Raw genomic sequence first — 72089 nt, forward strand, 5'->3', positions numbered from 1 at the left:
CTCTACCTCGAGGCTTTTCTCTGAAAGGAGTTCTAAACATACTAGTTCTCTCTCACTGAATCTAGTGTATATATTAAAGCCAAGAGGATCCGGGTGCAATTGTAGTTCACCTTCTTTTGTGACTACCTTGACCTGTGGTTTTTCATGGGACATTTTTTTGAAGGAAAAGTTTAAGTGTAGCTTTATACAAATCTATTTCAAACCCAACTGGGTCGAACTGCTCGACTAGGCTGTATCCCAGTCCTCGGCTGAGGACCGAGACAAAGCCCGGAGGCAGCTTGCACCCAGTCAAATTATTCACGACAGACACATTGCCGGTAGTAGAAGCAGGTCCTATGGAGGGAACTAACGCCTCCATGAGACCTGTCTCTTTTTGCGAGACAATTTTCTGATTCCTGTTTGACTTCCTGCAGCCCCTTCGGGTGATACGCCTAAAGGGTCTTGACTCAATTTTATGCTATTAAGTTCCGCTTCCAATCATTTCTAGGCTGGTGGTTAGTTTTTATCCTGCTTTGCCTTCTCTTCTTAATGTTCCAATCAAAGACCTTCCACGCATCATAGTCCTGCTTGTCCCGCAAGAATTTATCCTATTCCCCTTCTTTAACCTCTGCTTGTGTAAGTATCAATTTCTTATCAAAAAGCAGTAGCTGATTTTCAGTGAGTCAGGTTTTTAACTCCAATTTTGGCTTCTTCAATTCCTCCTTGATTTTTTTCATATTCTAGCGTGTCTCTTTTTAGGACTAGTTCCAACAGCTGCAGAGAAATACTGACATACAATTCCTGCCACTCTTTCACAAATTTATAGTCATAATCATATTGCATGGGATCTTTATACACTCCTAGGCCCCTTGGAACTCTTCCACTATCTTTATATGATTTTAATGAGTTCACAGTCCAAATTAGGCGCACCTCTTTATCGGCTAGTTGTGTCACTTTAGCCTCCAGAGTTTTAGTGCTAAGGTTTTGCAAAGCGTCTTTGCTGTTACACTGCGTAAAAAAGGCACCAGCCTCTTCTCTGCCGTCATTTAAGGTAGGTACAGTATCTTCGGACGTCATATTTTGACAATAAGTAGAATTCCGTCCAAAGCCAGACAGCGTGCTCTACTAGATAGAAGCAGAAGACCATATAATGAACCATGTATAAAAGACCTGGTGGCACAGCTGCAACTCAATAAATCCGGAACATTCACACAAAGGTCCACTTGTACCTCCTTTCTTTTCTACAGTATCGGTGGAAGCACTTATGTGGTCTATATGTTGATTTGTGCCTGTGGTTGTTTTTACATAGGCAAGACCATAAGGTGCTTATTTGAGAGAATTAGAGAGCACTTTAATTCTATAAAAATTGGAAAAAGTTGCCCGAGGGTGATTGAACATATAAAAGTGCATGGAGGGAATGTAGAAACACTCAGATTTGCAGGACTTGAAATAGTACCTGTTCCATCTCAGGGCGGCGATCGGCATCGCCAGTTGTTGCAAAAGGAGGCCAAGTGGATAATACGCACTGGGGCCCTGGGTCCTTTGGGTCTTAATGACCGGAATGATTGTAGGGTGTTTTTATGTTTTTGTAGTTTACACAATTTTTTTTTTAAACTTACCTTCTTGTTATGCATCGGGTTGCTATTGTATCCATGGCATCGTGACACCTATGAGGTAAGAAGGGGTTACGTGCTGACGTAGGGGCCTCACGAACAGCGATTGTGCGTGAAACGGCCGTCACCGCTGCTGCATGTGAAAAGTAGGCATACTGCACCCAGCTGTGTGTAATCTATGTATTGAGCTTTGGAAATAAAGATTGAAGCAAGTGCTGCCTATTCTGCTTCCTATCCTATGTGAATTATATCGACAGGCTTGTGAGGATTGTGCACCACCGATACTGTAGAAAAGAAAGGAGGTACAAGTGGACCTTTGTGTGAATGTTCTGGATTTATTGAGTTGCAGCTGTGCCACCAGGTCTTTTATACATGGATCATACTTATGTAGTATAGTAACAAAAAGAAAGAAGGACATACCATGAATGAACCAAACCATAGGAAACAACTGGGGGTGGGGGAGGGGGGTTAAAGGGATAGTATGGAAGGGAGAGATGGGGTGGAGGGTGAGGAGTCAGTGGAGACTCGGTTGGCTCCCTTTCCCACACTGGGAAATATCAATCTGGAACTTTTACCTAATCGGTTAAGGCAAGATGTCTATTGTCTCCAATCTTGCCATACCCTGTAAAATAGATGAGGGGTACCTGCAGCCAATGTGCTCTTTGTTCTAATATGTAGATCTGATCCCATTTACGTTGCCACTATGATAAGGGGGCGGGGGGGAGTCAGCACTGATTTCTAATAGGAGGCTACTACTGTTCTTGTCATTGCATAAATATGTTGCCTCATGCGACGTCAGTTTTACTCCCTCAAATGACACCAATAAGTGTGGGTTCAAACTAGTGTTAGGGATTCCATTATGGCTTAAATAATGGAATGCCCAGACAGAATGCAAAATGGAAGTTGTGGGAAAGCGTAACGGATCCGTATGGGTCCCGTTATGCAAGACAGAAAACAAAGTAGGACTTTGTTTTCCGTCTTGCAAAACGGGACCCAGCCGGATCCGTTTTGATTCCTATAGACTTCTATTAGGACGGAAAGCAAACGGAATGCCTTTTAAAGGCTTCCGTTTTGCATTCCATCACAACACATGTCTATGGGCAGAAGAACGGATCCGTCCTTCCGTCTTATGGATTCCGTTATTTTCAGTTATAAGCATGTTATAACGGAAAGCCATAACTGAATCCCTAACGCTAGTGTGAACCCACCCTAAGGTGATTTTAGGAGACAGATGGAACCTTCTCTTATAGAATTCAGACAAAGCTTCCCCTATTTTCTCCCAGAAGGACCTTATACTGTAGCAGGACAAAGCCACCAAATGTGAAAAAATTTGCCCTCTAGAGATGAGCGAAATTTGCAAAAATTCGATTCAGCCGATTCGCAGAATCTTTCGAAAAAAATTTGGTTTGATCCAAATTTATTTGCGGCAAATTTCTTTAAAAAACTGTTATTTTCTGTCTGCAGAGAGCCTTTGTAGTGGTGTAGAACACTGTGCCTTGCAGTAACATGCATAGGGAGTCTGCTGTGGTAGTGAAATAATAATGTGAGTCAGTATGACATGCAGATGACAGGTGTCGCTCTTAAAATCACTGCATACTTCACTTATTTGTGCAGTCACGGGGCCAAAACTGACCAAATAACTCAAATATGAACGCAGCCTTACAGGTCGATGTTAGCGCCAAGAAGAAGCGCACTACTTTTACACCGTTGTCAGCTGATTCCATATAGATGTCTACAGAACCTGTTCTATTAAACGCTTATACAAGTAGGGCCCCTGACATAGTGGAGAGGTGTCAGCAGTAAGTTTGTGTTGAAGTCACTGAATATTTTGCCCTTTCTCTGATCCTTCAGAACAATAACCCCCAGAAAACGGATCGAGTCTGTTGAGCATCCGTCTTTACTCGGTCAGCATTTGGTCAGTAATCCATCAGTATTGCTAAAGCCCAAAAAACAGGAGTGGATCCAAAACAGAGATGACACGTGAATAGAATATTTGCATGTCTTCTGTGTTTTGTACCCACTCCTGCTTTTGGCTACCAAATCACAAGCCAATTCTGAGGGGACCACACAGGGCTTACAGCTGATACTGTCACGACCCTTGGTCATTGGTCGTGACTCTTGTGGCCGCATGCAGTTGCCTGCGGTCTTGGTGTTGTTTTCAATCACAGGTGAGGGCTATAGTATGTTGCCTCACCTGTGGTTGCCGCTGGCAACATTGGGTATTTGGCAGCAGTGCAGCCTGAGTGGGTTTAGGCAGCTTGCTGCGGTAGGCATGCGGTTGCTCCTGGCAACCTCTCCTTTAGGTGTGCCTTTTTATTGGTGTGCACAGTGTGTTGTCTATCAGTGTGCACTTTGTGTGTTGCCCTTGGCAACGTGTTTTTGTGTGCACTTCCTTTGTCTGTTTGTTGTGCACGAGTTCATGTTTTGTATGGACGTAGACACCTCCCTTCACCTGCGGTTGTCCGCGGCAACGTCGTTGTTGTGTGCATGTGGTGGCAGGGTCTCGGCCTGCTGGCTGTTCCCCAGAACATGTTTGCCACGCATGCCGTTGCTGGCGGTAACAGGTGAGTGAGTTTGTGTGCTTTCCCCTTTATGTGTGTTTTCCCTTTCCGGTGGTGCTGGAAGGGTTAATTCTCTTCCCAGTGTGTGTGATGTCACTGGGTGTGTTCTGACCGGTGGGTGTGGCCACTTAGGCCTATAAAGCCTCGTTCTCTGGCTGGGCTCAGTAGGTTGCTCTCAGCCAGGCATAGCTGGAGCAGCCTCCTGTATATTACCATCTACCAGTGGGGGCCTCCCTTCTGGTCATAAATCTTTGTTACACGGTGTTATCTAGTGTGTGGGGTTTCTGTATCATTGCAGCTTATGGTCCGGGTCCCTGTGTGATGTCTGTGTGTGCTGTCATTGTTGGAGTCCTGAACAAACAGCACCTGCACATGGGTTCCTGGTTGTGTTGTTCTGTGGCAGGTGAGTGTTGTGTTGATTGCGTTTGCCTGTCACTGCCATAAGGTGTTTTCTGTTTCCCCTTGTTGCCTGGCCATTGAGACTCCTGCTCCTCCGTGCCAAGGAGGAGTAGGTCGTCTCACCCAGCTCCTAGGTCAGGGATCTGCGGAGGGTCAGCAGGGATCCGAGGTTCCTGAGTATGGGCCCTCCTACCATCAAGGTCGGTCCATGCAGGTAGGAGACAGGGTCAGAGTTAGGGACGCAACAGGAGGTGACCTGCTCCCTAATTCTGTGTTGTTTGGCCAAGTGGTAACCCTACCATCTCCTGGCACCGCACGGCTGGGGGTTTCCCCCACCTCCAGCCGTGACAGATACACAGACAGGATCAGTTGTGCGTCTTATTTTGCCATCAGATGTGTGGTATCAGGTGGGTGGCAGCATCAGAATGGTAGCTGAGGCAGGTAGCCAGAAGAAACCGGTCACTTTTGTCAAAGTGTTGGTGTGGTACCATGGATGATCTAGTCTGATGCATCAGGCATTGGTGGGTTGAAATCTTGGCTGATCCACACCTGATTAATCTTGACAAAGGTCAGTCTCTCCACATTTTGTGTGGACAGGCGAGTTCTTATTTGGGTAACTATGGCCCCCACCGCACTAAACACCCGCTCTGATACCACACTACTGGCCGGGCAGAACAGCTTTTCCAAGACAAGTTCTGCTAGTTGCGGCCACAAATACAGATTGGCTGCCCAGTAGTCCAGCGGATCTTCAATGTGGGGTGGCAGGGTACTGTCCAAGTATGCCACCACCTGCTGGTTCAGGTCCTACTCCAGGTCTAGCTGCTGCTTCTGGTGAGTAGTTTCTTTACTAGGCAGGTGAAGAAAGCTGCTCATCAGTGGCTCTAGACTCAAGTTGCTGCTGATGGAGCTGGAACTGCTCCTACCCCCACCCTGTAAGAAACAGTCATGTAATGTGTCTAAGTTTCATTATCCTGGTAAACTGTGTTAAAATTTAATGTATAATGCTATTCCAGTAATACAGATAAATGTAAATGCCTGCAGTATTCGTTTGGTCAGTAGATGGCAGCATAGGACCAATTTGCATTGAAGTTTACCATAGAGAAAGTGTATTAATGTGATAGTGGCTCTTTAAAACAGCATAAGTGTTGAAGTGACACGCCCCTTATGATGTCAGCCTGCCTCAGTGTGAGCAGGAAGAATGAGGAAGAGAGACTGAAACTATAACGGCTGCCATCTTGGCAAGAAAGAAAACAAGTTCTGTGCTGTGTAAGATGTGTGTGGAGATACTAAAGGACTTCCCTGTACAGCCAAGCTGTGTGAACTTCAGTCTAGAGACGGATAGAGTACAAAGAAACCGTGCATTTAGTGAAGCCACGTTAAAAGGACTGTGTGCAGCAACTAACCTGTGGAGCCGACATTGGGCTGAGTGGATTGCCCCAAACAGTAAAGAGACTCACAGTGCTGTCGAGGTACTGGACAGTAACTGTAATAATCCTGGATTATATCCATTTGGTTTTCCGGCCTGCTGAGGAGGACTTCTTTGTTGCGGATCCTGCGCTGGTTAAAGGAAAAGGACGACATCGGGCCCCACCGTGCACTTCCACAAACTGTAAGAGGTCCACTTGGACCACTGGGATAAGGGGGGTGCGCACCCGCTTGAAAGTTAGGGTCAGTTAGGGATAGTTCCGGGGACTGTTATTTCTTAGTGTCCGCACTGCGAATACGGACACAGCAAAGGTGGAAATTGTTGCAGTCTCTGACTTGAAGTGTTTATACTGTTTTGAATATTTTGCTTGTCTTTATCTCTGTGATTTCACTGTTAACCTGCTTTTATTAATTTATAGTAAATGCAATTTTCTTAATCTTGACTTCTGCGTACGCACTCTTTTCTGGTTGCGGAGTCAAACCACCTGCCTTGCTCTCGGTTTACAAATTGGCGTAGTCGGCAGGATCCGCCTACCAGAATGGACGGCGACGCACCCGTTAGGAGGGATGGTGCTGGAGGAAGAATGCCAGCAGGGGCTGTAATGAGTCAGTTAGCAAAGTTTGATGGCAATAATATTTCTGTGAGTGTGTGGGCAGAGCAGATACGAATGGTACAGCGCATGTACCAGACCGCACCAGAAGTACTAGTAGAGCTAGCCATATTGACGTTACAAGGAGATGCTAAGACTACAGTGATATTGCGGCCATTTGAACAAAGACAGACATTTGAGCAAGTTGTCCAGATTCTAGAAACTATTTATGGAGAAACCGCATTGCTGGGGTCCCTGCAGGCACGGTTCTTCCAGAGGGTACAAAAGGAGAATGAAAGTCTCCCTCAGTATGCAAATGCCCTACAAGAACTGCTCCGAGATATTCAAGGAAAGGAAAGAGGGGGCTCACCAGCCTTCTGTAACCCTGATCGGACACTCCGTGACCAGTTTGTCCTGGGGATCTGTGATGGCAGTTTGACTGTTGCTATGCAGGACTTTATACGACGGGAGACTGATGCTAAATTTCATGACGTACAGGTGGAGGCCATCTCACGTGCCAATAGTATGGTTCAGAAGCCTCAGACCGCAGTTGGAGTTACATTGTCGCAGGGGGCTAGCTCTGGCCCAGAAACAGTGGAAAAAGGGACAGTTAAAGAGATACTTACAGTAATGCACAAATTGCAAGAGCAAATGGAACACCTACAAACCAATTGTAATGAGAATTCAATGAGAATTGCAGGCCTCCAGAAAACTAGAGACGAAGGGGTGGGCCGTTCACACCAAGAAGGTCAGAATCACCCACAACCCTACTGGAGGGATGAGGATAGGGCTTACCGAAGGGGCCCAAACCGATGGCCAGAGCGACGGGAAATACGCTGCTGGGATTGTGGACGCGTGGGCCACATTGCTGCTAGATGTCCAGAGCAGCGACAAGCTTATGAGAGACCACCGTTAAAACTGAAATCCCCTGCTGCAGTAGGGCGGGCAGTAGGGGAAACTGAGAAGGAGACTATGAGAGGAGAATGCCCTGAAGAGGATCTGATCGCTGCAAGTCCCATCATACAGATGGAATTGGAAGGTATTCCGGTTACCGGGATGATTGACACGGGTTCCCAAGTAACGACCCTGAGTAGAGACTGTTACGAACGGTATTTTCAGCGACATGTGAAATATGATCCCCGTACATTCATACGAGTGGTCGCAGCTAACCAGTTACCAGTACCGGTGGTGGGAGTGGCCTGGATGAATGTCAGATTATGTGGCCAAGATCTAGGCAAGAAAGGCATTGTGGTAGTACAGGAGTCACATGAAGTAAAGGTCCCTGTCATCTTGGGGATGAATGTGTTAAAAGAATTGGATCAGATTCTCTTTGAAAAGAAAGGTCACGGTTATTGGAGAGAAACCACTAGCCATCGGCCTACTCAAACGGCCTTCCAGCGGCTGGTCCGAACATGTGGCTTACAGAAAAGTTCAGATGCACAGTGTCCTCTTGCTCGAATTTCGGTCCCTCTGCATACAAAAGTTACGTTGCCACCCAGACGGGAGATGATAGTGTCCATGCCTGTAGGCACCTGTAGGAAACTAGAGGGCATAGCTGTGTTGATAGAACCACTGCCGACAGCCGGAAGAAGTGTTGATCCGCTAGTAGCCCGTTCCTTGGCAGTAGTCCGCAATGGGAGAGTACCCCTCCGATGTGTGAACACTCAGGATCAGAGTGTAGACCTAGCCCCAGGAAGGCTGCTGGCTAACCTCTATGTGACTCCGGAGGAAGTGAGGAAAGCGACCCCGATGCAGTTGAGGCCGGCTGAACGAGGTGAATGGGCCGTAACCGTGTCAATGGGGGAAGGCGAGAACCCCACCCCTAAATGGAATGGCGGTGCAATTCGAGAACAGATGAAGATAGAGACTTCTTTGTGTTCTCTGGAACAGATCCGGAAGGTAGATGAACTGTTATGGGAAAACCGCACAACCTTTGCACGTCATGCTGAAGATTTTGGATGTACAACAGGGATTTACCATGAGATTCCCACAGGAGACACCCTTCCAATCAGAGAGCGCTACCGACAAATTCCTCCACAGATGTATCAGAAGGTGAAAGAACTGTTGACCCAGATGCTGCAGAGTGGGATCATTCAAGAAAGCCAAAGTCCCTGGGCAGCTCCAGTGGTACTAGTAAGAAAGAAAGATGGGTCCATTCGGTTTTGCGTAGACTATCGAAAGTTGAATACCTGCACCGTACAAGATTCCTACCCCTTACCTCGGATTGAGGAGTCCCTTTCGGCACTAGGAAGAGCCCGGTACTTCTCCTCACCAGACCTGGCTAGTGGGTATTGGCAGGTGCCAATGGCCGAGAAAGATAAGGAAAAGACAGCCTTTATCTTGCCCATGGGACTATACGAATTTAACCGGATGCCCTTTGGATTGACAAATGCACCTGGAACGTTTCAACGATTGATGGAGAAATGTCTTGGTGACTTCAACTTTAAATTCACTCTCATCTACTTGGATGACATTATAGTGTACTCTGCAACCTTTGAGGACCATCTCCGCCAGTTGGGACAAGTATTTCAACGATTGCGGGAACATGGGCTCAAACTGAAACCCAGTAAATGTCGGTTGTTTCAATCTGAAATTGATTACTTGGGTCATTGTGTATCAGGAGAAGGGGTGAGGCCGTCAAGGGACAAGATAGCGGCTGTTCAAGACTGGCCGACACCGACTACCCTGCGAGAGGTGAGGGCGTTCCTGGGAGTAGCCGGCTACTATCGACGGTTTATTAAGGACTTTGCTAGAGTAGCAGCGCCACTTAATGCTCTCCTACGAGGCACCGCCGGGTGTCACGACCCCTGGTCATGGTCGTGACTCCTTGGGAGCCGCATGCAGTTATCCGCGGTCTGGTGTTGTCGCAACCGCAGCTGGGGGCACTTAGTGGTTTGCCTCAGGTGCGGTTGCCGCGAATAACAGGCATGCATGCGGTTGCCCTTGGCAACGTGTTTTGGTGTGCACGTCCTTCGTCTGTGTTTGTGTGCACTTCCTTGTTTGTTGTGCACGAGGTGATGTTTAGTATGCACCTGGACTCCTCCCTTCACCTGCGGTTGTCCGCGGCTACGTCTGGTGATGTTTGCATGCTGTGGAAGTGTCTCGGCCTGTTGGCTGTTCTGGAGGACACGGTTGCCACGCATGCCGTTGCCGTCGGAGACAGGTGAGTGAGGTTGTGTGCTTTCCCCTTTATGTGAGTTTCCCTTCTGTGGTGCTGGAAGGGTTAATTTCCTTCCCAGTGTGTGTGATGTCACTGGGTGTGGTTGACTGGTGGGTGTGGCCTTTTGGCCTATATAGCCTGAGTCTCTTGCAGGCTTCAGTAGGTTGCTCTCAGCCATGCTGGCTGGAGCAGCCTCCTGTCTCCTCCATCTGCCTGGTGAGGACCATCCTTCTGGTCATAAAACCTCTGTTGGGAATTTCTATGTTTCACGGTGTTATTTAGGTGTGTGTGGGGTTTTATGTTAGTGCAGCTTGTGGTCCTGGGTTCCTGTGGGATGTCTGGTGTGTGCTGTGTTCGTTGGTGTCTGAACTGCAGCACCTGCACATGGGATCCAGGGTTTGTTGTCTGAGGCAGGTGAGTGATGTGTTGGTCCCATTTGCCTGTCACTGCCATAGCTGTTTTTGTATCCCCCTGTGTTGCTTGGCCGTTGAGACTCCTGCTCCTCTGTGTCTAGGAGGAGCAGGTCGTCTTACTCTGTCCCCTAGTTCAGGGCCGACTTGAGGGCTCGTAGGGACTTTTAGGTTCCGGCGTATGAGCCCTCCTACCACCAAGGTCGGCTCATACTGACAGGAGACAGGGTCAGCGTTAGGGACGCAATAGGAGGTGACCTGCTCCCTAACTCTGTGGTCCCAGCCAAGGGGTAACCCTACCATCTCCCGGCACCGCACGGCTGGGGGTTTCCCCCACCGCCAGCCGTGACACCGGGGGTCCGAAGAACCGGTCCGTGAAATGGGGCCCTGAACAGGAACACGCCTTCCAGGCATTGAAGGATGCTCTTACAACGGCCCCAATCTTGGCGTATGCTGATTACCACTTGCCCTTCCAGCTATATACCGATGCAAGCCTGTATGGTCTCGGAGCGGTGCTCTCTCAGTTCCAGGATGGCCAAGCGCGTGTCATAGCGTATGCCAGCCGATCCTTGCGAGATTCTGAGAGAAACCCTGACAATTATAGTTCATTTAAGTTAGAACTGTTGGCACTGGTATGGGCCATGACTGAGAAATTCTCTGAGTATTTGACCGGAGCTGAAGTCTTAGTACTGACTGACAACAACCCATTGGCTCACCTGGAAAATGCCAAGCTCGGGGCTTTGGAGCAGAGGTGGATAGCCCGAATGTCTAAGTTCAATTACCGCATTAAGTATCGGTCCAAAACGGAGAACCAAAATGCCGATGGACTTTCTAGGGTAACTACCCAGGCCCCCAGCGGAGACGTGGATCATGAGTTGGAGCATGTGGAGATGCCTGACTTCAGCAGATTTTCACAAGCCTTGGTCACGGCTATGCAGTGTGCAGTGGAAGGGACCGAAACGGCTCCTTTCTTTGGCCCCTCACTACAGGAATGGGTGCAAATACAGCAGGCCCATGAGGGGCTGGCGAAAATGATCAAGTGTGTTGAGAAAGGCAAGAAGCCCTGTAAAGAGGAAAGAGAACGACTGACCCGTGAAATGCTATTAGTCCTGAGTCAGTGGGAAAAGTTAGAGATGAAAAATGGAGTGCTATGCCGAAAGGTATATCTGCCTTCTGAAATCGACATTTGTTACCAAATCGTAGTGCCTAGTGAACTGGCTCAATCATTGGCTCTTGAGGCTCATAATAAGAATGGACATTTTGGTCATGAGAAGACCTTTCGTTGGCTACAGCGACTGATTTACTGTCCAGCTCTCCGTCAAATGGTCGAAGAAGTATGTCATAGATGTCGAACTTGTGAGATCCATAAGGCAATAGAACAAGATAGAGATCGTCATGATAGACTACCTAATGGTGGGCCCATCCAACAGTGGACACCAGTACTTCCTCGTAATGGTGGACCACTTCACCAAATTTGCGGTGGTGACCGCCACCAAGGACCAGACCGCTGAGTCAGCAGCTCGAGCCCTATGCCAAGATTTCATCCGAGTGTACGGGTGTCCACAACGCATCCACTCTGACCAAGGGGCTTGCTTTGAGGGACATGTAATGAAAGAAGTTCAACGTATCTACGGGATAAAGAAGTCGCACACGACTCCATACCATCCCCAAGGAAACGGAGCCTGCGAACGATTTAATAGAACTCTGCTACAGATGGTGCGGACTTTGGAGGAGGACAAGAAGTTACAGTGGCCTCAGTTCTTGTCTGAGATGGTGTGGGCCTATAACAATCAGGTCCATTCTACAACGGGGTATTCTCCTTATACCCTCCTCTTTGGACGGTCTGGGCGAAGTGTCGGAGAGTTACAGTTAAATGATGTGGATGGGTTCCCTCCAAGAGATCCAGCCTCCTGGGTGCGAGCACACCGGCAGAGACTTGAGACAGTCCATCGATTGGTGCGACAGCGTCTGCAAGAAAATTCTCATCCTGATAAGACCCCGGTGCAAAGAGCACCATTGCAGCCAGGTGACCTGGTGCTGGTACGTGTCAAGAAGCCTCAAGGAAAATTGGAAAGCAGGTGGGAGGCTGTGCCATATCGTGTAGTTGCCCGCAAGTATGCAAATGGGCCTGTGTACGAAGTTCAGAAGGAAGGAACTGATTGTGTCCGAGTACTTCACAGAAATATGTTGCGCCTGTGTCAATCTAAAGAAGCAAATTGCGATGGAACTGATAATGTCAACGAGCTCCCACAGTCCGAGACTGGTGGTGTGGAATGGGGCTTACGATGATGAGGATGATTGTTGGCCAATCCCCGCTCCTGAGGATGTTCCACCTGTGACTAGTGTGCCCCCAGCCTGTGCCCCCTCTGGTGCGGAGTCTGCTGGTCCTTCTCAGCCTATGGCTACAGTACCCCAGAGTATACCAGTGGTTCTCAGACGCACCACTAGACCAAATGCTGGCATTCCCCCTGTTCGGTATGCGCAGGACGAGTTTATTTGGCCTGACATTACCACTCTACATATAAGAGTACAGCCCTCTGGATATTCAGTCATTGGCAGGGACTGCCAATCTTAAAGTGGGGGGAATATGTAAGAAACAGTCATGTAATGTGTCTAAGTTTCATTATCCTGGTAAACTGTGTTAAAATTTAATGTATAATGCTATTCCAGTAATACAGATAAATGTAAATGCCTGCAGTATTCGTTTGGTCAGTAGATGGCAGCATAGGACCAATTTGCATTGAAGTTTACCATAGAGAAAGTGTATTAATGTGATAGTGGCTCTATAAAACAGCATAAGTGTTGAAGTGACACGCCCCTTATGATGTCAGCCTGCCTCAGTGTGAGCAGGAAGAATGAGGAAGAGAGACTGAAACTATAACGGCTGCCATCTTGGCAAGAAAGAAAACAAGTTCTGTGCTGTGTAAGACGTGTGTGGAGATACTAAAGTACGTTCCTATGCAGTCAAACTGTGTGAACTTCAGTCTAGAGACGGATGGAGTATAAAGAGACTGTGCATTTAGTGAAGCCAAGTTAAAAGGACTGTGTGCAGCAACTAACCTGTGGAGCCGACATTGGGCTGAGTGGATTGCCCCAAACAGTAAAGAGACTCACAGTGCTGTCGAGGTACCGGACAGTAACTGTAATAATCCTGGATTATATCCATTTGGTTTTCCGGCCTGCTGAGGAGGACTTCTTTGTTGCGGATCCTGCGCTGGTTAAAGGAAAAGGACGACATCGGGCCCCACCGTGCACTTCCACAAACTGTAAGAGGTCCACTTGGTCCACTGGGATAAGGGGGGTGCGCACCCGCTTGAAAGTTAGGGTCAGTTAGGGATAGTTCCGGGGACTGTTATTTCTTAGTGTCCGCACTGCGAATACGGACACAGCAAAGGTGGAAATTGTTGCAGTCTCTGACTTGAATTGTTTATACTGTTTTGAATATTTTGCTTGTCTTTATCTCTGTGATTTCACTGTTAACCTGCTTTTATTAATTTATAGTAAATGCAATTTTCTTAATCTTGACTTCTGCGTACGCACTCTTTTCTGGTTGCGGAGTCAAACCACCTGCCTTGCTCTCGGTTCACAACCCTACTACAGCAGCCATGGCAGAGGAATGTGAGTGCAGAGTGTCCCCTGGTCATACCTGGGAGAGGATGGACGATGACGCAGATAGGCAGCGGCCAACTCACTATATATGATGTCTCTATAGTAGTTCAGTTTGTCCTCCCTATCAGCAGGTGTAAGAAAGGCCACCATTTTGGACCGGTAGCAAGGGCCCAACAAGGTGGAGAGCCAGAAGTCATCCCTCTGCCGAATGGTGACAATTCGGCTAACACTATGCAAGCAAGTGAGCATGCATCGGGCCTTTTGTGCAAGTGACTCGGAGGGACTCCCTGCCTCCATCTCTACTGCATACTGCCACAGTGTCTCTGAGTCCTCTGCCTCGTCGCTTTGTAGCTCATCTGGCAGCTCCTACTCCTCCTCTCCTGTCACCTGTGTGTAAAAAGCACCCATTTCGCTACACATTGATTGTGCTCCAATGTCCTCATCCTCCTTCTCCAGTTCAGCCCCCACAGGTCTCATGTGGTGGTGAGATCTAGGCGCCACGTCTCCAGTCCCCTGACCAGCCAGAATTACCAGTATCTGTTCCAGGACATGAAGCAGTGGAATGACGTCGTTCATCCCGTAGTCCTGGCGACTGACAAATAACGTAGTGTCTTCAAAGGGCCTGAGCAACCAGCAGTTGTCACGCATGAGCTGCCACTGGCTGACATCGAAGTTACACAGAGGAGTACTCCTGTCCGTTGGATCATCAATAAATCTTCATGGCCTTTCTTTGTTCGTATATTCGGCCTGACATATGTAGGGTGGAATTCCAACGGGTGGAAACGTCACATATCAGTCTATGTTTGGGGACGCCGTTCTGCTGCTGCAGCTCAAGGAGGGTGTGCTTTGCTGTGTACAAGTGGCTGAAGTACATGCAAAGTTTCATGGCCATTTTTAGGATGTCTTGCAGATGGGTGGGAGACTTCAGGAACTGCTTGACAACCAGATTGAACACGTGTGCCATGCAGGGCGCATGGCTCAGCCCTCCTTTATGCAGCACCAACAGCATGTTCTTACAGTTGTCTGTCACTGTGGTTCTGAGTTGACACGGAGAAAGCCAGGATTCGATTTCTTGATGAAGGACATGGAGCAGTTCCTCCCCTGTGTGATTCGGTTTGCCCAGGCAAACCAGGTGCAGAACAGCGTGACACTGCCGAGGCCTGCACATTTGGTATGCTGGCGGGACACTGTGAATTGTCCCTGCAGTGGAGGCTGAGGATACGTTGGAGGATGAGGAGGCAGAGGTGGACATTGTCGGAGGACAAACGGCATGACAACAAGGAGGCGGAAGCAACTTCACCTGGCCAATAGTGTTGGCCGCGTATTGCGAATATAGTGACTTTGAGAATTCACAAAGATTTAAAATATAGTGCTATATATTCGTATTCACGAATATTCTAGATTTTTTTTTTTCATCAGTTACCTCCCTTCTTGCTTATGGGCCAATGAGAAGGCTGCAATGTCTTTGTCTGAGCTTAGCAACATCCCTAACAACAAATAGGAAAGTTGCCTACCCCTTTACTATATAAGAACCTCCCCAGCAGCCATTTTCTTTGGTGCTGGTCTGTGGGTTGACTTCTCACCATTCGTCGCTTCTGTCTATCTGAGATTTTTCATGGTCTGCCACTTCGAGCCTTAACTTGAACTGAGCCTGTGGTCTTCCATTTCCTCAATATGTTCCTAACTGTGGAAACAGACAGCTGAAATCTCTGAGAGAGCTTTCTGTATCCTTCCCCTAAACCATGATGGTGAACAATCTTTGTCTTCAGGTCATTTGAGAGTTGTTTTGAGACCCCCATGTTGCTACTCTTCAGAGAAAATTAAAAAAAGAGGAGGGAAACTTACAATTGACCCCCTTAAATACTCTTTCTCATAATTGGATTCACCTGTGTATGTAGGTCAGGGGTCACTGAGCTTACCAAGCCAAGTTGATTCCAATAATTAGTTCTAAAGGTTTTGGAATCAATAAAATGACAACAGTGCCCAAATGTATGCACCTGCCTAATTTGTGTGTGTCTCCTATATGATATATTTAACTGACATTTTTTATCGTAACAAACAACGATTTATACAGGAAAATCGTGACGATTAACAAGGTTGCCCAAACTTTTGCATCCCACTGTGTGTGTGTGTGTGTATGTATATATATATATATATATATATATATATATATTTATTACAAATAGTTAGTGGGCGATATTCAGTGTAGGTTAGATAGTGATATAGTGTAGCTGATAGGTTCTGCTGTCCATACATACATGCTACATGCATAGTGCTGTATGTATGTATGTATGTATGTATATATCTATGCTTCATACATACAAACATAGTGCTGTGATGTCGCAAGTTCACAACAATACTTAGTGCACCAATCGGTAATACGTAGTCAGACCTGCTAAAATGTGAACGTGCAGGTATTGCGCAAAAATATGAGGATAATTAAGTGCCGATTTGCTCAATCACGAATATTGTGGAGCACTCAATTTTTATATAAAGCTATTGTAATGTTCTGCTGTGCCAGCCATTTTCTCCAGTCTCAGGAAACTTCTAGCAGCTTGAAAAATGTAGCAGTGACCCCATTTTCGCAATCAAGAAAATAATTGCAAATTCTCGAATATATGACTAATATTCGCCCAAATATTCACGAAATATCGCAAAATTGAATATTGCCCCTGCCGCTCATCACTACTCTGGCCAAGTTGCTGGTGTGGCTGTGCAGGAACCACATTCACCCAGTGGCCCATAAAGGACATGTATTGTCCCTGACCGCAGTTACAGCTACACACGTCGGCGCTGCTGTGCACTTTGGCAGCCACCGACAGGCTCAAGGACTGGCCCACCTTCTGTTTTACATATGTGTGCAGGGCTGGTACTGCCTTTTTGGCAATTAAATGATGGCTTGGGACTCTCCACCTCGGCTCGGCACAAGCCATCAGTTCTCTGAAAGGTGCAGAGTCCACCACTTGGAAAGGGAGGGACTGCAGTACCAGCAACTTGGACAGGAGCACATTCAGCTTCTGCACCATTGTATGAGTGCACATATACTGTTGTCTCTTGGCAATCGCTTTGGTGATCAATTACTGACTGACTGCTTAAGCAAACCCATGCACCACTACTTTCCGGCCAGGTAAGCGGGTGATCTACCCCGGGCTTGTTTGGCTATCGAACTCCCACTGCTGCCACCCTGCTGACCACACTAGCGACTTACTGTTTCTGCTGCTGCCTCACGGGCAAGCTAAAGACCCTAATTCACCGGGCTCCCGAATGCGATCCGCTACATCATCATCTTTGAGTACTGTCTGCACGTCACTGATGTCCTCATCAACGGTCTCTGGGTCAGGAGCCTCACAGGTCGCAACACCAGCTCCCACACCTCTCTCCTCATCACTACTTGCCCGCCTAGCGAAGGAAGTGGCAGATGTCTCCTCCGCATCTTGGCTGGCCAGTAGCTGCTGACTGTCTTCTAGTAGCTCGTCCTCACTGTATAATGGGGCTGAGCCCAAAGTATATACCGTATTACTTCTCTGGCTCAGGGAACAGAAAAGGACAGAGGCAGGTTGAGGACAGGTGAGAGCACAGGGCCTCTCCCCGGACCATGCCATCTAAGGGTTGTGTCTGACGAACCCACCGAATCTTGGGGGCGTCTGATGTCACTTGGGACGAAATGGATGACCAAGTCAACCATTCAAGAACCGCTGGGTTGCTGCTCAAGACAAAATATCCTAGATGACACTGGGAGCTCAGGCCTTTCGCTGTGACTCCTGATGCCACGCCTCCTTACTTTCTTGTGACCTGTGCCTGCGCCAAAAACATATGGGCCTCTGCCACTTCCCTGTACAGGGCCTGGCACTTCTCTGTCTGACATCCTGTTAGATCAAATGAATAAAAAAAAGGAAATTAAAATACCCCCAAAAAGCCTGTAATTTTCTCACTTCACCACACAACTGCAAATACATGCCACTAATACATGCAAAAAAGGGCTTTAGAACATATAACTGCACCGCTGAATGGCAAAAAGGCCCTTATTATTTTTTTCACTTATACACTCCACAAAAGGCTTTAGAACATATAACTGCACCACTGAATGACAGGGATCAGCGAGTGTTAACTAGTTAGGTTCCTGAGTGGGAAAAACCCTCTATTGTGGTCGCTTATCTGCTGTAGGCCGGGCTCCTCTAGAGATTGGGGTGTTTCAAGGCAAGTTTATCAGCTCTTGTAGAACCGAGTAGCCAGTCACCAAGTCAGTGGGTGTGCATTTTACTGGACCGTTATCCCGTCAGTTCTGTCACATATTATTTCTCATCTGGTACATTGGGTTTTACAATGACAATAAGAGGTTGCAAGTTGTACCCCCCTTACTTATCCTATGAAGATTACATTTTGATGTCTTCGATTAACGATTTTCCTGAAATAATAATAATAATTGAAAACGGTAATATTTTTTTCTGTAGTTTTTTTACCTAAAATTAAATTTTGCTGGTAACCATTTAATGTGAATAATATGGGACATGTGTGCTGTACATTTCAATCTTATGTAGATTTCACACAAAATTAGCTAAAATAAAATATGTTTTATCTTTGCAATAAGTACATTTTTCATGTCTTTGGTGTGTGGTTATGAGTCAGAATAGCATATGAGAGGTTTAGATGTACCAATAAAGTGTCTTTGGATGAGAATTTCAAATGTTGGCAACTATGGTTTAGGTGTGAACCAGTCCTGAGTGCTGGAAATTCTCACCTGAATCTTGTCACATTAAAAGATCTCTCCTAGAATTCCATCTGTTGATCAATCCCAGATAATGACTGCTTATTCTGAGTAAACGACTACAGTATACAGATAGAAATAAATGTTATTGGAATTAAGACATCATTTAAAGATCTATACTGTATGTGTATATATATATATATATATATATATATATATATATACATACATACAGTAAATAAACATGCGTTCTGAATTATTATGCAAATTCATTTTTTTATCTCTAAGTTTCCTAAATGTTCGATACAAATGACAGTATAATTTTCAAGTCATCCACCACTGGAGTATTAATCTAATTTTATTGAACAAACCTTCCAATGATAACAGTATTTTTTCACAAATTTAAAAACTTAAAGGGCTTTTGTCACCCCACTTAAAGGGATTCTGTCACCTCCCCTAAGGCAAAAAACGATTTAAAAGCAGCCATGCAGCACAGCTTACCTGGATTAGGCTGTGCTGTTCTATCTTGAAATCCGTCCAGCAGTTACTTCAAAAAACGAGTTTGATCAATAAGGAAATGCGTCCTGAAGGTGCCCAGAGGGGCGTTTTTTTCTTCTGAGAGAGCCCAGTACCGCCCCTCTTTCAGTGCCCAGCCCGCCTTCCTAGTACTTTCTAACCGCCGCCCCCAGCCTGCCACAGCCTCCCCTCCCTCTCCTCCCCCTCCCTCACGCCGAACGAAGTCTCGCACAGGCGCAGTAACCACTGAGGGCTGCGCCTGTGCGATCATCAGGAGACTGAGGGCGGCAGCTTCATCTTCGTCACTGGGCATGCGCCGAGCCCAGTGACGTCCGATATTAGCTCTTTCCCTCAGTCAGTCTTGTAGGAAGCGCAGAGGATTGCCGATCGCTGCTGCACCCTGCGCTTTCTCCAGTCTGCCTGCCACAGTGAAGACGGCCAGCGATTTCTTTCCCCACCCTCCCTTCAGGAAAGAAATAAGTATTTGTTGGGGCGAATTAGGTATTATTATATTAAGTAAAGGCAGGCAGACTGGAGAAAGCGCAGGGTGCAGCAGCCGATCGGCAATCCTCTGCGCTTCCTACCAGGCTGACTGAGGGAAAGAGCTAACATCGGACGTCACTGGGCTCGGCGCATGCCCAGTGACGAAGATGAAGCTGCCGCCCTCAGTCTCCTGATGATCGCACAGGCGCAGCCCTCAGTGGTTACTGCGCCTGTGCGAGACTTCGTTCGGCGTGAGGGAGGGGGAGGAGAGGGAGGGGAGGCTGTGGCAGGCTGGGGGCGGCGGTTAGAAAGTACTAGGAAGGCGGGCTGGGCACTGAAAGAGGGGCGGTACTGGGCTCTCTCAGAAGAAAAAAACGCCCCTCTGGGCACCTTCAGGACGCATTTCCTTATTGATCAAACTCGTTTTTTGAAGTAACTGCTGGACGGATTTCAAGATAGAACAGCACAGCCTAATCCAGGTAAGCTGTGCTGCATGGCTGCTTTTAAATCGTTTTTTGCCTTAGGGGAGGTGACAGAATCCCTTTAAGTCATATTATTTTTTTGGGCTAGTTAAATTCCTTATACTGCGAAATATGAATTTTTAATGCTCTTACTTACTTTCCTTCAGCAGTTTCTTAAAAAAACTGACTTTTATCATATGTAAATGAGCTCTCTACCAGCAAGTAGGGCGGCTACTTGCTGGTAGCAGCCTCATCCTCTTTTCATAAAGACGCCCCCTCCTCATGTTGATTGACAGGGCCAGCGAACGCGATCGTCCTCTGGCTGGCCCTGTCTGCGTTCAAAATCTGGTGCCTGCGCCGTACCTGTCTGCAGTCGGCGCAGACACACTGAGAGGAGGACGCTCGCTCAGCCGCTCCATCCTCAATGCACCTGCGCCGATGACGTCACATCTACACCAGGCGCAGGCGCAAGGAAGGAGTGGCCGAGCGAGTGTCCTCCTCTCAGTGCGCCTGCACCGACTGAAGGCCAGATTTTGAACGCAGACAGGGCCAGCCAGAGGACGATAGAGTTCGCTGGCCCTGTCAATCAAGATGAGGAGGGAGCGTCTTTATGAAAGGAGGATGCGGCTGCTACCAGCAAGTAGCCGCCCTACTTGCTGGTAGAGAGCTCATTTACATATTATAAAAGTCCATTTTTTTAAGAAACTGCTGAAGGAAAGTGAGTAATATATTCATATATCGCAGTATAAGGAATTTAACTAGCCCAAAAAAATATTTATGACTTTAGCGGGGTGACAGAAGCCCTTTAACCCCTTAAGGACACAGCCTTATTTCACCTCAAGGACCAGGCCATTTTTTGGAAATCTGACCAGTGTCACTTTAAGTGGTGATAACTTTAAAACACTTTGACTTATCCAGGCCATTCTGAGATTGTTTTTTCGTCACATATTGTACTTCATGACACTTCATGACACTGCTAAAATTGGGTAAAAAAAGTAAAATTTCAAAGTTTCAGTTTCTCTACTTCTGTAATACATAGTAATACCCCCAAAAATTGTGATGACTTAACATTCCCCATATGTCTACTTCATGTTTGAACTATTTTGGGAATGATATTTTATTTTTCGGGGATGTTACAAGGCTTAGAAGTTTAGAAGCAAATCTTGAACTTTTTCAGAAATTTACAAAAACCCAATTTTTAGGGACCACTACAGGTCTGAAGTCACTTTGCGAGGCTTACATAATAGAAACCGCCCAAAACTGACCCTATTCTATAAACTACACCCCGCAAGGTATTCAAAACTGATTTTACAAACTTCGTTAACCCTTTAGGTGTTGCACAAGAGTTATTGGCAAATGGGGATGAAATTTGAAAATTTCATTTTTTTGCCTAATTTTCCATTTTAACCCATTTTTTCCACTAACAAAGCAAGGGTTAACAGCCAAACAAGACTGTATCTTTATTGCCCCGACTCTGCCGTTTACAGAAACACCCCATAGGTGGCCGTAAACTACTGTACAGCCACACAGCGGGGCGTAGAGTGAAAGGTGCGCCGTATGGTTTTTGGAAGCCAGATTTTGCTGGACTGTTTTTTTGACACCATGTCCCATTTGAAGCCCCCTGATGCACCCCTAGAGTAGAAACTCCATAAAAGTGACCCCAACTAAGAAACTAAACCCCTCAAGGTATTTAAAACTGATTTTACAAACTTTGTTAAGCCTTTTAGGTGTTGCACAAGATTTAATGGAAAATAGAGATACAATTTCAAAATTTCACTTTTTTGGCAGATTTTCAATTTCAATATTTTTTTTCCAGTTACAAAGCAAGGGGTTAACAGCCAAACAAAACTCATTATTTATGGCCCTGATTATGTAGTTTACAGAAACACCCCATATGTGGTCGTAAACTGCTGTACGGGCACACGGCAGGGCGCAGAAGGAAAGGAATGCCATACGGTTTTTGGAAGGCATGTCCCATTTGAAGCCCCCCTGATGCACCCTAGAGTAGAAACTCCCAAAAAGTGACCCCATTTTAGAAAGTACGGAATAGGGTGGCAGTATTGTTGGTACTAGTTTAGGGTACATATGATTTTTGGTTGCTCTATATTACACTTTTTGTGCGGCAAGGTAACAAGAAATAGCTTTTTTGGCACTTTTTTTTGTTATTTACAACATTCATCTGACAGGTTAGATCATGTGGTAATTTTATAGAGCAGGTTGTCACGGACGCGGCGATACCTAATATGTATACAATTTTTTTTATCTATGTAAGTTTTATGCAATAACTTCATTTTTAAAACTAAAAAAATGTTTTAGTGTCTCCATAGTCTAAGAGCCATAGTTTTTTCAGTTTTTTGGCGATTATCTTGAGTAGGGTCTTATTTTTTGCAGGATGAGATGACGGTTTGATTGGTACTATTTTGGCGTACATGCAACTTTTTTGATCACTTTTATTACCTTTTTTGGGAAGTAAGGTGGGCAAAATTTCAATTTTCTCATCGTTTTTTTTTTTTTTTTTTTATGGCATTCACCATGCGGGGAAAGTAACATGACCGTTTCATAGATCAGGTCGTTATGGACGCGTCGATACCTAATATGTGTAGTGTATTTTATTTTTTAAATTTTTATTCAGTGATAAAATAAATTTTTTATCTTAACTTTTTTTTACTTTTTTTTACTTTTTTTTGACCCAGACCCACTTGGTTCTTGAAGATCCAGTGGGTCTGATGTCTGTATAATACAGTACAGAACCCTATATAGGGTTCTGTACTGTATTTTACTTACACTGAACAGATCTATGCTTTTAGCATAGATCTGTTCAGCACCATGGACAGCAGGACGCCTGAGCAGGCGTCCTTTTGCCATGGGAACCTTCACTGTCTGCCACAACTTCGCAGACGGGGAAAGGTTAATATCTGCACAGATGTCAGCCGTTTATACCAGGGTGTCAGCAATGTGCTGGCACCCTGGTATAACCCACTAGAAGCCAACGAATTTTCAAGGGGAGGCGGGCGGGGGATCGCGATCCTGCCTGCCGCACCGCCCGCCTCCAGCAACGCCCCCACCGCCTGTGACACCTCACCCCCTGCACCACCCGCCGGCATCAAATCATGCAGGGGTGCAGGGGGGTGCAAAATCTTGATTTTAGGCACTGTAAAGTTTCTGATCAGAAACTGCAAAAAGCGCAGCAAACCGCAGGTCTGAATTGACCTGCGGTTTGCTGCGATCGCCGACACAGGGGGGTCACATGTCTCCCCCTGGCGTTGTGACAGGATGCCGGCAGAATGATTTCAGCCGGCATCCTGTTCAGATTAACCCCTGGGGTGCCGGAATGCCTATTTAAAGTTAGGACGTACCGGTACGTCCTGTGTCCTTAAGGACTCGGGAAATAGGACGTACCGGTACGCCCTATGTCCTTAAGGGGTTAAAATGCATTGTTCCAAATTATTATGCACAACAGCGTTTCAAAACATTTTATAGGTTGTAAAGAACTGAAAATGGTCATTTGTTGAATTTGCAGCATTAAGAGGTCACATTTACTGATATCAAAAGCTATTTTAATTAAAAAAACATCTTAACAGGCCAAGTTACATGTTAACATAGGACCCCTTCTTTGATATCACCTTTGCAATTCTTTCATCTATTGAACTTGTGCGTTTTTGACGAGTTTCTGCTTGAATTTCTTTGCAGGATGTCAGAATAGCCGCCCAGAGCTGCTGTTTTAATGGGAACTGCCTCCCACCCTCATAGATCTTTTGCTTAAGGATACTTCAAAGGTTCTTAATGGGGTTGAGGTCAGGTGAGTTTTTTTATGCCCATAGAAGCCAATGACTCAGAGGTATTCTTTGCAGCATGAGATGATGCATTGTCTTGCATGAAGATGAATTTGCTACGGAAGGCATGGTTCTTTTTTGTACCATGGAAGAAAGTGGTCAGTCAGTAACTCTATATACTTTGCCAAGGTCATTTTCACACCTTCAGAGCAAGGATGGGGGGGGGGGGGGGCGTTGTGTTCCACCCTGGTTTCCTCAGCCGTCTGGCCACTGACTAAACAGTATAGTCCCGCTCTAGCAGGATCCGGGTCTACCAGCCAGCTCCCCAAAACACTGCAGTGCTTACCCCACACAGGGTCAGAGGGTCCTGGCTCCCACAGGCTTTAGCACAGCCTGCTCCTTGCTCAGAATGAGAGCCCCACCCAAGTCCAGCAACAGGATTAGGCCCCACAATACACGGGTGCCATTCCGTGGGCATTCTGCATCACGGATGTGGACCCATTCACTTGAATGGGTCCGCAAATTCAGAGATGCGGAATGGTGCAGAACGGAAGCACAAAACGGAACCCTACAGAAGCACTACGGAGTGCATCAGTGGGGTTTCGCCCGGTACTTCATTCCGTAAAAAGATAGGGCATGTTCTATCTTTTTGTGGAACGGCCGGATCGCGGACCCATTCAAGTGAATGGGTCCGCGATCCGCTGCGGCTGCCCCACGGACTGCGGGCCACAGCACGACCACGGGGTGCACACGTTTTTGTGCAGGGAGCCTTAAATGGCATCCCTGAACATTGGCATATTCTTATATCCTGGAGTGGAGCATGGGGAACAGGCACCCACCCAATACATTGCCTGTTCCCAGTAAAAGCCTGCCCTGGACTAGCTGGAGCCAACTAAGCTAAGTAGCTTGGTGTCCAACAACTAGCAACCCTATATCTAGGGTCTTTACTCCACCAAGGCCGAGCCCCTTGGTGACACACTCCTGCTGCAAACGACACCCCCTTTCCATGCTTTGCCGGGACTTTTCTGTTCTCGCCCAGGCTCCTCTGGGTGAGATACACACTTTCAATGGCCATCATGTGGCCCTCTAGCAGCTCAACTGCCACAATATATATATATGTATATATATATATATATATATATATATTTATATGTAATAATAAAATCCCTATGTGAGTGCGCTGTGTCCGTGTGTGTGTCACCAGTTTTGCATTGGGCATGTGCGTTACACACGGACACAGCACTACACACAAGTTTCCCTGCAGCCTGACTGCCCATAGATACCTCCAAGACCACAGCTTTACCGTCGCCCCTCCTTTAGGATGGCAGAGTGTTAGCTGTAATGTCCAGCTAACACTCTGCTTGAAACGGCCGACATCGGTACTGGCGCCGATGTCGGCCGTTTAACCTCTTCCATGCAGTGGTCCTTAGGGACCGCTGTATGGAGGGGCTAACCATTGGGCCACAGCTATCCTGTGGCAGCAGCCGATGCTTGAAGGATAAACTGAGGAAGAAAATCTCGGAGAAAAATTAAATATATAGCAATAGTATAAGTGTCCATGAAAGTGAATATTAGCCTAGAGATTGGACCCTTTTAAAATGTAGCTTTTATTGGTTCAATTAAAAAGCTAAATATATCACCCTATGATAACTGGGTGAGCGAAAAAATATATATCAGGACAGGATATCGCCCAGCTACCACCGTGAATTGGTGAAAATAATAAATAGGATGTAAATAGTGCAAATTCCAAGGAATCGCCCTGTCCCCGTACCTACCCTGTCTGGCCCTGTTCAACCCTGTACATTGGGAATTTCACATATATACTGATGTCAATTTTAACCCCGACGCGTTTCCCCACCACGGTTCATCAGGGGGTCGGTTAGAGGAGGATAATTGTTGTAAATGACATCATAGATCAAAACAGGATAAATAGATAAAAAAATATATACTATGTCCTGGATACCGTGAGGCCAGCCATACTTGGGGCTGGATAACTCACATAGACTCTCTTATTGGTGAAGAGGGATGTCACCTGAAAATAAATAAATAAGAAATTGGTATTTACTTACTGGATCGCCCAAATCTTAGCGTCCCATAGGTGAAGCAACTTACTAGTAATATGCCCCAGCGATGTCCGGACTGCCACCTGCCGTATTTGGTAAGGCAGTGGGGCTTCTCTGTGCTACCTTGATTTAAATGAACGCTCGAGCGCGTGTTTACACTCCCGGGAAATGAATATCCGGTGAGTGAAACGCACGCCAGCCGTCACTTCCGGTGTCCTAGAGCGCAAGCATCGCTTTCGGTATTCTGGACCGCAAATGTCACTTCCGGTTTAGAGATGCTGCGGCACTCCAGATTCTCACCGGACAATTACAGTGTTGGGGAAGTGCAAAAAGGTATTGCACTAATTACCCCTAAACTGAAATTTATTTCTTATGGCGCTTGTAAACACAGGGAAGGGGGAGGTGGAAATGGGGGTTGATTAGTCAGCCATGTCATTAGTCAGCCATGTCATCTAATGGGCTAGATGGTGCAATCCGAATGGCATAATAAAATTGTTGTTAATATATGCCATTTTCGGAATTGCCTAATGGTTTATATATTATCTCCCCCAGAACACCCAGATTTTATCATGTCCCAAACTCTTACAAAAATAATGAAACAGGACATAATTTTTCACAGTTGTAGCTCTTCTAATAAGGAGATGCACGGTTAATTAATTATAGTCATCACCTAATGAGATCATTAGAAATTACTAGATATAATTAAATATTTGAACTCTGGTTAAACATGATCTAACAAATACCCTTTTTGATAAAAAGAAATTTGAGTACTTTGTGTACTTTGTGTACTCACGACCAGTTAGGACTGTATTTAGTTTCTCAGGGAATGCAGAGGGAAGGGTAGAGATCAGAGATTCCAGGACAAAACTACCTCCCACTTTTAGATCCGTATTCCACTAATAGGGGGCAACATTATTCTACAAGAAACAGGTAAAGGTAAGTCTTTCATTAATGGCCAGAGGGGACTTGTGAGCGGCACCTATAGATCCATTCAGCTTCCCTCCGCAGTATCTTATTGTTCCAGTCTCCTTTTCTCGGGGGTATTGGGACAAGTTCTAGTGCTGAACATCTGAGTGTGCGAAGGTCCACTGCATGATATTCGTGCATGTGACTCGCTAGTGGTGTGATTTTTTTTGTTTTTGACATCATTAACATGTTCCCCCACCTTTTTCCTTAGCTCCCTGAAAGTTTTTCTGATATAGTCTTTGGGGCATGGGCAGTGGCAGATATAGATTACCCCTCTGCTTTTACAGTTTATAAAGTCCCGAATGGTGAACACTCTTTGGGTAGCTGAGCATGTTACGGTCTTGCCTCTAGAGATGAACTTTTGCAGGTCCCGCACTTGAATATCCCTAATGGACGGCGATCAAGCCATGTTCCTGGTGTAGCTGGGGGTAGGTAGTGACTGTGTACCAGTCTATCCCTAAGGTTTTTGCCTTTCCGGTAAGTTATGCTCTGGTGGGGTGAGATACTCTTAGCTACACTAGTGTCCATTTGTAGAATAGGCCAATATTTATTTAGAATAGCTCTCACTTCTGTGTTGGCCACATCAAGCATGGAAATAAGGCGGGTCTCTGCCCTCCCGTCCTCCCCAGGTTTTTTAGGGGAGAGTAGCGTTTCCCTTTCTGCAGTTAAGGCATGCTGGAAGGCATTTCTTAGTGTGGTCTTTGGATAACCTCTATCTGTCATTCTTTTGTAGAGTTTTTTTTGGATTCGCAGTGGAAGTCGGTTAGACCGGAACAATTCCTGCGTATCCTTAGGTATTGTCCCCTGGGGATACCTCTTTTTTTGTGGGATGGGGTGATGGCTTCCCCAGTGCAGAATTGAATTAGTTGCTATCGATTTTCTGAAAATCGTACTGACAAGTTTTTCGCCCTGTTTGTGTATCGTTACATCAAAAAAGTTGATGCAGTCTTCCTGTATTTCAGAAGTAAATTTAAGACCTATGTCATTGATGTTCAGGACGTCTATGAATTCGGTAAATTCCCTCCTACTACCATTCCAGAGCACAAACACATTGTCTATATATCTTGTCCAGAAGGCTATCCTATCGCTCCACCATGTGTGGTGGCCCGGAAAGACGATGTTGTCCTCCCACCAGCCCAGGAAGAGATTGGCATATGTGGGGGCACAAGGGCACCCCATTGCTGTCCCCCTGAGCTGGTGGTAGAACCGCCCACTGAACAAGAAAAAATTGTGCCTTAGAATATAATCAAGTAGGGTCAGAATGAAGTGATTATGGTCCTGAAAATGATTCCTCTCATTAATGTCATAAGGGTCCTTGGAATTTTCACCAATTCACGGTGGTAGCTGGGCGATATCCTGTCCTGATATATAATTTTTTGGTCACCCAGTTATCATAGGGTGATATATTTAGCTTTTTAATTGAACCAATAAAAGCTACATTTTAAAAGGGTCCAATCTCTAGGCTAATATAAACTAAGGAAGGGCGCTCCCTCCCCCAATAGGCCGTTGCGCTGTGGCAGCATCCCGATGGTTACCATGGCAACCAAAATGCCTTCACAGGCATCCGGCTTGCTGTGGTATATCTAAGCCTGATCATACTCCTGCTAAAGGCAGGAGCCTGATGTCTTGACTGAGGATGGGGAAAACCCTCAGCCGTGCGATGTCGGAAGATGTTGGTTGCTGCAAGGCCATGACAGGAATCAGGGAGCAGGTCACCTCCTATCAATCCCTAATTCTGACCCTGTCTCCTAGCCGTATGAGCCGACCCTGATGGTAGGAGGGCTCATACTCCAGAACCTAATATTCCTACTAGCCCTCAGGGTGGCCCTGGACTAGGAGCAGGGTAAGACTACCTGTTCCTCCTAGATAGGGACGAACAGGAGTCTCACTGGCCAAGCTATAAAGAAAAGGGGGCATAAACATGAACAGCCTATGGATATGGCAGGAGGAATATTAGGATCCGGAGTATGAGCCCTCCTACCATCAGGGTCGGCTCATACGGCTAGGAGACAGGGTCAGAATTAGGGATTGATAGGAGGTGACCTGCTCCCTGATTCTTGCCCTGGCCTTGCAGCAACCAACATCTTCCGACATTGCATGGCTGAGGGTTTTCTCCATCCTCAGTTGTGACAGTATCACCACAAGGGTGGCCCTCACTGGCAGATGGTAAAAGACCAGGAGGATGACTCCAGCAACATGCCTGATGTACCCCCCAGACTACTGATCACAGCAGAGGCTAAATAGCCCATGTAGCCACAGACACACCCAGTGCACACACACTAGGAAGGAAGTTAACCCTTCCAACACCAGGGAAGGGAACACAGCAACTTAAAGGGGAATACACACACAATAAACCCCGTGCACACCAGACAAGGAAAGTACACACATATAAACACATGTTGCCATAGGCAACCGCATGCATACACAGTGAGCAGCCCAGCAACCAGCTCCAGCTGCTACACCGCCAAACTATATGTTGCCAACGGCAACCACACGTGAGGCAACAAACCCAGAGCCCTCACTTGTGGTTGACAACACAGAACAAACCGCTGACAACCGCATGCGACCACAAGAGTCGCGACCATAACCATGGTCGTGACACCTGATCAGGCTTAGTGCAAGTTCAATAGAGTGCAGTACACTATATAGAGTACTGCAGTGTATTGTAAGCCATCAGACCCACTGGATATTCAAGAACCAAGTGGGTCTGGGTGTCACGGAAGGTGTGCAGGAAACTAGAAAACACAAAATGAATATACGACTGACTGGATCAAAAACTAAGGAACAAAAAGGGAGAGCCCTGCATCAGACCTGGCTCTCTCCATGACTGCTCAGCCTATGCGAAAATCCCAATGGTAGATGATCGCATATCCTCGTACCTCAACTATATAACACCTGAACACCCTATAATAGTGAGGGGACACGACCACCGGCTCCCTACGATAGATACGGAGGGAGTCAGGGTCACCTGGGATCCAGCAAACAGAAAAACACAAATAAATGAACAAAACTTATCTTGTAGAAGACTAAGAAGTAGGAACAGCATGCACACACTCCAAGAAGTTGTATAAACCGCAAAGTGATGCACTATGGGAAAAGGATTTAAAGGGATGCAATCAGTGCAACTACATGACAGCTGAGAGAGGCTAACGAGATGAGAAAATGAAAGCAAAACAAAGGAACCTCAAGGAGGAGGTTTTAGACGTCTTTCAGAGCTTCTCAGATGTCTGGTGATGACAGTACCCCTCCTTCTACGAGTGGACTCCGGACACTCAAAGCCCACCTTCTCAGGATGGGACCTATGGAAAGCCCTGATGAGACGAGTGGCCTTAATGTCTGTCACTGGGACCCACATCCTCTCCTCAGGACCATAACCCTCCCGATGAACGAGGTACTGGAGAGAACCGCGGACAACGAGAATCAACAATCCTAGAGACCTGAAATTCAAGATTACCATCAACCACAATCAGAGGAGGAGACAAAGACGAGGGTACAATGGGTTGGACATAAGGTTTTAATAAGGACTTATGAAAAACATTATGGATCTTCCAAGTCTGGGGAAGATCAAGACGGTAGGCAACAGGATTGATGACGGACAAGATTTTGTAAGGCCCAATAAACTTAGGACCCAACTTCCAGGAGGGAACCTTCAATTTGATATTCTTAGTAGACAACCTCACCAGATCACCAACATTCAGGTCCGGACCAGGAACACGTCTCTTATCCGCCACACGCTTATATCTCTCACTCATGCTCTTTAGATTATCCTGAATCTTTTGCCAAATAGATGACAAAGACGAGGAGAATCTGTCCTCATCAGGTAAACCAGAAGACCACTCTCCCGAGAATGTCCCAAACTGCGGATGAAACCCATATGCACCAAAAAATGGTGACTTATCAGAGGACTCCTGACGACGGTTATTTAAAGCAAACTCGGCAAGAGACAAAAAAGAACACCAATCCTCCTGATTCTCTGCCACAAAACAGCGCAGATATGTCTCCAGATTCTGATTGACGCGCTCTGTCTGGCCATTCGACTATGGGTGGAAAGCAGAAGAGAATGACAACCAAACCCCCAAGCGAGAACAGAAAGCCTTCCAGAATCTGGAAACAAACTGCGTGCCCCTATCAGAGACTATGTCTGAAGGAATACCATGCAATTTGACAATGTGATCAATAAATGCCTGCGCCAGCGTCTTAGCATTGGGCAAGCCAGGAAAAGGGATGAAATGCAGCATTTTGCTAAAACGGTCCACCACCACCAGAATCACAGTCTTCCCCGAGGAACGAGGCAGGTCCGTAATGAAGTCCATGGACAGATGTGTCCAAGGACGGGAAGGAATGGGTAAGGGAAGGAGAGGACCTGATGGCCGTGAATGAGGGACTTTGGCACGAGCGCAGGTCTCGCAGGCTGCCACAAAACCCTCAACCGACTTACGAAGCGCCGGCCACCAGAATCTCCGAGCGATGAGATCCACTGTGGCTCTTGCCCCCGGGTGCCCAGCAAGGACAGTATAGTGGTGTTCCTTAAAAATCTTGTGTCTTAAAGCGAGAGGCACAAACAACCTCCCAGGAGGACAAAGATCAGGAGCCTCTGACTGGGCTACCTGAACCTCTGCCTCTAATTCAGGATAAAGAGCAGAGACCACCAGACCTTCAGCCAAAATGGGACTCGGGTCTTCAAAATTCCCACCTCCCGGAAAACAACGTGACAGGGCATCCGCCTTCACATTCTTAACCCCAGGGCAGAACGTGACAACAAAATTAAACCTGGAAAAGAACAAAGACCATCTGGCCTGTCACGGGTTCAGACGCTTGGCTGACTCCAAGTAGGCCAGATTCTTATGGTCAGTAAAGACGGTAATAGGGTGTCTGGCTCCCTCTAGCCAATGGCGCCATTCCTCAAAAGCCAATTTGATGGCCAACAACTCCCTATCTCCCACATCGTAATTTCTCTCTGCGGAGAGTGAGAAAAAGGCACACGGTCGCCATTTGGCAGGAGAGGGACCCTGAGACAAGACAGCACCCACACCCACCTCAGAAGCATCAACCTCAACTATGAAGGGTAGAGAAATATCAGGTTGTACCAAAATGGGAGCGGAAGAAAAACTCTCCTTGATATTAGAAAAGGCCTTACGCGCCTCTACCGACCAGGAGGAAAAATCTACCCCCTTTCTAGTCATATCAGTGAGTGGTTTAAAAACAGAGGAATAATTCAAAATAAACTTCCTGTAATAATTGGCAAAGCCCAAAAAACGCATCAGCGCCTTCTGATTCTCAGGAAGTTCCCACTCAAGCACAGCACGGACCTTCTCGGGGTCCATGCGAAAACCAGAAGCGGAGAGAAGAAACCCCAGAAATTGAATTTCTGGAACCGCAAACACACATTTCTCCAGTTTAGCGTACAATTTATTCTCCCGCAGGATGAGCAAGACCTGACGTAAGTGTTCCCTATGAGTTTTGAAATCAGGAGAAAAAATCAAAATGTCATCCAGATACACTAATACAAATTTACCCATTAAATGATAAAAAAAATGCTGTTCACAAAATGCTGAAAGACGGCTGGAGCATTCATCAAACCAAAAGGCATAACCAAATTCTCAAAATGGCCCTCAGGGGTATTGAAGGCCGTCTTCCATTCGTCTCCTTCTCTGACCCTGACCAGGTTGTATGCCCCTCTAAGATCCAACTTGGAAAAAACTTTAGCCCCAACAATCTGGTTAAACAGGTCCGGGATCAAAGGAAGCGGATAAGGGTCACGAATTGTGATACTGTTCAGCTCCCTGAAATCCAGACATGGTCTTAAAGAACCATCTTTTTTCTTAACAAAGAAAAAACCAGCGGCAACAGGTGACTTCGAGGGTCGTATGTGTCCCTTTCTCAGACTCTCAGAGATATAAGCACGCATAGCGACCCTTTCAGGTTGGGAGAGATTGTATAAACGAGATTTAGGCAGCTTGGCGCCTGGGATGAGATTAATAGGGCAATCGTACTCCCTGTGCGGGGGCAAGTCCTGAACACCACTCTCAGAGAAGACATCCGAAAATTCAGAGAGAAAAGATGGTACAGTCTTAGTAGAAACCTCAGAAACAGATGTCGTGAGGCAATTCTCTCTGCAAAAGTCACTCCAACCATTTATTTGCCTCGCTTGCCAATCAATGGTGGGGTTATGTTTAGTGAGCCAGGGTAGCCCCAACACTAGAGGAGTAGGCAACCCGCTAAGGACGAAACATGACACATCCTCAACATGAGCATCACTCACAATCAAACGGATATTGTGAACTATGCCCTTTAATGATTTCTGAGAAAGTGGAGCGGAATCAATAGCAAAAACAGGTATATCCTTTCCCAAAGTGCATACCTGGAAACCATGAGTTATAGCAAATTGATTAGCAATGAGATTGACAGCTGATCCACTATCTACAAAAATCTCACAAAAAATGTTCTTGCTCTCTAGCGCCACCCTGGCAGGCAGGACAAAACGGGAACTACAAGCAAACGGAAAACCCTGAATCTCCGCATCAACCCTGCCAATGGTAACAGATGGAACATTTTTAAAGAATTTTTTCCTTTTTGTTTCTTTATTACTCTCAATAAACTGCCTGAATCTCCTAGAGGGACAAACATTTGCCAAATGATTTATACCTCCACAACAGAAACAAACCTTCCCATGAGGGCTGAATCTTCTATTGTTAGAGGCAATCAAACCCAGCTGCATGGGCCCCTGCTCAGAAGGGGTTGACAGCGACTGAGACCCCTGTGCACAGAATGAGACCGCCGCACTGTCCTGGGACTGAGCATGACAGGAAGGAGTGATCTCTTCTCTCTCTCTAAGACGCCTGTCAATACGCACGGCCCGAGACATGGCAGAGTCCAAGGAGGTAGGCCTCTCAATCCCTCTGAAAGACCATTGCAAAATTGACTTCGGAGTGCAGCATCATTCCAACCAGTATCAGCTGCCCATCTCCGAAATTCTGAACAGTATATTTCTGCGGATTGTTTACCCTGACATAAAAGACGTAGTCTAGACTCAGAGCAACACGATCCGGATCATCATATATCTGACCCAAGGCTAAAAAGAATTCATCCACTGAACGGAGGGGCCGTGCCCCCACCGGCAGTGAAAGGGCCCAGGACTGAGCATTATCCCTGAGCAGCGATATGATGATCCCCACCCTCCGTTCCTCATCACCAGAGGAATGGGGAAGTAGGCGAAAATGGAGTTTGCAAGCCTCTCTAAAACGCACAAAATTCTCACTACCCCCGGAGAACGTATCCGGGAGCGAGATCTTAGGCTCAGAACAAGCTCCATGAACGCAAGCTGAATCGGTCACTTGAAACTGAGAAATAGTCTTATGGAGATCTGCTACCTCCAATGAAAGACCCTGCATGCGTTCAGTCAAAAGTGAAACTGGATCCATGGAAAATGGATTGAGACGGTTTTGGCGGTTTATAATGTCGCGGAAGGTGTGCAGGAAACTAGAAAACACAAAATGAATATACGACTGACTGGATCAAAAACTAAGGAACAAAAAGGGAGAGCCCTGCATCAGACCTGGCTCTCTTCCTGACTGCTCAGCCTATGCGAAAATCCCAATGGTAGATGATCGCATATCCTCGTACCTCAACTGTATAACACCTGAACACCCTATAATAGTGAGGGGACACGACCACCGGCTCCCTACACTAGATACGGAGGGAGTCAGGGTCACCTGGGATCCAGCAAACAGAAAAACACAAATAAATGAACAAAACTTATCTTGTAGAAGACTGAGAAGTAGGAACAGCATGCACACACTCCAGGAAGTTGTATAAACCGCAAAGTGATGCACTATGGGAAAAGGATTTAAAGGGATGCAATCAGTGCAACTACATGACAGCTGAGAGAGGCTAACGAGATGAGAAAATGAAAGCAAAACAAAGGAACCTCAAGGAGGAGGTTCTAGACATCTATCAGAGCTTCTGAGATGTCTGGTGGTGACACTGGGTCCAAAATTTTTTACAAAAAGTGAAAAAAGTAAAAAAAAAAAATATGTACAGTGGGATGCGAAAGTTTTGGCAACCTTGTTAATCATCATGATTTTCCTGTATAAATTGTTGGTTGTTACGATAAAAAATGTCAGTTAAATATATCATATAGGAGACACACACAGTGATATTTGAGAAGTGAAATGAAGTTTATTGGATTTACAGAAGGTGTGCTATAATTGTTTAAACAAAATTAGGCAGGTACATAAATTTGTGCACCACAAAAAAGAAATGAAATCAATATTTAGTAGATCCTGCTTTTGCAGAAATTACAGCCTCTAAACGCTTCCTGTAGATTCCAATGAGTCTGGATTCTGGTTGAAGGTATTTTGGACCATTCCTCTTTTCAAAACATCTTTAGTTCATTCAGGTTTGATGGCTTCCGAGCATGGACAGCTCTCTTTAAGTCACACCACAGATTTTCAATTATATTCAGGTCTGAGCACTGAGATGGCCATTCCAGAACGTTGTACTTGTTCCTCTGCATAAATGCCTTATTGGATTTTGAGCAATGTTTAGGGTCGCTGTCTTGTTGAAAGATCCAGCCCCGGCGCAGCTTTAGCTTTGTCACTAATTCCTGGAAATTGGTCTCCAGAATCTGCTGATACTGAGTGGAATCCATGCGTCCCTCAACTTTGACAAGATTCCCAGTCCCTGCACTGGCCACACAGCTCCACAGCATGATGGAACCACCGCCATATTTTACTGTAGGTAGCAGGTGTTTTTCTTGGAATGCTGTGTTCTTTTTCCTCCATGCATAACGCCCCTTGTTATGGCCAAATAACTAAATTTTAGTTTCATCAGTCCACAGCACATTATTCCAAAATGTGTTTTAGCTCACCTCAAGCAGCACTTTTTGTGCTGTGGGCGGAGAAAAGGCTTCCTCTGCATCACTCTCACATACAGCATCTCCTTGTGTAAAGTGTGCCGAATGGTTGAACGATGCACAGTGACTCCATCTGCAGCAAGATGATGTTGTAGGTCTTTGGTGCTGGTCTGTGGGTTGACTCTGACTGTTCTCACCATTCGTCGCTTCTGTCTATCCGAGATTTTTTGGGTCTGCCACTTCGAGCCTTAACTTGAACTGAGCCTGTGGTCTTCCATTTCCTCAATATGTTCCTAACTGTGGAAACAGACAGCGGAAATCTCTGAGAGAGCTTTCTGTATCCTTCCCCTAAACCATGATGGTGAACAATCTTTGTCTTCAGGTCATTTGAGAGTTGTTTTGAGACCCCCATGTTGCTACTCTTCAGAGAAAATTAAAAGAGGAGGGAAACTTACACTTGACCTCCTTAAATACTCTTTCTCATAATTGGATTCACCTGTGTATGTAGGTCAGGGGTCACTGAGCTTACCAAGCGAATTTCAGTTCCAATAATTAGTTCTAAAGGTTTTGGAATCAATAAAATGACATTTGTGGTGCCCAAATTTATGCACCTGCCTAATTTTGTTTAAACAATTATAGCACACTTTCTGTAAATCCAATAAACTTAATTTTACTTCTCAAATATCACTGTGTGTGTCTCCTATATGATATATTTAACTGACATTTTTTATCGTAACAACCAACGATTTATACAGGAAAATCATGACGATTAACAAGGTTGCCCAAACTTTCGCATCCCACTGTATATATATCCTATATCTACACATAATTGGTTAAAAATGTAAAAAATAAAAGACACTAAACATGTTTGGTATCACCGCGTCCATAAGGAACTGATCTATAAAAGGATCATGTTACTTTTACCGCAAGGTGAACATCATAAAAAAAAAAAAAAAAGAAAAACTATGATGGAATTGCAATTTTGCCCACCGCACTTCCCAAAAAATTGTATAAAAAGTAATCAAAAAAGTCATATGTATCGAAAATTAGCACCAATTAAACCGTGACCTCATCCCACAAAAAATGAGATTAAATAAAAAATTTAATAAAAAATGTGCCAAAAAAGCACCAAAAAGTGTGATACCAAGCGATCAGGGCCAGCAGTCTCAGCAACAGCCACCAGTCAGTGCCAGCAGTCTCAGCCACAAGCTACAGCCAGCAATCTCAGCCACAGTCAGTGCCAGCAGTCTCAGCCACAGCCGCCAGTCTCGGCCACCAGCCACAGCCACCAGTCTCGGCCACCAGTAAGTGTGGTCAAGTTCCCTTGCCATTTAATATAGACTGTTCCTACTAATGTTTATGCACTACTGTTCTGGGGCCCGTTATTGTAACGGGCTTAATGTCTAGTATATATATAATATTCATGGCCAGCTTTAGCAAATATATGAGAGATGCAGTGAGGACGCAGCTTAGTGAGTGAGACAAGTCTTCACTATTCAGTACTGCGCTGAACAGTAAAGACGGGCAGCTCAATGCCAAAAGACAACTTCAGGGTCAATTTTTCATGAAAAAATCAAAAATAAATAATTTTTAAATATACTTTATCGATTACCCTGCAAATTAAACAAAAAATGGAAGTTACAGAAATATATCCTACATATATAAAAAAAAACTATGCATAAATGTGTATCTACACACACTTACACTCTAGTACATACAGACACATACTACACATCACCCACATTATAACATGCAGGCAGCTACTACACATCACACACATTATAACATACAAGCACATACTACACATCACACATGTTATTACCTACAGGCACATACTACACATCACACACGTTTTTACATACAGGCACATATTGCACATCACACATGTTATTACATACAGGCACATATTACACATACACATGTTATTACATACAGGCACATGTTACACATCACACATGTTATTATGTACAGGCCATACTACACATCACATGTTATTACATAAAGGCACATATTACACATACACGTTATTACATACAGGCACATATTACACATCACACATGTTATTACATTCAGGCACATACAACACATCACACATGCTATTACATATAGGCACATCCACACATCACACATGTTATTACATACAGACACACATTACACATCACACATGTTATTACATACAGGCACATACTGCACATCACACATGTTATTACATACAGGCACATATTACACATAACACATGTTATTACATACATGCACTTTGCGGATGGAACGAAAGATGCAGTTGGAGGAGCGATTTCACAGCAGGGGCTAGCCCATTTTGCCCTCATCGCAATCAGCTCCTGGTTCTTAATGTGTAAAAGTAATCCTGCACATTGCCCCTCCGCGCCGCCTGAGACCACCACCTCACATCGCTTCATAGATGGTGTGTCCCTGATTGTGTGGGAGGACCCTGCAGCCTGGGATTCTGCCTGTGCTCCTCCCACACAGGGCTGCAGAGCGATCTGTGTCTGCAGGGGTGAGTTGGATGTTGCTACAGGAACGGGACAAGGTGAGTAGTTTCTGTTTTTTTGTTTTATCAACACAGAGGGAGCACAGAAGGCTTTACTACTGTGAAGGGTGCATAATGGGCATTACTACTCTGAAGGGGGCACAATGGGCATTACTACTATGAATGGGGCACAATGGGCATCATTACTATGAAGGGGCACAGAGGGCATTACTACTATGAAGGGGACACAGAGGGCGTTACTACTGTGAAGGGAGCACAATATGAGCATAACTACTGTGAGGAGGCATAATGTGGATATTATTAGGGGGTACATATCTGGACATAACTACTATGAAGATTGTACAATGAGGGCAATAGTATTGTGAGGGGGACAATTTTTTAAAGTACTGGGGGGTGCCAGAGAAAGGACACACACCTTAGGCACGCCACTGCTTCAGAGATCCTAAAGGGGCCTACCAGCTCTCTCCCCATGATTTCGGCACAAAACATGACTCCGCCACATCCTTGCTGACATCACAGCCTTGTTGGGACATGGTGGTCATCCACCAACTATCCACTACTCCATCCATCTGTACCATCCAGGGTTGCACGGCACTCATCAGTAAACAAGACTGTCTTCATGTATGTCTGGGCCCCCTGCAACCTGCTTGTGAGCACTGGTTAGGGGTAGCCAAATAGTAGGTTTATGCACAGCTGCAAGCCTCTGGAGGATGCCTCACCTTGAGGTTTGCAGGACTCCAGAGGCACCAGCAGATTTAGGCTACTTTCACATCTGCACTTTCCATTTCCACTATTGAGATCTGTCATAGGATCTCAGTAGCGGGGAAAAATGCTTCAGTTTTAACCCTATTCATTGTCAATTGGGACAAAACTGAAATGAATGGACCGGAGTGCACCAGAATACATTCCGTTCCGTTTCATTGCGTTCCCATTACAACACGCCAGACCTGCAGGGTATGACGAAGTGAGGTCACAGTTATGGGCAATCGAGGGTACTCACTATATTTGAAGAACCCTGGGCAGGCGCGTGGCAGTGAAGGAGAGGTAGACACAGTTCCTCTGGGGCACGCTCTGTAGAGAGGGACCAGGCCTGATGGTAGTTGAGGTGCCCTGGATGTTACAGGTATTTTGTGTGCCTGGGGCAAGGTCCCTGTGGTATTCGTGACTCCAGTGCCTTTGGACGGTGGCACGCCGGTTGGTGGTTGGAATGACGAAGGTACACAAGTATGCAGTGAACCAAACGTAAACTTTACTGGACAATCCAACTTTGTACAGCAGGTGTAGCACAGTCTCTATATTACAGTTCCACAAAAGGGGCTTATTCACAAGTATGGCAGGCAATAGTCATGCAAGTTACACTGAGGGTAAATTCCACAAGCACTCAGCAGCAGGTTGTACCTTTCCTCAGAATCAATGTACAGTGTCCCTTATAGAACTCCTGCTCTGGCTTTATATCTCCCAAGGCCCGGATGCCTAAAAGGGTGGCTTATATCCTTGGTTACTTTCTTCCTCAGGTATTATACTCCTTGCTACGATTCCTAAAATGCTCTGCCCATCAGGGTTACTTTGCTTACCCTGGGTCGCCTCCTCCTATCAGGTGGATAACTGTAGGTTTCTCCCAGGAGGTTGAATCCTGCAACTGGGGTATCTCTTCAGAGCTAACTTAGGCTCTCTTGTTCTCAGGCAGGCTGGAGCTTCTCAACAGCCTCCTGGACATCACTAGCAGCCAGGGCTATCCAGCTGCATGTCAGGAGCAGGCTTCTTAACCTCTGTCTTCTCAGACTCCTGACTCTGCACTCCCACTCCCTGTCTGGGCCTGGACATTTATACTAGGGGCTCCCTATCTCCCTCTAGTGTCTGGGATGTCTAACTACACCCAACTAGGCCTGCTACTGCATGATACAGGGGTACATTGCATGTAAGAACACATTAAAACATACATTAAATGCAGAATTAAATATGACATTTCTGTTCCTTGTGAGTAGGAGTAACGCGCACACCAATTGACCCTTGTGTAGTGCCCACCCATACCTAGTGGGACACTACATACCCCCACGCTATAACGTTGCCCGTCCTCGGCGCAACATGGAGGGTCCCTGCACAGCTGGATACTGCACCTGTAATGAGGACGATAAAGCAAAGCAGGAAAACACATCTACATTTGCAAAATATACATTATATGTATACATCAGGCAGTTCCACTGGATTAGGAGCAAGTAATGGTGAAAAGGGGCGTCGTTCTCTTCTCTCAGGATAAAACAATGGGAACAGGGGTGCTGACCTGGCACAGCGTAACAGTAAATACCAGGATAGTCCATATAATACTCTTAAGTGCAAATTGTCCATGATAGAACAGTTGTAGTCCATGGAATATGTAAAACATTAAATAACAATTCTTGGAGGCTCAAAGCATTTAAAATGAGTCCGTACCCAGGTTCTTTTCTTTTTGTTCAATCCACAGCTAAGTAGAGATATGGGACCTTTAGAAAGCATAGCAAGAATCACAGAGGCTCGCACGAGGTGGAGTCCATCTCTGGGCACAATACTTTAAAATAGTAACAAAATCTCAGAGGCTCATGTGCATTTGAGTCTATCCCTGGGCCCAATTCTTTTAAATTCCAGTTGCATAATAAAATAGCAGCACATAAAATAGTCCACATTATTTAAATGGCATACACATCAAAGTAGTGCTGTAATACCCTTAATCAACCTGAAATGGGGGTTAAAGGGTTAAAAGGTGCAACATGAAAACAGGCACAACTGGGTTTTTACTCTGAGAAAGCAGGCAGGAGGTCCTGTAAACAAGATGGCCTTGCTGCACTGGCCTGGGTACCGCTGCTGCAAGCTGTCCGGTGGGTTCTGGAACGACTGGCTCTGTGCGCCGGTGCACAGCGTATGAGGATCCCACCGCAGGTGCCGGTACTAAGGAGGGACGACTGGCAGGGACAGGTACTCTCACCTTAAACCCAGAGACGTCCGAGTCCTTACGTCTTCTTTCTTGTAGGTCAGGTGGAGTCCGGATCCTGGCGGAGGCAGTCTGGCGTAGCTCCCGTAGTTTCAGCTCCAGCCGCACGATCTGGTCGTCCAGGCTTTCGGAGTCGGGATCTCTGGTCTCCGCTGTCGCCGTCGGCACTTGGAAGGTGGGTGGTTCGTCCTGCGCAGCCGCTGCAGGCTCAGATGAGACGTCCGCTTTCCTCCCTCTGCAGATATTCTCCAGGGAAGCTCTGAATCTCTCTGCATCCTGAAGCTCACGGACAGTTTTCTCCCTGCGAGGCAACTCAGGTGAGGGCCATGGGCTAACCCTCTTCTCCACCACTGTTAGTTGCCAGAATACATTTGGGCCAATGAAAGAGCCCCGTTCCTGGAAGGCATGATGGGCCGGTTCTGGAGAGCACATAGGTTCTTGCTCGCAGCCAGGGTGGTCCTCATCAAGGTCCCAGTCCTCCGATTTCTTTTTCGGACGGGACACGGCAGTGGCGTAGGGGCCTCGCAGGCCCTCAGCAGGGGTAAATTCAACCTCCTCTCCCTCGCGGAGGTTATGTAGACGTTCTGGGAGGTAGCTCCGCTTGACGGACCTCCTGTTGACATATAAGTCTCGTCCAGTCAGGTAGTCTTTTATAAAACCGAAGCCTCGGTCCTTGTCAAAGGCCACAACCAACCCCGTTCTCCTTTCCAGGCGGGGTTGGGTGTCAGTGTGGCACTTGTGAACGGTCTTTGCCAGTTCTTCGTAGTAAATTTTGGTTTTAGTCGTCTTCTTTATTGCGGCCTCCCGAATCTCTGCCATTAGAGCTGACCACTTGAACGAGGGCTGGAAGAAGTCTCTCCAGGAGCCATAATAGGTCTCCGGTTGCGTCCTCGGTGGCGGGCAGGTGGGTCTCTCCGGTCCCGGAGAGTAGGCCGGTGGAGCGTCCTTTTGCTCAACACCAGTCACATTCATGTTTAATAAATCAGGCGCGGACATATCAGCAGGAAAGTCCTCACTCCTCAACATGCTCGATCCTTCTCTGGAGAGCGACAGGGTGGCGCCAACAAGTTCAGACAGATCCTCCCATTGCACTGGGAGGTCGCCCCCCAGGTACTTCAGTATGGGGGAGGCGGAGTCCATCACAGCAGACATGCAAATGTCCAGACAGGGCGGTGGCGCCAGCATACAGCCTTCCCACACTTTTAGCAGAAGGCGCCAATTTTTACCGCCAATTTAAGATGAAGATGACGCAGCAAACAATTTCGATCAAGCTAAGCGGCCATCTTTGAGCAAAATAGCTGTCTATTCATTGACAGCAAGCGGTGGCTTAAATAAGTAGAAAACAGTCCACACAATGCTATTTTCACACCGCAATCAGTACAGTTCACTTTGGCCCAGCAATTTTCAATAAAACAATTGGGGCATGTCACTTTAAGACAATTTTCAGCACACAGTTTTTAAATCCGCTATAGCGCAGGAATATTCGTATCCTGTTCGTGACGCCAATTTATACAACACGCCAGACCTGCAGGGTATGACGAAGTGAGGTCACAGTTATGGGCAATCGAGGGTACTCACTATATTTGAAGAACCCTGGGCAGGCGCGTGGCAGTGAAGGAGAGGTAGACACAGTTCCTCTGGGGCACGCTCTGTAGAGAGGGACCAGGCCTGATGGTAGTTGAGGTGCCCTGGATGTTACAGGTATTTTGTGTGCCTGGGGCAAGGTCCCTGTGGTATTCGTGACGCCAGTGCCTTTGGACGGTGGCAGGCCGGTTGGTGGTTGGAATGACGAAGGTACACAAGTATGCAGTGAACCAAACGTAAACTTTACTGGACAATCCAACTTTGTACAGCAGGTGTAGCACAGTCTCTATATTACAGTTCCACAAAAGGGGCTTATTCACAAGTATGGCAGGCAATAGTCATGCAAGTTACACTGAGGGTAAATTCCACAAGCACTCAGCAGCAGGTTGTACCTTTCCTCAGAATCAATGTACAGTGTCCCTTATAGAACTCCTGCTCTGGCTTTATATCTCCCAAGGCCCGGATGCCTAAAAGGGTGGCTTATATCCTTGGTTACTTTCTTCCTCGGGTATTATACTCCTTGCTACGATTCCTAAAATGCTCTGCCCATCAGGGTTACTTTGCTTACCCTGGGTCGCCTCCTCCTATCAGGTGGATAACTGTAGGTTTCTCCCAGGAGGTTGAATCCTGCAACTGGGGTATCTCTTCAGAGCTAACTTAGGCTCTCTTGTTCTCAGGCAGGCTGGAGCTTCTCAACAGCCTCCTGGACATCACTAGCAGCCAGGGCTATCCAGCTGCATGTCAGGAGCAGGCTTCTTAACCTCTGTCTTCTCAGACTCCTGACTCTGCACTCCCACTCCCTGTCTGGGCCTGGACATTTATACTAGGGGCTCCCTATCTCCCTCTAGTGTCTGGGACTACACCCAACTAGGCCTGCTACTGCATGATACAGGGGTACATTGCATGTAAGAACACATTAAAACATACATTAAATGCTGAATTAAATATGACATTTCTGTTCCTTGTGAGTAGGAGTAACGCGCACACCAATTGACCCTTGTGTAGTGCCCACCCATACCTAGTGGGACACTACACCATGACGCACATAAAAGCGCTGCAATAGAATGCCTGGCCAGGAAACAACTCTATATGCCCAGCAATCCACTGGTGCTCAAGCTTAATTCCCACCTGACCAATTTGCTTGTGATGCAGTCAATGATGAGCATTTAGTAGAGTTTGCTGACTTTAGGAATATGATGGCATGCACTCTGCCTCACTGGAACATACTTAGCCGCCATTATTTCTCCTAAAAAGCCATCTCTGCCTTGTAGTCTCATGTGGCAGAGAACGTGGGCCGCTGCCTGCGATTCTTGCTGTGCAGTAAGGTTCACGCCATGGTGGACACCTGGAGAAGTTCTTATGGGCAGGAATAGTATTTAACAAATGCACCTGTCCAGGCTCCAGTGGCGCGATCCCCAGCCGCACCGCCTCGCTGGGAGAGACATGCTGCTGTGCCACTCCCCCTGGTGATGCAACAGGATGCAATGCTCTGTTTGTCAACAAACCGGGCATGTGCTGGGAGAGATAGCAGTGGGCTGATTGCTCAGCTGCTCTATTACTGTGTGCTACTGTTTCTGACTAATGGAGCACTTAGGGCCCTTTCACACTTGCGTTGTCCGGATCCGGCATAGAGTTCCGTCGTCGGGGCTCTATGCCGGAAGAATCCTGATCAGGATTATCCTAATGCATTCTGAATGGAGAGAAATCCGTTCAGGATGCATCAGGATGTTTTCAGTTCCGGAACGGAACGTTTTTTGGCCGGAGAAAATACCGCAGCATGCTGCGCTTTTTGCTCCGGCCAAAAATCTTGAACACTTGCCGCAAGGCCGGATCCGGAATTAATGCCCATTGAAAGGCATTGATCCGGATCCGGCCTTAAGCTAAACATCGCTTCGGCGCATTGCCGGATGCGACGTTTAGCTTTTTCTGAATGGTTACCATGGCTGCCGGGACGCTAAAGTCCTGTCAGCCATGGTAAAGTATAGAGGGGAGCGGGGGAGCAGTATACTTACCATCCGTGCGGCTCCCCGGGCGCTCCAGAGTGACGTCAGGGCGCCCCAAGTGCATGGATCATGTGATCACATGGAACACGTCATCCATGCGCACGGGGCGCTCTGACGTCATTCTGGAGCGCCCCGGGAGCCACACGGCTTGTAAGTATACCGCTCCCCCGCTCCCCGCTCCTACTATGGCAACCAGTACATTAATAGCGTCTTGGGTGCCATAGTAACACTGAACGCATTTTGAAGACGGCTCCGTCTTCAAATGCTTTCAGTACACTTGCGTTTTTCCGGATCCGGCATGTAATTCCGGCAAGTGGAGAACACGCCGGATCCGGACAACGCAAGTGTGAAAGGGCCCTTAGTCATGGACCTACAGTCATTCACCAGTGCCAGTGATAGTCTTTGTTTTGCTCACTAACTAGGTTTCTTGTTCCCTGTTCCTGCATTGCTGATCGATTCCTCTGTGTCTCTGACCCTAGGTTGTCTTCTGACCACTCTCTGTCTTACTTTCTAGTACCGTATAGCCTGCCTGGCTTTGACCATTGCTGTGGCCTGCCTATCATCGTGTTCCGTAAGGCTGCTGCTACTGGTGCCTCTACTATGCCACTGCTGCTATCATGACACTGCTGCTGCCTCCCTACCTACAGGTTCCATACAGTTGCTGCAGCCTCTATCGTGCCACTGCCGCCATCATGCCACTGCTGCTGCCTGCCTACCAATATGTCCCATACAGCTGCTGCCTCTGTCATGCTGCTGCCTTCATGCCACTGCTGCTGTCTGCCTACCATCATGTTTTGTACAGCTGCTGCTGCCTCCTTTGAGCCACTGTCGCCAAAAATGCCACTGCTGTTGCCTGCCTACCGTCATGTTCCATATGGCTGCAGCCAGGGCCGGTGCTACCATAAGGCAGACCAAGCGGCTGCCTTAGGGTGCACCCTGGGGGAGGGCGGAAAAATGTGACATGGGGGGAGAAATATGACATGGAGGGATGATGAGACATGGAGGGCTGATGTGACATAGGAGGGTGATTTGACATGGAGGGGGAGAAATGTGACATGGGGGCATGATGGCTTACATGGGGGCATGATGGCTTACATGGGGGGCTGATGGATGGGTGCTGATGGCTGACATGGGTGCTAATGGTTGACATGGCGGCATGATGGCTGACATGGGGGGCTAATGGATGGGGGCTGATGTCTGACATGGGGGTCTGATCTGAGGTCTGGGGGCCTGATTGGGGCTGTGAGCTGAGGTCTGATTAACATTGGGGGTCTGATTGCTGGTCTGACCTGAGGTGTAATGGAAAATATTTTTTTTTCTTATTATCCTCCTCTAAAACCTAGGTGTGTCTTAGAGGGCGAAAAATACGGTTCTCAAACCAGCAATTGTCTGAAGCAGAGAGAAGATACCAGGACCACACGGAGGAGAAGCGTGGGGGGGCGCCAAAATGTAGCTTCGCTTGTGTTGGCAAAAATCCTTGCACCGGCCCTGGCTGCAGCTTCACCATCATGATGCTGCCTGCCTGCTAACATGTACCATATGGCTGCTGCTACTTCTCGCTGCTAATCCCCTACTGCCACCACTATTAATGTTACACATCTGCCACTTCTTCCACCAATACTACTATTACTACTACCCATAGATAGCCGATCTACTGCCTTGTAGATTCCATTTTATGCTGCTTCTGCTGCTGATATTATTGCGGGGATGTGACGCTTATTTCCCTACCTTTCCACATCCACACTGCACTGCTGTTGCTCACATTTACGGGAACGTTTTTATAGGCTTTTTCACAATGAGCCACTTTTTCTTCTAAACAATTAACACATGTGCTTGCCGAATAGACAGGTATTCTGACTTCATCAAGGAATCATTTTGGGATGCTTGGTCCCTCAACAAACCACTGTGTCTAATATTTTTTTATCCCTTAACACCAGGTGTGTTTAAAGGGGTTTCCTGGGCTTTTTCTATTGATGACCTATCCTCAGGATAGTTCAGCAATATCAAATTGGCGGAGGTCTGAACACCCAGCACCCCCGTCGATCAGCTGTATGAGGAAACGGCACGCGCAGTGCCATCTCCCTTCTCTCTTCCTGTCCACTGTTGCTGTCCCATAGACTACACTGCATGCGCCATCTCCTCAAACAGCTGATTGGTGGAATATGAAAAAGCATAGTGCCGGTCTGTCTGTTCTTTATGAGTGACAAAACAACTGGACCGATTTGTACCACATTTGGCACATAGGTACATCAGGTGTCAGGGAAGATTTTAGGTCATGTCTTAGCTCTGAAGGACACACTGTTCCTGAGATATTCCAAAATAATCTAGCCAATAGAAGCCTGCAGGTCTTTCACTCATCTCTAAACTGCCATACACACGATCACATGACCCTTATCAGCCAATTGAAGCTCACAGGTCCTCCAGCCTTGACATACACACAGTTTTACATCAGGTTTCTATAACAACCCATCCATTTTTCTTCACTGCTGTAGGTCACCTTTGAAGGGGCAGGGCGCTGAGGATGACACTGTTAAGGGAGCGGAGTGTTGTGGAGGTCACAGTAAAGGGGCAGGCTGCTGTGGAGGTCACTGTTAAGGGGACAGTCCAGTATGGAAGTCAGTGTTAAGGGTCAGAGTACTGTAGAAGTCACTGTTAATGGGCAGGTTTGGGTGGAAATCACTGTTAAGAAGATGTTGTAATGTGGAGGTCACTAATAAGGGGGCGGCTGATGTGCAGGTCACTGTTAAAGGTGCGGGCGCTGTGGAGGTCACTGTTAAGGGTATGGGATGCTGTGGAGGTCACTGTTATAGGGGGCAGGGGACTTTGAAGGTCACTATTAAAGGGGCAGCCACTGTGGGGGTCACTGTTAAGGGAGCGGGGTACTGTGGCAGTCACTCCTAAAGGGTCGGGCGCTGTGGAGGTCTCTGTTAAGGGGGTAGGGAACTGTGGAGGTCACAGTTAAGAAGACAGTCTGCTATGGAGGTCAGTGTTCATGGGCATGGTTCTGTAGAGGTTACTGTTAAGGGGGCGGGATATTAGGGAGGTGACATTTTAAGTGAACAGAGTTCTGTGGAGGTCACTGTTAAGGGGGCAGGTTATTATGGAAATCATTGTTAACGAGATGGGGTAGTGTGGAGGTCACTAATAAAGGGGCAGCCACTGTGGAGGTCACTGTTAAAGGGACAGTCACAGTGAAGGTCACTGTCAAGGCAGCAGGGTATTGTGAGGTCACTGTTAAGGGAGCGGGCTACTGTGGAGGTCAATGTTAAGGGGCAGGGAATGGTGGAGGTCCCAGTTAAGGGGACGTTCTTCTACAAAGATCAATGTTAAGGGGCAGATGTGTATCAGGCAGACGTAAGAGAGCATCAACTGACTTTCTTTACTGAGTGCAAAGAATAACTTGTAGTACATCAAGCAATGTTAAGTACAGTCTCTGCCACCAGATGATGAAGTATGGTGGCTGGTTAGATGGCAATTGATGGCACTTAAAAATATGCTAGCTGACAAAGTCTCTCTCTATCCTGATTCCTCTTTACTATGGCTATAAAGCTGGTACCTATGCATGCAGTTGTCCACTATGCAATGCAGGCCTTTAAACTTGCATGTCCAGCGCTGGGGTGATGGGTATCTTAACTTCTTCTCCTTCAACTCACAGTGAATTGGATTATGGTGATGGGTGTCTTAATTCATTCTCCCTCACCTTGCAGCAGTGTCTATAATGTTGTATTTCACTGATGACTCTGTTGTATTGTATACTGTAGCTTAGATGGATTCTACAGCCCTTGGACCTTCCTGTCTCTCTGGAGCAGTGTTTCTCACGGTTTAACTGGATTCTCAGTCTCAAATCCTTAAGGAGCAGGAGCTGATGGACATGCCTAGCCTAGCTTAGCTAGTTATCCTCATGACAGACCAGCCCACTGATATCAAGAGGGGAGGAATGATGCGGTTATCTCCATTTCCAGTGCTACTCATAAGCCATCTGCTGGTGTAACAGTATATGACATAGAAAAACATTACAGTAGCATTACAAACCAAACAATTTGCAAATACCCTATCTAGGATATTGCATAAACACACTTAGAACTCATCCGCATTTCTGTTTTTCACCGATGTGCTGTTTTCCACAGACAGCACACGTACCCATTGATTTTAATGTTTTGTTCACATATCAGAGACATGCAGACATTCATGATGTGGACCCAACATGCCCACTGAAGTCTATGGGTCCGCCATTGGTAGGAGATGCTCTGGAAATTAATTTTCAGCTGAACAGTGTCTGTGGAATACGAAAAGTGGAGGGCAAAAAAAAAAAAACATGGTACATGGTTCTTCATAGACTTGGACTTTCCATGGACGTCAAACGGAAATGTTAATGAGGCCTTACACAGAGAATCAGTCACTGATTACAGCTGAATAAGTCTTCTGTAGCTCAGAAAGAGCAGAGATCTAAATTTATAAATGACAAATTTTGTTGAATTTTTTCCCACAAAAATATGAGGGTCATTTACAAAGAATTTTTAAGCCCGCCTTTGTTCTCCAACTCACCAGCCTGCACTGCCAAAAGATTTGCTTAATTTATGATGAGGCATGCACAAATTCTGGCAGTCCATGCGCCAGTAGTAAAAACTACTCCATCCCTTGACTGGAGTAGTTTTACGCCAACATTTACAACTGTTTCCATGCGTAAATGTTAGTTTGACAGGACCGATGTCTTAGCCCTGGCCCAGCCCTGGTGCACAGAATGCATGTGCCTCGTCATACCGGCAGCGCAGGGGCTATCAAAGACTGGCATAAAAAGCCAGTCTTTGATAAATGACCCCCACTGAGTTAAGCTGGGCTTGTGTGAAGAACCTTTTCCTATTTCCTTTCCATAATTAAAGATCTCACTGATTTCACTAGTTAAATAAAGATGGACTGGAGCAGGACAATGGTGTAGTCATTCCTGTCAGTGAAAATGACCTATAGTTCACAGTATTGCAAAGATATCAGGTTTAAAGGCATAGGGATATAATTAATTTACAGCAACATCCTCCAGCTATAGTAGATGTCTTATAGTGTTGGACGAGCATGCTACGCAGCCAATAAACGTGCGGAAAGTACTGGCACTCACTGTAATACTGTAGCCATGTTGGTTACTGTCATTACAGTGAGTGGCTGGCCGCAACCCATCATTGGGTGCTATATAGCACCCGATGATATGTGGTTCAGCTCAGTCTTAGTCAGGGAGAGCTGTAGCAGAAGGGACAGATAGTGTAGGGACAGTATTTTTTTTTTTTTCAGGCAAGGTTTATTGTTGAATGGTGTTAGAGACCCAAAAAGTCCTTTTAAGGACTAAAGGTTTATCTGGCTGCAATATATATTATTAGCGCAACTTGCCGACATTTGGCCGACAGTGACACAACCTCTGCTACATCTGTTGTTACATTTGGACATCCTAAATATCTGCGACATTCAGCGCAATTGTTTGGCCGCTGCTGACAGCTACATTACCCGAGCTACATCTCCTGTATAACATTTGCGCATTATAAAAATCTGTGACATTGAGTGTAATTTTTTCTTAGCCACTGGTGACAGCGACATCACTTCCTAAATATCTGTGACATTCAGTCTAATTTTATTGCGAATACACTTACAAAACCTGCACTACTGTACGTGTGACATACTTGCAAGCATATATACTATTTAATATGCACAAGGCAAGCAGGAAGGGACAGGGAAGTGGCCGTGCGGTGAAACTGTGCCTGCTGCCAGAGCACAAGAAACACACTCATCCACGATACCTAGCTTCATGTCCCAGTTTGCAGGGCGGCGCAGGACACCACTCTCAAAGTCACACTAGTGCGACCAGGTGGTCAGCTGGATTGTAGCAGATAAATGCTTCCAGTCGGTTGAGCACCACCCTGTCTTCCACAAAGCCCAGTCTCAGTAGCCAAACAGAATACTCGCCCTGATCCTCCTTCCTCCCACCATGCAGAGTCTTGGAAAACAAGCTATCCCACACTCTGATATTCCGAGGAGCTCTTTTCAGCACCATTCTTTGATTTTGGCTTCTCACCAAGCTCGCTTGAAGAGGGATATGAGGAGATCCTGTGTACTGATTCCCAAACTCTTGAGCATCCACAGTCAGAAGAAGATAATGGTGGGGAACGACAATTAGTGTTTCACAAGGTGGATGATAATGATGAGACACAGTTGCCAATAAGTCAACGGCAATTAGTGTCTCAAGAGGTTCATGATGAGGATGAGACACAGTTGTCAATAAGTGAGGTTCTTGTTAGGTCAACAAGTAAGGAGGATGACCCGAGTAAGGAAGTGGAAGAGGAGGTGGTGGACGATGAAATCACTGGCCCAACCTGGGAAAGTGGCAAGCCGAGAGAGGACAGCAGTACACAGAGGGAGGGATCCACAGCACCGCAACAGGCTGGAAGAGGCAGTGGGGTGGCATAAGGGAGAAGGCGGGTCACATCAAACAGGCCCAAAATTGTTCCCTGGGACACCCCCTTACAGCAATCTCCCTTGCCAAGGGGTAGGCATTCTGCAGTCTGGTACTTTTTTGAGTGCGGACGTTAAAATAATTGTCATTTTCAACCTGTGCCGTACCAAAATGAGCAGGGGCGTGAACACTAGCAACCTCACCACCACCAGCATGATCTACCATATGGCATCAGAGCACCCTAATAGGTGGGTTGAAAACCTGTGTCTGCGGGTGGTACCACTGCCTCCTCTTCCCCTGTGTTATGTGTTGGCCAATCCCCGGTCAATGACGCAGGCTCGGATGCCTCCTGTCCTGCACCTGAACCTTCAGAAGCACCATCAGCTAGCACATCCACTTCTGTGTCCCAGCGCAGCGTACAGATGTCCATACCCCAGGCCTTTGAACGAAAGCGCAAATACCCAGCGACCCACCCACAGGCCATAGCACTAAATGCGCACCTTTTCAAATTGCTGTCCCTGGAAATGTTGTCATTTAGACTCATGGATACTGAGGATTTCCTCAGCCTGATGGCGGCGGCCGCCCCTCGTTACTCAGTGCCTAGCCGCCACAATTTTTCCTGGTCTGCCATCCCCACCTTACACCAGCATGTGTTCCGTAACATCACCCGTGCTCTGACCAACGCAGTTATTGGAAGGTCCACTTAACGACTGACACATGGACAAGTGCTTTTGGCCAGGGATGCTACATTTCCCTGACGGCACACTGAGTGAAGATACTAGAGGCCGGGAGCAAGTCGTACCCTGTGATGGCACAGGTGCTACCGACGCCAAGGATTAAGGGCCCTACTTCCATACAGTAGTGGCTGCAACCCCCTTCTCCTCCTTCCCCTACTCCTCCACTTCCACCTCTGAATTCTCATCTTGCAGCACCAGCCAGCCATCAGTCAGTAGCTGGAAGCAGTATAGCACTGCAGTGGGGAAGTGGGTATAAGGGACCAGACTGAGCTGTGGCTCTCGCCACTCAACCTACAACCAGGCATTGTTGTGTCTGATAATGGCCGTAACTTAGTGGCGGCTTTGGAGCTTGGCAAGCTAACACACATACCATGCTTAGCCCACGTGTTCAACTTAGTGGTTCAGCGGTTTCTCAAAACCTACCCACATTTTTGTGATCTACTGGTGATAGTGCGCCGCATGTGTGCCCATTTCCGAAAGTCAGCAACAGCTGCCGCCGGTCTGGCAATGCTTGCAATTGCCAGCTAACTGACTGTTTTGCGATGTGAGCGCTGTAACTCCACGTTCCACATGTTGGCCAGGCTTTGTGAGCAGCAGAGGGCAGTAGTGGAATACCAGCTGCAACATGGTCGTCGCCTTTCCAGTCAGCTTCCACTCTTCACAAGCGATGAGTGGGCATGGATGTCTGACCTCTGTGAGATTTTACGCAACTTTGAGGAATCAACACAGATGGTGAGCGCGATGCCGCTATTATCAGCGTAACCATCCCACTTCTGTGTCTACTGAAGCGCTCGCTGCTCACAATGAAGGCGGACGCTTTGCATGTAGAAGAGGTGGAAATGGGGGAAGACATTACACAGGGTGATAGCCAGACCACCCTCAGTTCGTCTTTTCAGCGGGAATTGGATGATGAGGAGGAGCATAATACGGTTGCCTCTGCTACAGAGGGTAGTACCCATAGCAGGTTTATTCCATCTGTTTGGCGTGGATGGGCCGAAGAGGAGGAAGAGGATGAGGAGATTCAGAGTAATCCACCTGATGAGGACAGCGAAGTCTTGTCTGTTGGGACCCTGGCACACATGGCTGACTTTATGTTATGCTGCCCTTCCCGTGACCCTTGCATTATACGCATTTTGGCCAACACCGATTACTGGTTGTTCACCCTTCTCAACACCCGCTACAAAGAGAACTTTTAATCTCACATTCATGTGGTGGAGAGGACTAGCAAAATGGTGCAATACCAGAAGGTCCTTGTGGAAAAATTGCTTCAAAAATTTCCATCTGACAACGCTGGCGGCAGAGAACATCATTATTTGGGCAACCGAGGGAACACACAGCAGTTCCAACAGAGGCAGGGCAACACTCTCCAAGGCCTGGGACAGTTTTATGACACCCCGCCAGCACCATCACCCTGATACGCGACCTAGTGTCACAACGAGGGAAAAGTTTTGGAAGATGGTGAAGGAGTACGTAGCAGACTGTGTCTGCTTCCTCAGTGATCCCTCTGTGCCTTGCAACTATTGGGTGTCCAAGCTGGATACGTGGCATGAACTGGCACTCTATGCCTTGGAGGTGCTGACCCTCCCTGCTTCCAGCATTTTGTCAGAGAGGGTATTTAGTGTTGCTGGGGGCACAATAACTGATAGGCGCATTCGCCTGTCAGCTGAAAATGCTGACAGGTTGACTGTTATCAAAATGAACAAGGCCTGTCTTGCCCCTGTCTTCTCTACTCCACCAGAGAAAAGTGGCTGAATATAAAGGCACTTTAAATGTGGCTTTTATGGTGTATTGAGTACACTGTATTCCTATGCATCCTTTCCACAACAAAAAAAAGGGTATATGGTTAGATTTTCCTTTTCTCGTCCTCCTCATCCTGCCTCCCAACACGCATGTGTGTATGTAAGTATGTATGTATATATATATATATATATATATATATATTATATACTGTATATCACTATAAACAAGAGGATGATATATGGTATAACATGTTCTTGTATATAGTGATATAGTGGACCACGCTGATGATATAACCTGGGTATCTCCTGTATATAATTATATATGTACAGCTGGTATAAGTTATACATCTTGTATATATTGATATGGACCATGCTGGTATAACCTGGGTATCTCCTGTAAATAAATATACCTCTTGTATATAGTGATATGGACCATGCTGGTATAACCTGGGTATCTCCTGTAAATAAATATATATGTACAGCTGGTATGAGTTATACAACTTAATATACCAGAAGATGTATAACTTATAACAGGCCAGCTTACATATAATAATATACAGAACATACCATGGCCAAATAGTAACTATTACGTGGGCTGGCTCAGGCTGAAAGCTGCTAAATCGACCTGCTGAAAGTCATTGCCAACTGGCAAGGCTGAATGCTAGAGGCTGGCAGGGCTCAGTGTGGGCTCTGGCTGGTTGAATGAGTGCTGCTCCTGGGCCTGGCTCAGGCTGGCAGAAATGTCTGACAGAGAGAGAGAGAGAACGAGGCGACGTGGGGTGAGTGACTGTAGTATAGAGTCAGACTACTGGGCAAGTGGGCAGTGGCAGACTAGCAGTGGCTCCCGCGCTCCTCTGTTCCCAACTTCCTGCTGGACCTGCAGCGCTGATAGCTTTGTGACATCACGTAAGCCCGCAGTGTGATCCGGACATGCTGCCAGGCCCTGCCCCTGCCATTGGTACTTAAAGTGACCATGCCTGTATAATAACCCCTTAAGAACTCTGCCCTATTTCACCTTACGGACTTGGCCATTTTTTGCAAATCTGACCAGTGTCACTTTAAGTGGTTATAACTTTAAAACGCTTTGACTTATCCAGGCCATTCTGAGATTGTTTTTTCGTAACATATTGTACTTCAATGAAGAAAAAAATATTCATTTTTATTTATAAAAAAAATACCAAATTTACCAAAGTTTCAATTTCTCTACTTCTATAATACATAGTAATACCTCCAAAAATAGTTATTACTTTACATTCCCCATATGTCTACTTCATGTTTGGATCATTTTGGGAATGATATTTTATTTTTTGGGGATATTACAAGGCTTAGAAGTTTAGAAGCAAATCTTGAAATTTTTCAGAAATTTTCAAAAACCCAATTTTTAGGGACCAGTTCAGGTCTGAAGTCACTTTGCGAGGCTTACATAATAGAAACTACCCAAAAATGACCACATTATATAAACTACCCCCCCTCAAGGTATTCAAAAACTGATTTTACAAACTTTGTTAACCCTTTAGGTGTTCCACAAAAATTAATGGAAAATAGATACAATTTCAAAACTTCCCTTTTTTGACAGATTTTCCATTTTAATAATTTTTTTTCCAGTAACAAAGCAAGGGTTAAAAGCCAAACCAAACTCATTATTTATGGCCCTGATTCTGTAGTTTACAGAAACACCCCATATGTGTCATGGTCTTACCTTCTTGCTGTTCTCCTTCGTTTGACATGTGCTGGCGGCCATCTTGGTTTCTGGGTTTCTTGTAGCCTCCCACCCTGCGGCTTCTCCTTCCCACTGGGAGGAGCTGGATGCCTAGCTCATATATATAGGAGGTCTGTGGCTTCAGTTCCTTGCTTGGTCCTCCTGTGTTCACATGCTTCTAAGACTGCTGCTGCTTCTGGTTCCTGATCCTGGCTTCGTCTGACTACCCTGCTGGTTCCTGATCCTGGCTTCGTCTGACTACCCTGCTGGTTCCTGATCCAGGCTTCGTCTGACTACCCTTCTGGTTCCTGACCTCTGGCTTCGCAAGACCCTGCTTCGGTTTAGCCATCCGTTTGGACTTTGCCTTACAGCTTTATTTTCAATAAAGCCTTCTTATTTCCACTTATCTCTTGTTGTACGTCTGGTTCATGGTTCCATGACATTAGGACCAAGCCATGAATTCTGACGGTACAGGGCCATCCTCGCTACCTACGCTGGTTGCCAGACTTGATCAGCAGGATCACCTGTTGGGTCGGTTCGCTGTGGCGCTGCAAACCCTGCTTGAACGCACGGCTCATTTAGCTTCCGTTGCCGATGGGTCGGTTGTCGCTCCTGGGCCCGCTCCTACTGCCGCTCCGGTTGTTGCGCCAGAGTCTACCCCGACACCTGTTGCTGCGCCTGCGGTGTTTCGGGGTATGACCGGTTCTGCCCCCCTTCCACAGCGCTTTGGGGGAGAGCCAACTCAGTGCCGAGGTTTCCTTAACCAGGTGGGCATTTATTTCGCGTTGCTGCCACATGCCTTTCCTACTGAGAGATCAAAGGTGGGCTTCTTGATCTCGCTGCTCTCGGACAAGGCCTTGGCCTGGGCCAGCCCTTTATGGGAGAACAACAATCCGGTGGTTGCCAAGTTTTCCGGTTTTGTTGCTTCTCTTCGGAAGGTATTCGATGTGCCGGCTCGTGCTGCCTCTGCTGCGAAGCTCCTTATGTCCATCAGACAGGGTTCACGATCCGTAGCTGAATACGCCATTGAGTTTCGTACCCTGGCAGCAGAGGTGGGCTGGAATAATGAGGCTCTGGTCGCTGCTTTCTCTCATGGTCTCTCGGATGCCTTGAAGGATGAGGTTGCAGCTAAGGACCTACCAGTGGAGCTCGAGTCTCTTATTTCTTTCCTGATTTTGATTGACACCAGACTCAGGGAGAGACCTTCCTTTAAGGAGAGCCTGCGGAGGTCTTCTAACAGATTGGCGCCTACGTTTGCTGTCCCACCCGTGCCTCCCTCTCCTCCCACGCCTCCTGGGGATGACTTGTCTGGGGGTGAACCCATGCAGCTGGGGTTTGCTCGCCTGTCCGAGGGGGAGAGGGTACTCCGGAGACGCGAGGGCCGATGCATGTACTGTGGTCTCGGTGGGCATTTTCGGTTGGCATGCCCGAACCGTCCGGGAAACGCTCGCACCTGAGATCCTGTCGGGGGCAGATCTTGGGCTGGAGTCTCCTCGTCCCCGGTTTCCCGTGTTGACAAACCACTGATTACTGTTGTCCTCTCCTGGGTCGGGGGCTCGGTGACGACCCAGGCGTTGGTGGACTCTGGTGCTGGTGGTTTGTTCATTGATAGTGTGTTCGCTGCCGCCAATTCCATTCCTCTGCAGCCTCGAGGTTCCCCACTGGCTCTTGAGGCGATAGACGGCAGACCCCTTCTGCCGCCACACGTGACTCAGGAGACCCTTCCAGTGGGGATGGCCATTGGTGCCGTTCACAGAGAGTCGGTCTGTCTCCAGGTTATTTCAGTCTCCACACTACTCGGTGGTCTTGGGGTACCCCTGGCTCCAGAAGCATAATCCGACTTTCGATTGGAGATCGGCCGAGATCCTCTCGTGGTCACCGCAGTGTGGGGCTAGTTGCATCCATGGGCCTGTCAAGTTGCTGTGTACTTCCTCGGACTCTCTGTTGCCTCCTGAATACGAGGAGTACCGGGATGTATTCGATAAGGTGCGTGCGGTTGCCCTACCTCCGCACCGCCCATACGATTGTGCCATAGAGTTACAATCTGGTGCCGTTCCTCCTCGTGGCAAAGTCTATCCACTGTCGGTAGCGGAGAATGAGGCCATGGAGGAGTACGTGAGGGAGGCGCTTTCACGCGGACACATTCGCAAATCCTCGTCCCCGGCAGGGGCTGGATTTTTCTTTGTGAAAAAGAAGGGCGGTGAGTTGAGGCCTTGCATCGATTACAGGGGTCTCAATCGCATCACGATCAAGAACGCTTACCCGATACCCTTGATTTCCGAGCTGTTCGATCGCCTCAAAGGGGCCACGGTCTTTACCAAACTCGACCTGAGGGCGGCATATAACCTGGTAAGGATCAAGGCGGGCGATGAGTGGAAGACCGCGTTTAACACCAGGACCGGTCATTATGAATCCTTGGTTATGCCCTTTGGGTTGTGCAATGCGCCCGCAGTCTTCCAGGAATTCATCAACGATGTTTTCCGTGACCTGTTGCAGCAGTGTGTGGTGGTCTATTTGGATGACATCTTGGTATATTCTGAATCCATGGAGGCCCACATTCTGGATGTCAGACGAGTGTTGCAACGGTTACTGAGAGAACAAGCTGTTCGGTAAGCTTGAGAAATGCGAATTTCACCGATCCCAGGTAACCTTCTTAGGTTACATCATTTCCGCTGAGGGGTTCTCCATGGATCCTGAGAAGGTTTCGGCTGTCTTACAGTGGCCCCAGCCCAGTGGTCTTCGTGCCCTGCAGCGCTTTTTGGGCTTCGCCAATTATTATCGGAAGTTCATCAGGGACTTTTCCATGCTAGCCAAGCCTCTCACGGATCTGACCAGGAAGGGCAGTAATCCCCAGGTCTGGCCGCTCTAGGCCATCCGAGCTTTTGAGGCTCTAAAGTCCGCCTTTGTGTCGGCTCCGATTCTGTCGCATCCCAACCCTGGGTTGCCTTTTGTCCTCGAGGTGGACGCGTCTGAGACGGGAGTAGGCGCCCTTCTGTCTCAGCGTAGAACACCAGAGGGTCCTCTGCTTCCTTGTGGGTTTTACTCCCGGAAACTGTCTTCCGCGGAGTGCAACTATCAGATTGGTGACAGGGAGCTATTGGCCATCGTGCAGGCCCTTAAAGAATGGAGGCACTTGCTCGAGGGCTCGGTGGTTCCGGTTCTCATCCTGACGGACCACAAGAATCTGACCTACCTCTCTGAGGCCAAGAGATTGACACCACGTCAGGCCAGATGGGCTCTGTTCTTGTCACGTTTTAATTACGTGGTCTCCTACCTACCCGGTTCCAAGAACATCAGAGCGGATGCCTTATCACGGCAGTACTCCGAGCTGTCCGGGGAGGAGTCGATTCCGACTTCGGTCATACCTCCGAATCAGATCCTGGCCGCCATTCGCACCAGCCTGACCTCTCCCCTGGGTGAGCAGATTTTGGCGGCTCAATCTGGTGCTCCCTCTGGGAGACCCAACGGCAGATGTTTTGTGCCTGAGGAGTTGCGCACTCGGTTGTTGCGAACCTATCATAACTCCAAGGCCGCGGGGCATCCTGGAAAGAATCAGCTGTCCTGGGCTGTTTCACGTCTGTTCTGGTGGCCTTCTCTACGTTCCGACATCGCCGCATACGTAGCGGCATGCTCCGTTTGTGCCCAGAAGAAGTCCCCTCGGCACCTTCCGTTGGGCCTTTTGCAACCCATAGCCACCGGGGAGCGTCCATGGTCACACCTGGGGATGGATTTCATTGTGGACCTCCCTGCATCCCGAGGCCATACGGTCATTCTCATGATTGTGGATCGGTTTTCCAAAATGTGCCACTGTGTTCCTCTCAAGAAGTTACCCTCTGCACAAGAGTTGGCCTCGATTTTTGCCAGGGAGGTCTTCCGGTTGCACGGTTTGCCCAAGGAGATTGTGTCGGGGGGAGTCAGTTTGTGTCCAGGTTCTGGCGCGCCTTTTGCTCCCAGTTGGGGATTCATCTCTCTTTCTCCTCGGCCTACCACCCTCAGTCCAATGGGGCCGCAGAACGATCCAATCAGGCCTTGGAGCAATTCCTTCGTTGCTATGTCTCCGATCACCAAGACAATTGGGTTGACCTCCTGCCTTGGGCTGAGTTTGCCAGGAACACGGCGGTGAACTCTTCCTCTGGGACGTCTCCCTTCATGGCCAATTATGGGTTCCAACCTGCCGTGTTACCGGAGGTATTCTCTCCCCAGGATATTCCGGCTGTGGAGGATCACCTTTCCGTCCTACGTGCTTCTTGGGTACAGATCCAGAGGTCCCTTGAGGTCTCTGCGCAGCGCCAGAGACTCCAGGCTGATCGCAGACGAGCGCCCGCTCCTTCCTACCAGGTCGGAGACCGCGTATGGTTGTCCACCCGCAACCTCAACCTTCGAGTGCCCACTCCCAAGCTGGCGCCTCGCTTTGTTGGTCCCTTCCGAGTGCTTCGCAGGGTAAACCCGGTAGCCTATGCCCTTGCGCTTCCTCCTGGCATGCGGATCTCCAACGTGTTTCATGTCTCCCTGTTGAAGCCACTGGTGTGTAATCGCTTCACTTCCTCGGTTCCTCGGCCTCGTCCGGTCCAAGTGGGCAATCGTAAGGAGTATGAGGTGAGCAATATCCTGGACTCACGCCTGGTCCGCGGTCGGGTGCAGTTTTTGGTCCATTGGCGTGGTTATGGTCCAGAGGAGCGTTCCTGGGTTCCCTCCGCAGATGTCCATGCTCCTGCCTTGCTCCGAGCCTTCCACGCACGCTTCCCTCAGAAACCGTTCTTTACTCCGCGGAGGAGGGGCCCTTGAGGGGGAGGTACTGTCATGGTCTTACCTTCTTGCTGTTCTCCTTCGTTTGACATGTGCTGGCGGCCATCTTGGTTTCTGGGTTTCTTGTAGCCGCCCACCCTGCGGCTTCTCCTTCCCACTGGGAGGAGCTGGATGCCTAGCTCATATATATAGGAGGTCTGTGGCTTCAGTTCCTTGCTTGGTCCTCCTGTGTTCACATGCTTCTAAGACTGCTGCTGCTTCTGGTTCCTGATCCTGGCTTCGTCTGACTACCCTGCTGGTTCCTGATCCTGGCTTCGTCTGACTACCCTGCTGGTTCCTGATCCAGGCTTCGTCTGACTACCCTTCTGGTTCCTGACCTCTGGCTTCGCAAGACCCTGCTTCGGTTTAGCCATCCGTTTGGACTTTGCCTTACAGCTTTATTTTCAATAAAGCCTTCTTATTTCCACTTATCTCTTGTTGTACGTCTGGTTCATGGTTCCATGACAATATGTGGTTGTAAACTACTGTACGGGTGAAGTACGCAGCCCTGCAAGGTGAGGCGAATGGTGAGGTCACAGGGGTAGTTACTAACCGAGGGTGGTTATAGTACTCAGTCTTTTATATACCCTGGGCAGACGTACAGCAGTGATGGAGAGGCTGGCACAGGGGTCCTCTGGGGCACTCTCTGTGTATAGGGACCAGGTCTGATGGTAGGTGAGGTGCCCTGTATGTTGCAGGTTTAATGTGCCGGTGGCAAGATACCTTTAAGTTTGTGACGCCAGTGCCGATAACGGTGGCACACCGATTTATTTGAGTAATAATGGAGGAACACACGTTGCAGTGAACCAAAACTTCTGTTTACTGAAACAGTTAACTATATACAGTCTTTGGTCAAAGTTCCATATGTCTGAAGTAGTAAACATGCAGGCTTTACATCAATTGGCAGGTACAATGTTCTTGCAAGATACTCAGAGGGTTAAACACTTACAGATTACAGGCTGCACTTTTCCTCAGAATCCTGTCTGTCTTTATCCCAAGGCCCGTATGCCCTATTGCTGGCTTTATCCTTGGTTAGGAAAAAACTTCCTCAGGTATCTGTCTCCTTGCTTTAAATAGATCCTTCTGCCCTTCAGCTCTCTGGTTCGGCTGGAATACCTTTTTCTCTGCACTGCACTCTGTAGGAACTTTTTTCTCAGGAGGCAACTCTTCCCCTGGTGGCAAGCTAGCAGTCTGGGCTATCTAGCTGCATGTCAGAAGCTCCACTTCAGCTCCTCTCAGGCTAAAGTACACAATCTCTTCTGACTCTACACTTCCTTCCCTAAACAGGACCTGACTATTTATACTAGGGGTTCCCTAGCTCCCTCTACTGTCTAGGAGGAGGAACTACACCCTAACAGGCCTGATACACAGATAACAGGGAAAAATACACATAAAAGCATTATATAAAATACAGTGACCCTGTCCCGCAGGAGGTGTGAACAACGTGGCCCAATTGACCCTTGTGTAGTGCCCACATTTACCTAGTGGTACACTACACGGGCACACGGCAGGGCGCAGAAGGAAAGGAATGCCATACGTTTTTTGGAAGGCAGATTTTTCTGGACTGTTTTTTTTTACACCATGTCCCACTTGAAGCCCACCTGATGCACCCCTAGAGTAGAAACTCCATTAGAGTGACCCCATCTAAGAAACTAAACCCGTCAAGGTTTTTAAAAAATGATTTTACAAATGTTGTTTAACCTTTAGGTGTTCTATAAGAATTAATGGAAAATAGAGATACAATTTCAAAATTTCACTTTTCTGGCAGATTTTCCATTTTAATAATTTTTTTCCAGTTACAAAGCAATGGTTAACAGCCAAACCAAACTCAATTTTTATGGCCCTGATTCTGTAGGTTACAGAAACACCCCATATGTGGTCGTAAACATCTGTACCGGCACACGGCAGGGCGCAGAAGGAAAAGAATGCCATACGGTTTTTGGAAGGCAGATTTTGATGGACTGTTTTTTTTTACACCATGTCCCATTTGAAGCTCCCCTGATGCAACCCTAGAGTAGGAACTCCATAAAAAAGACCCCATCTAAGAAACTATACCCCTCAAGGTATTCAAAACAGATTTTACAAACGTTGTTAACCCTTTAGGTGTTCCACAAGAGTTATTGGCAAATGGAGATTAAATTTCATCATTTCAGTTTTTTGGCAAATTTTCCATTTTAATCCATTTTTCCCAGTAACAAAGCAAGGGTTAACAGCCAAACAAAACTCAATATTTATGGCCCTCATTCTGTAGTTTACAGAAGCACCCCATATGTGGTCGTAAACAGCTGTATGGGCACACGGCAGGGCACAGAAGGAAAGGAATGCCATACGGTTTTTGGAAGGCAGATTTTGCTGGACTGTTTTCTTTAAACCATGTCCCATTTGAAGCCCCCCTGATGCACCCCTAGAGTAGAAGCTCCAAAAAAGTGTCCCCATTTTAGAAACTACGCGATAGGGTGGCAGTATTGTTGGTACTAGTTTAGGGTACATATGATTTTTGGTTGCTCTATATTACACTTTTTGTGAGGCAAGATAACAAGAAATAGCTGTTTTAGCACCGTTTTTATTTTTTGTTATTTACAACATTCATCTGACAGGTTAGATCATGTGATATTTATATAGACCAGGTTGTCACGGATGCGGCGATACCTAATATGTATACTTGTTTTTTATTTATGTAAGTTTTACACAATGATTTCATTTTTGAAGCAAAAAAATCATGTTTTAGTGTTTCCATAGTCTGAGAGCCATAATTTTTTTTTTGTTTTTGGGCGATTACCTTGGGTAGGGTATGATGTTTGCGGGATGAGATGACGGTTTTATTGGCACTATTTTGGGGTGCGTGTGATTTTTGATCGCTTGCTATTACACTTTTTGTGATGTAAGGTGACAAAAAATGGTTTATTTAGCACAGTTTTTATTAAATTTTTTTACGGTGTTCATCTGACGGGTTAGGTCAGGTGATATATTTATAGAGCCGGTCGATACGGACATGGCGTTACCTAATATGTATACTTTTTTTTTTCCTATTTTTTTACCTATTTTTTTTAAACTTTATTTGGTGAAAATGACGTTTTTGTTTATTTTTACTTGAAACTTTTACGTTTTTTTGGGGGAAAACTTTATTTTTAAAACTTTTTTTTTAAAACTTTATTTTTTGTCCCACTTTCGGACTTGAACTTTTGGGGGTCTAATCCTTTACAATGCATTCCAATACTTCTGTATTGGAATGCATTGGCTGTATGAGTAATACTTTGTGTATTACTCATACAGCGTCCGGCCTGTGAGATCTAGGGGGCTGGATCTCACAGGCTCGTCACCGGAAGGCAGCGCCTTCCATGCCATTGGGTCCCCCCCACAGCCCCATGGGGACCCGATGGCACCGCCGACCTCCGCCGCCGCACCAGGTAAAAGACGTAAACCGCAGGTCGCCCATAATGTTATAGATGGTCAGATCAGCAGCAGACCCTCACCCCTAATGTTTTAGATGGTCAGCTCAGTAGCAGACCCTCACCCCTAATGTTTTAGAGGGTCAGCTCAGCAGCAGACCCTCACCCCTAATTTTTTAGATGGTCAGATCAGCAGCAGGCCCTCGCCCCTAATGTTTTTGAGGGTCACCAGCAGGCCATCAATCATAGTTTTTCAAGGGCAGTGGTGGATCCAGGGGGGGGCAACGGGGCAATTGCCCCCCCCCCCCCCGAGCTGGCGGCGGGCGGCGGCGGCGCTGGGCACAGGGAGATGAGCGCTCATCTCCAGTCCTCTGTATCGCCTTCCTCAGGACAGCGATACAGATGCCTGCCTGTGCTGCAGTAGGGGAGGGAGAGGCGTGTCCCTTTCGCTTCCTCTGATAGGCTGCCGGCCTAGTGCCTGCAGCCCATCAGAGGCCGGCGCAGGCACTAGGCCGGCATCGCAGACACAGGCCAGAAGAGGCCTGCATCGCATCACTGATATGGAGGTAAGTATGTGTGTTTTTATTTTTATTTTTTATTATATACAATACTTTTACTGGTAGGGGCTGTTATTACTGGCAAAGGGGGCTGTTATTACTGGCGGGGACTGTTATTACTGGCAAAGGGGGGGCTGTTATTACTGGCAAAGGGGGGCTGTTATTACTGGCGGGGGCTGTTATTACTGGCAAAGGGGGTTGTTATTACTGGCGGGCGCTGTTATTACTGGCAAAGGGGGGGGCTGTTATTACTGGCAAAGGGGGGGCTGTTATTACTTGCAAAGGGGGCTGTTATTACTGGCAAAGACTATTACTGGCAAAGGCTATTACTGGCGGGGGCTGTTATTACTGGTGGGGGCTGTTATTACTGGCAAAGGGGGGGCTTTTATTACTGGCGGGGGCTGTTATTACTGGCAAAGGGGGCTGTTATTACTGGCAGGGGCTGTTATTACTGGCAAAGTGGGGCTGTTATTACTGGCGGGGGCTTTTATTACTGGTGGGGGCTGTTATTACTGGCAAAGGGGGGGCTGTTATTACTGGCAAAGGGGGCTGTTATTACTGGCAAAGGGGGGGCTGTTATTACTGGCGGGGGCTGTTATTACTGGGGGCTCTTATTACTGGGTGCTGTTATTACTGGCACAGAGGGGCTGTTATTACTGGCACAGAGGGGCTGTTATTACTGGCACAGAAGGGTTGTTATTACTGGGGGCTGTTATTACTGGCACAGGGGGGCTGTTATTACTGGGGGCTGCTATTACTGGCACAGGGGGGCTGCTATTACTGGCATAGGGGGCTATTATTACTGGCACGGGGGGGCTGTTAATACTGGCACATGATTGGGGGCACTATAGGGGCATCTACTGAGGCCACAAAGAAGGGGTATTTTATATGGGCGCTCTGTACAGTACAATTTTATACTGGGACACATTATGGTGGGTACTATGGGGAAGGGGGGAGAGGAGTACTATGGGGTCATCTACGGGGGGCACTAAGAAGGGGTATTTTATACTTGCAAATTATGGGGGACACTGAGGGCATCTACTGGAGCATTTTATACTGGTACATTATGGGGGGCACTAGGAGGAAGGAGGGTGTGGAGCACTATGGGGTCATTTACTAGGGGCACTATATAGGGGTATTTTATACTGGCACATTATGGGGGCACTATGGGGACATTAGCTCAACACTTGCACTGTAACATTATAAGGAGAATTATTACTACTGGGGGGGCATTATGGTGGGCTTTATTACTCCCCCATGGTATGACCCCCTAGTAGCAGCACCGGCCTCTCCCTGCTCTGCTATCCCTCTGCCCCTTCTCCAAATACTTATTATGAAATCTTTCTCATTAGGATAAAACACATCATCAGCTCCGCCGAGCCCCCGGCCAAAGTGTGGAAGTGGCGTCCGAGATCCCCAAGGGCCAAGCCAAGTAACTGTAAGTTTTCATGTGAAAAATGTTTGTTATACACATATAGCATACACTGTGGAGTCTGTTCTATAAGCACCATTGTTTTGTGGCGGCGGACAGAAAATAATCTGAAAGTGCCCCTCCCGAGACCAGGCTCTGGATCCGCCACTGTTCAAGGGTGTGTATGATGCCCTCCTTCATGTGTAATAAAGGGTGTATTGGAGTGCCGGTTCCTTGTAATTTTTGACAGCCCTTTCACTTAGTGCATAGGCTTTATGAGTGTAGGAGTCCCACTACCTGAACAATTGTACCACAATGTGAATGAGGCCATCCTTTATGTGATATACAGGTTGTATCGGAGTGCCTCTTCCTTGTAATTTTTGGCAGCACTTGCACTTTATATACAAGTAAATATACAGGAAAGAATGTTTCCTAACAATTCTTCCTCTAAAATCGATTTTATCTTCGGTTTTGTGTGTATTATTGTCAATCTGTAAAAGTGGCGTACGACTCGGACAACATCGTTCCCAGCAGCGACCTGGGAGTCCAAGATGCATCTAGACATCCTCCCCATGCTGTTCCCGGACCATTTCAGTGGTATTTCCATAAATTTCTGACCTTTTTCTATGAACCAGACACCATCCCCTCTTCAGAGCAAGGGGTGCCTGGTTTAATGCTCGGGTTCTCCCATTGACTTCCATTGTGCTCTGGTGCTCTGTAGAGCAGCCGAGCATCCCAAAGTGTTCTACTCGAGCACCAGAGCAACCGAGCACTTTGGTGCTCGATCAACACTAGTGGAATACAATACAACTAATTGCTCAAACACTAACAAATAAGATGTTTATGTTTTTTAGGTCACTTTCACATCAGCACTTCTATTTACATTTTGCCCCTTCAAAAATTATGGAACCGCTGGTTCCATTACATGAGGGAGATGAACGGCACCCCATGGACTATATTGGGTTTCTGTCACGGCTGGTTGTGGGGGAAACACCCAGCCGTGCGGTGCCAGGAGATGGTAGCGTTACCCCTTGGCCGGGACCACACAGTTAGGGAGCAGGTCACCTCCTATTGCGTCCCTAACGCTGACCCTGTCTCCTGTCAGTATGAGCCGACCTTGGTGGTAGGAGGACTCATACGCCGGAACCTTAAAGTCCCTACGAGCCCTCAAGTCGGCCCTGTACTAGGGGACAGAGTGAGACGACCTGCTCCTCCTAGGAACGGGGGAGCAGGAGTCTCAACGGCCAAGCAACACAGGGGAATACAATAACAGACTTATGGCAGTGACAGGCAAATGGGACCAACACATCACTCACCTGCCACAGACAACAAACCCTGGATCCCATGTGCAGGTGCTGCGGTTCAGACACCAACGAACACAGCACACACCAGACATCCCACAGGAACCCAGGACCACAAGCTGCACTAACATAAAACCCCACACACACCTAAATAACACCGTGAAACATAGAAATTCCCGACAGAGGTTTTATAGGCCAAGAGGCCCCACCCAACGATCAGCACACACCCAGTGAAGTCACACACACTGGGAAGGGAGTTAACCCTTCCAGCAACACAGAAGGGAAACTCACATAAAGGGGAAAGCACACAACCTCACTCACCTGTCTCCGACGGCAACGGCATGCGTGGCAACCGTGTCCTCCAGAACAGCCAACAGGCCGAGACACTTCCACAGCATGCAAACATCGCCAGACGTTGCCGCGGACAACCGCAGGTGAAGGGAGGAGTCCAGGTGCATATTAAACATCACCTCGTGCACAACAAACAACACAAAGTGCACACAGACATACAAACGGGCATTCACACAAAACCCGTTGCCAAGGGCAACCGCACGCACACTTGTTGTCCGCGGCAACCGCACCTGAGGCAAACAACTAAGTGCCCCAGCTGCGGTTGACGAACTCCCAAACCGCGGGCAACAGCATGCGGCACCCAAGGAGTCACGACCATGACCAAGGGTCGTGACACTCCCTCCCCTCAAAGCCCCCCCCAACCGAAAAGGGAGGCTGGTGGGACCAAACAACAGGGAGGGGGGGAGGGGCAATGCCTGATAACCACCAGTGTCTCCCTCCAGAGCTGCCGCCAACGGACCTGGACCGTACACAACAGTCCCAGGTCGCCAGCCAACAGAGCAGACTGGAAGAGAGAACACTGGAGGCACTGCCAGATAGATGCCCGTATCTCCCCCCGGAACTGCCGCCAACAGACCTGGACCGTACACAACAGTCCCCAGGTCGCCAGCCAACAAAGCATTCCGGAGGAGGAACACAGGACACCAGACTGATGCCCGTATCTCCCCCCAGAACTGCCGCCAACAGACCTGGACCGTACACAACAGTCCCCAGGTCGCCAGCCAACAAAGCAGTCTGGAGGAGGAAAACAGGACACCGCATCCAACTCAGGAGGACGTTCCTACTCCAGGTCGCTGCCAGCAGACACTCCCCAACCAGCACACCTGCCGGAACACCGAAGGAATGCTGCCAGCAGACGACCAGAGATAGGAACCCTGAGAGGGACGAGGGGTCACCAACACGGACACGGTTAGCAAGGTGGCGGGGAAAAGCCACCAACCGTGCCGTTAACGGTGAACCCCGTAACGCTCTCCCTCCGGAGAACGCGCATGCACCCCAATGGTCAATGGATGCATGCTTCACCCTCTTACGAAGGACGTGCACACCAAAACACGTTGCCAAGGGCAACCGCACGCACACTTGTTGTCCGCGGCAACCGCACCTGAGGCAAACAACTAAGTGCCCCAGCTGCGGTTGACGAACTCCCAAACCGCGGGCAACAGCATGCGGCACCCAAGGAGTCACGACCATGACCAAGGGTCGTGACAGTTTCGTCTGGTTTCTGTCATGCTACCTGGTATATAGCTTGACAAAATAGTACGTATTTTTTATTTAATGGGATCTGTTATGGAGGCTCCTAAGAAAGGCTCTGATGTAGATGTGAACACAGCCTTACATACTTCAAAGAGGAAAGCCTGTAGGGGTTGTAGAGGTAGCAGTTGCAAACACGCACTGGTGCCTGAGGCGGCCCAAAGACTCATTTGCCACAGAAAGGGGTACCATATATGGTGGAGCCCTGTAGCCCTGTAAAAGATTTTACACTGGGGCCCAGGTGACCTCAGTGGTATACAGCACAAGATCCTTGTGGCCAGTGATGGATAATCGATAAATAGGCACATCATGACTACAGAAAAGTAAATCAATACAGGGAGCACCTGACCCTATGAGGGCTTGGTTTCTGCAGGACAAATTGTAGTTTTTAATGGCACCATTTTGGGGTACATATAACTTACTGATTTACCTTTATTTACTCTTTTTTTTAAATGTTTTCGCATCGCCACATCACAACAGAACTAACTATTTTTCGTCTACAGAGCTGTGTGAGTCCTTGATTTTTGAGGGACGACTTTAGTTTTCGTTGGTAACACTTTTTGATTACTTTTTCTTAAATTTTTTGGTGGCAAATAAGCAATTATGGCATTGTTTTCTAGTATATTTTTTACTGCGTTCACCGTGCAGGATAAATTACTTGATAATTGTATAGTGTAAGCCGTTATGGATGCTGCGATGCCAGATATGTGGAGGGAATTTTATTTTTAAATGGAAAAAGGTGAATTTTGTTTAAATTTTAGTTTGTTTTTTGCTAAAACTTTATTTAACTTTTTTTTACCACTTATTAGTCCCATTAAATGCCACTATTGACCAAGGCATCTAAGCTTCTTCTGGTCATGCTACAGCTGAGCTCCTGCACGATAGACTTCTGCAGCGCTTAGACTAGGCCACCGTACAAAGACAGTAGCTTAGCCTAAGGTCCCTTAGTGACCACCGTAAATAGAGATATAGGCAGATCTAAAGTCCATTGTTAATGCTACCATGGTGGCCCATGGTCACCATGCAATCATATCTCAGTGGTACCAATGGGATCACAGAGTGAGCCTCTGGTCACTGTTATTCCATCTAAGGGGTTAAACAAACTGTACCAGAGGTTTCTCTGATCCCAGATATTTGAGCAGGAGCTCCAGTGTCATAAGACTTCCGAGAACCTGTCCTACCTTTCCGTATAAACACATACTGACAGTCACTAACGGGTAAGCTGTCACTCTCACAACAAATTTATCAATTAGAATATATGATTTATAACATAATCCAAAACTTACTTCCATTTATTAATCCAAAACTGTGTCTGAAAATAAACTTACATATTTTCATAAAACTCCACCATTTGTTTCCTGCTGACTTTTCTCATTCTCCAATGGAAAATAAACCTCAGATCTCTTTAAACTCACCGGTTTATAAGGCTGCAGCAGAAAACAGTCATTAATATTATCGTCTTTTTCTCATAAGCCGCACCGTCTGTCTAGGAGTGACAAATTGCTTTCATTTCTGAATGTTGAACTCTCCCAGTATTCTAGGTGTTTCAAATGCAATTTGTACATTGCCAGTTCCACACGATCACTTCTCATCTAACCTCCTAAAACTCAACTTCTATTAGAAGACTATACCCCTATTCTGTTATTCCCTTAACCCATTTGTGTTCCACAACATAACTGTATGTTGCAGCAAGAACTAACTTTATGCATAATAACATATAGTTACCTTTACAGCAGGGCTGAACCTAGCCTGTCTACTGCCTGAGGGGAAAACTGAAATGGTGTCGTCACCCCCCCCCCCCCTTCTTCCTCAGGATAGGTCATCAATATCTGATGGGTGTAGGTCCAACACCCGACACCCCAGCCGATCAGGTACCAGGTGTCGGACCAACACCGAACAGATACTGATTACCTATCCTGACGATAGGTTATCAATATAAATAGTCTGCACAACCTCTTTAAATGTGTTGCATGGCCTGCTGGAGGAAGCAACAAGTTAATGAGAGGCCTGTGCCTCAACATCAATGTGTTGCATCCTGCGGCAGCACAGAAGCAGCACCCACCCCCTTGACAGTGACCTCCACAGGGGCCCATTCCTTTAATAGTGATCTCTACAGCACCCTGCCCCTTAACACTGACCTCCATAGCAGATTGGCCACTTAACTGTGACCTCCACCATTACCTGCCCCCTTAACAGAGACCTCCACAACGCCTGCCCCTTTAACAGTGATTGCCACAGTAGTCTGCTCCCTTAACAGTGACCTCCACAGTACCCCGTCTCATTAACAGTGATTTCTATAATAACCCAGCCCCTGACAGAAGTTGATTTTTACCTTCATTTTTTCAATCTTTGTCGACTGCAGAGTGGGAGGGTGTGTGACCTAACTGGGTTGAAGGCGTGGCTTAGCGGGACCTGGGGGAGGGGTTTTAAAGTCTGTCTTTTGAGGATGGCCTGAATGGCCACCCTACCTGCCCCCTGAACTGTGACCTGCACAGCACTTCGCTCCCTTAACAGTGTCATCCACAGCACTCTGCCCCTTAAAGCTGACCTACAGCAGTGACTAAAAATGGCTGGGTTGTTATGGAAACCTGGTGTAAAACTGTGTGTATGTGGAGACTAAGGGTCTGCGAGCTTTTTTTGGCTAAGGGTCATGTGATCAGGCTAATTGGTCAAATGCATTTTTTTGGGGGATATCTCAGGAACGGTATGTGCTACGGAGCTGAGACCAGGTCTAAAACCTTTCCGGACACCTGATGTACCTGTGTGCCATGATTGTAAATGCGACTGTGTGGATTCCTTTAGCGGACATACATACACACACATACATACACTCAGCTTTATATATATATAAATATATATATATATATATACACACACACGTTTTTCTCCTTCTCCTCTGGTGTCATTTGGAGGCTAAAGGACCTGCGATCATGAAACATAATGAAACATAATGACATCATCAAAGGTCCTTTAATCTACCATTACTTTATTACAAATGTCCGTCATACTCTGGTATGTGCACCTTATGCGTAGGGGGTCATTGTACATTGTAGTTTTATTCTGTTTTTTACTACAAATTGTGGCAAAAACCAAAGGTCTCTGCAGGGCTGTGCAGGAATGCAGGGCTAGAGGCTAAATTATCGTCCCCCTGCTATCCTAGCACAGCGCCACCTGAGGACACCACCTCCCTTTGCCTAATAAGAGATGTGCCCCTGTATCGCAGGGATGCCATGCATCCAGGAGCTGTGGCACCATCAGAAGTGGGACACAGCTGTAATTTACAGTTGACATCACATTAAAGGAAATCTCTTACTTCTGGCTATCCCTAATAGGTACAATAATACATGCACCACTTGAGACTGACTCCATTTGTATGTCGCTACACATCCCTATTCCACTGATATGTGACTACAAACCAGCCATGAAATGCATAGAGAGGACTGCTCCTGGAGTCCTTTCCATTATGTGTGCATGCACAGGAGTCCTTTCAAAGCATTCCATGGCTGGTTTGTGGGCACTCAATGGAGGGATGGGGAAGAGTATCGACATACAAATTACTGATCTGAAGTCACAGGCAGGTATTTTATATATGTATAACTGTACTTATTAGGGCTTTCCGTAGCTGACAGATTCCCTTTAAGGAGCTTAATAGAAGGTGAAGGCCTCCTCTGGTTTTTTCATCTGCACCTCTGCAACACAATTGCAGCTTTCTGTTGGTTGCCATGGCAGCTGTGGGCCTAAAAAAAAGCGCCGTAGTGGGAGTAAAAAATAATTAAATGCATTTTAATTCAGCTTATTAAAAAAAAAT

The sequence above is a fragment of the Bufo gargarizans genome, chromosome 2 (genome assembly GCF_014858855.1).
Source record: "Bufo gargarizans isolate SCDJY-AF-19 chromosome 2, ASM1485885v1, whole genome shotgun sequence".
In the NCBI taxonomy this organism is placed as follows: Eukaryota; Metazoa; Chordata; class Amphibia; order Anura; family Bufonidae; genus Bufo; species Bufo gargarizans.